This window comes from Schistocerca americana, chromosome 5 (genome assembly GCF_021461395.2).
Source record: "Schistocerca americana isolate TAMUIC-IGC-003095 chromosome 5, iqSchAmer2.1, whole genome shotgun sequence".
NCBI lineage: Eukaryota > Metazoa > Arthropoda > Insecta > Orthoptera > Acrididae > Schistocerca > Schistocerca americana.
The window spans coordinates 153,999,425-154,071,513 of NC_060123.1; positions in this window are offsets into that span (position 1 = coordinate 153,999,425).

Sequence of the window (72,089 nt, forward strand, 5' to 3'; positions counted from 1 at the left end):
TAAAGCGAGTTGGGTCTCACACGATCGCTGTTCCCGTAATCCATGTTGATTCCTACAGAATAGATTCTGGGTTTCCAGAAATGACATGATACGCGAGCAAAAAACATGTTCTAAAATTCTACAACATATCGATGTCAGAGATAGTTTTGCTCATCTGCTCGACGACCCTTCTTGAAAACTGGGACTATCTGTGCTTTTTTCCAGTCATTTGGAACCTTCCGTTCTGCTAGAGACTTGCTGTACACGGCTGTTAGAAGGGGGGGGGGGGGGGCATGTTCTTTCGCGTACTCTGTGTAGAATCGAATTGGTATCCCGTCAGGTCCAGTGGACTTTCCTCTGTTGAGTGATTTCAGTTGCTTTTCTAATCGTTGGACACTTATTTCGATGTCAGCCATTTTTTCGTTCATGCGAGGATTTAGAGAAGAAACTGCAGCGCCGTCTTCCTCTGTGAAACAACTTTGGAAAAAGATGTTTAGTATTTCAGCTTTACGCATGTCATCCTCTGTTTCAATGCCATCATCACCCCAGAGTGTCTGGATATGCTGTTTCGATCCACTTACTGATTTAACGTAAGACCAGAACATACTAGGATTTTCTTTCAAGTCGGTACATAGAATTTTACTTTTGAATTCACTGAACTCTTCACGCGTAGCCCTCCTTTCGCTAACGTTGACATCGTTTAGCGTCTGTTTGTCTGAGAGGTTTTGGCTGCGTTTGAAATTGCAGTGAAGCTCTCTTTGCTTTCGCAGTGGATGACCGAGCAAAACGTTTCCGACACTCCGCCGCTGAGAATAGACACAGAAGAGCTTCAGGAATGCTATGTAGAGTATCAATGAAGCCAACCCTCTTCCTGATGCTTTGATGCCTACACATTCCCCGATTGAAAAGGACAGTTCGCAATCCGATGAGCAACAGGAAGACGTTATTGACAAACTTTGACACTGCTGACTCCTTCGGACGTTTCAAACCTTCTCGACGTTACTGGGCTGCATCCCGTTTGGACGTGAGCTCCCTCATTTGGAGTGCAGCGCGACCACAATTTTTGCTCTCGTGTTCAGGTTGGAACCACTAGGAACCGTTCAAAACCATTCAACGAAATTTGAACTGATCGGAAGCAGTAAGTAATACTTATGATTTTTCAGCCCTTCAGTGCCGTGTCATGGGTTTTTGCAACCAATAGCATGAACAGAACGACAAAGGGCCCTTCTAAGATTCCCCACCCTCGATGCCACCCACTCAGCTTTGTTGACCACGTTGCAAACGTACCTGTCACAAATTCCGACATCATTTCAGCCTGGTGGCTCCTGAAACCCCACCCAAGGGGCTGGAAACGCTTCCCTAAACCTCTGGTCCTAGAGCAGCCTCCAGGTTGCTTTGATATCTTCATGATGAAACTGCAGTTGCTGGTTTGCGCCTACAGAGTGAACCACGTACTGCAGATGTTGGGTCTCGGCGTCTTCACATCTTAGAATTTAGAAATAAATGTCCGTCACTTGAATGTATCTTGCTATGCGAACATAGATTTTCGGCTGTAGGTCAAGGTTTACGACACTCACGGATAGGGGAATTCTAAGTTTGAAAACTGTCTTATAAAGTTTACCCTGCTGACAGGCGTTGTGGAAACAGCGAAGAAGGTGATTTAGATCTGTTATTGGTGACCTTCTTATCTTCCGAATGTGGAGAGGTTGCAAATTTTGATTCTGCGAGAATGTGAAGGTTAACGAGCGTCTCTGGAGCAGCATGTAGGGCATTCGGTTTTTTAATCCCTCCACGTTGCGCCTGAAGGAAACGTTCTGTATCTATGATTTATTATATTGAAACAACGACTTTGGACCTCTATATTAATTGTCTCATTTTGATACAGCGGGAGGAAGAAATCGTCTTATAAGCGTATTTACGCTTTTATTGTCCAAGACAAATAACAGGAAAGGGGAACGTCTGAACAATCAGAAGATTCCTTCACCCGCTCGCCGCATTTTGACGAGTCCGACTCGTGGGAACAAATGCGGGCGGAACGTAAACATCACGTGTTACACTCGTGGGATGGAAAGTATGGTCAAATATATTTTTTATATATCTCTATTCAATACGTACTTTATACAGAAAACAACAGATGATCAGAGGAAGGAAACATATAACCGAGTAAGTATAGTAGATATGTGTCAAAACATATCCAATTGCTGGTCTACAAAAAGCGTGGAAAACCATCGATGAGTGAAACACCTCTTCGACTTTAAGTAAAATTTTGGGCCCACTTCTAAGAACACGTCGATCCGACGCCTAAAAAACATTAACAACGATGTGCAAAGTTTGCAAAAAACACAAAGTATGAAGCGAAATCAACGTTGGAATGCACGCAGTCTGAAGTGGTGTTACATCTGCCACAATGCCTTTGAAAAATGCCAAGCCACACAGGACTACTAATTTTTAGAGTTGTAAGTATTTTACTATTAGAAATTCCTTCACTCATTCATTTCATCTTGTAATTACATCTTTTGTTGACGATGTCTACTTTTAGGCGTTGTGTTACTACGTTTCTTCTGAAGGCGTCACACCTGAAGACACCCACGAAGATTATAATTTCACTAAAGTTTTGTTTAGGTGTAAAAATTTATGTTTATGTTTTGAAGTATTTTGTAAAATATTGTATGAGAAATATTCATACATTGAGAGGCACCCACATACCTTGGTCACACTGTGGCATCAAGCAGTCAGGCCTGCAAGATGAGTGGTCTGCCAAGCGATTGGATTCATTCTTATTTATCGAGTAACATGAACTCTAGTACTCACAATTAAGTTACAAATTATTCTTCTGTATGAATATTACGCAACGGAAACGCACATCTGACTACTAGTAATTTACACTACTCTGACTGTTCACTACGCGCTGGCTTTACCACATTTTCTTTTTTTTTTTTTTATTTAACGGCTTTTGTCAACACGTGGCCATCGCACTGAATATGAATGGCGCACACATTATAAATTCTGGATATCGTGACAACATACAATTCGAAGGAAAAGGCCACCAATCTTTTTCTTTTCACTATCTTATTTATTAATAACTTCCTGCATTTTCGCTCCAGCCTCGTCCCTCTAATGGTTACACACAAACTTCATTTTGAGCAGCGGTCCCCACGATGAAGGTAATGAATCTTGAAATTGAGACAGCCACAGGCATGGATGTTGGTAGTTATCTGGATCCGGAAAGCAAGTGTACGCTTGTACCGAAACGAAGTGCCTCCTACATTCTTCTTCTGACACAACCGTTCTTCTAACTCTCTGAGTTCGTCTTCCTCTTTCTGCCTATTTTCGTTTTTTGAATTTATCTCACTCTCCCTCTGCGATCTGCCTGGTGGTGTTTCACCTTCGCTACTGCACGCTAATTGCAACTGTGCTAGTTCTTCCCTATGTTTCCTATTTATTTCTAATTGTGCCTCTTTAATCTGCCTCTTATACTGATCTTTTCTACATCTGCGCTAATCGTATTCATTCTGACCACTACCTCCGCAACTTCATCCCTGTGTTTGTTTAGCACCACTTCCTGCCGGGTGACTTGAGCTTCCACGCTGTCTAATGCCCCTTGTTTATCTGCAAGTAAGTCCTCCACTATCTCTTTGATTCGCTCATCCGGCAACACGTCCCTACGTTCTGTAATATCACTCTCTATTGCACTTATTCGTATCTCCAAATTATTGGCTTTTTCTTTCACGGCATCACATACTTGCTTCAACGCATCCAGATTCTTCTCCCCCTCGTCTAACCGAGTATTAACTGCGGACAGACGCTCATCGATATCTGAGAGTAGCTTCCTCATTGCCTCTTTATTTCCCTTATTCATTGCCTCCAATCTTTCCTTACTATCTTTATCCATCGCCGCCAATCTTTCCTTATTATCTTTATCCATCGCTTCCAATCTTTCCCAATTATCTTTATCCATCGCTTCCAATCTTTCCTTATTATCCCTATCCATCGCTTCCAATCTTTCCTTATTCTCCCTATCTCTCTCCTTATTATCTCTATCCATCCTATGTAAAAGCTGCAGTAGCACATTGTCATTTGCTACTTTCGGTGCACTCACCTCGTTCGCCTGAGAAACCGTAGCTTCGCTAAGGGTAGCTACACTTTCACTGCATACCTGACCTAGTCCCGGCTCGCCCGCGTCGTCGGGAAAAGCCCCCAATTGTGGACAAGCCCGCCGCTTAAAGGATCGCCTCACCGCGGTCCGCTGACCAATTCAGCCCCTTCCGAGTGTTTGCCGTTCTCACTCATTAACCCAAGGTCGACACCTACTTCCTGTTCCACTGCTACGTTCACCCCAGAATCACTCTCCTCCATGGTGACTACACTTTTCGACTGCGACCTAGTTACTATGGACATTACGCAAAAAAAAATTATACAACGATCTTCCAGCCTTGGACGATATAGCAATTAATTACATAAAAAAATAAAAGATCCTCACCAATCCAGAAAGAAATTGCAAACAAAAAATATTACTTCTTAGCACTATCATAATATACAAAAAATATTAACAAATCCCATCAAAAAAATCTTAACAGCAAATCCTAACAGCACAATCCTGGCAGGGTCGAAATTGAGAGAGGCACCCGCATACCTTGCTCATACTGTGGCATCAAGCAGTCAGGCCTGCAAGATGAGTGGCCTGCCAAGCGAGGGGATTCATTTTTTTGTTATGAAGTAACATGAACTCTAGTACTCACAATTAAGTTAAAAGTTATTCTCCTGCTTGGATATTGCGCAACAGAAACACACATCTGACGACTAGTAATTTACACAACTCTGACTGTTCACTACGCACTGGCAATACCACATTTTCGTTCTTATTCAACGGCTTTGAGCAACATGTGGCCATCGCACTGCATATGAATGGCGCACACATTATAAATTCTGGGTATCATGGCAACACACTATTCGAAGGAAAAGGCCACCAATCTTTTTCTTTTCACTATCTTATTTATTCCGATAAATTCTATAACCTAAACATACAAATTCTGTAACCTACAACAATAACACATGAGAAATTCCGCCCAGTGGTCATGGCTTTACATTGGTGATTCTCTATCTTATGGTCTCGTAATTATTTAATGCTACCGTGCACTTTCTGGATAGGATGGTGGATCTTTTGCTATATCTCACACTTCAACTGTCACAACCATCATCACGAAACTTTCCTCCAGACCGAGCGGTACAAAAGGAACATGCATAACCCACTACCTCTGAAACTACCTTGCTACTCTCCCATGCAAACCACACATACATAAATTACATGACATACACCACACTGCAACATGGAATACAACATAGGAATAGTCACAACATTATAATCCCATCACTTTCAGCTTTCCCACTTCAATTAGTATTCATCCCAGTTCCACACGACAGTGCCCCACTTCGTAACTTTTCTTTCCTACTACGAACTCTGGACGATGTATGCACGTCTTCCTGTGCAGTGCAAGCCAAGTGGCGTTGCAGGATAGATGGCTGACTCACCTTGCTTCTCTCTCAGAGTATTATAGTTTGACAGATGGCGCATGACAGTCGTGTATAAAAGGAGTTGTAATGAGAGAGACGTGACGGGTGAGAGGTAGGCCGATATGTAACAGAATCGCATCATCCCCAGCCTTGCTGATAAACACCTACTGGAACGTACGATGTTTATGCAGGATGGCGCTCCACCCTATATTGCTAGACGCGTGAAAGATCTCTTGCGCGCGTCGTTTGGTGATGATCGTGTGCTCAGCCACCACTTTCGTCATGCTTGGCCTCCCAGGTCCCCAGACCTCAGTCCGTGCGATTATTGGCTTTGGGTTTACCTGAAGTCGCAAGTGTATCGTGATCGACCGACATCTCTAGGGATGCTGCAGGACAACATCCAACGCCAATGCCTCACCATAACTCCGCACATGCTTTACAGTACTGTTTACAACATTATTCCTCGACTACAGTTAATGTTGAGGAATGATGGTGGACATATTGAGAATTTCCTGTAAAGAAAATCATCTTTGCTTTGTCTTACTTTGTTATGCTAATTATTGCTATTCTGATCCGATGAAGCGCCATGTGTCGGACATTTTTTGAACTTTTGTATTTTTCTGGTCCTAATAAAACCCCATGTCGTTCCAAGCATGTGTGTCAATTTGTACCTTTCCATCTACATTATTCCGTGATTTATTCAGTTTTCAAATTTATACTTACTTTTTGATCACCCGGTATATTTATAAGAAGACCAAAATTAAATTAGTGTTAACATCTACAAGAGCAGCAGCTCGTGAAATACAGAAACGTGTAGCTACATAATTCTGGTCACGAAAGCCAAGGCCGGGATGGCGGTGTGCTCGACTATATGCCCATCCGTATCAACAACGACGCCTATCGGCGGAGGATGATACGGATGTCGTTCGGTACCGTTGAGGCTTACGAGGCCTACTCGGAGGGAGAGAGGAGATTAGCTATATAACAGGTGTCCACGTGTCGGCTTGTATTGCGATTGTCTCCCGTATCACGCTGTGAAACGTCCCCTTTGAAAAATTATGAATGACTGTGCTGGGAAAACTCTTACGTTATTTGATTTTCAAACAGCTGAGCAAAACTGAACTTACTCAGACATTTCTCTCTGTACTTTTTCTGATCATCACTAAACTGACACACAGTATTTTTTGCGCAACGAAATCTGACTTTCAACAATTCCTACAAAAGAATGGCCCTGACTAACAATGACCTATACCTTTCATGAATCACTTACCTCACAAAAATCTTCGTTACTCGAACTACTGCAATACAGCGAGCGCCAATACTGACAGCTAAATAAAAGATTTTAACTACTTAAGGCACTAACTACTGATAGGCATAGTTAGAAAATGAAAGATTTTGATAGAGAACAAACAATGTATTTAACTTAGTAGCGTTAAAAAGTCATTATATATATAATTTTGTGACATCCAATTAAACAAATTTCCTTTTTCTGATTGACACACGTCCAGATCGTCCGCTCAAAACTGTGGCATCTCTCTCCCCACATCCACCACTGCTGGCGGCTCACCTCCAACTGCCCAACGCTACGCGCTGTTCACATCCAACTGCCGAACACTACACAAGCGAATATTCCAACAATGTGTTCAACCAGCCACAGACTGCACACAGCGCAGTCAGCGATTTTCATGCAGAGTACTACGTGGCGTTACCAACGTAAAAACCTGAACAGCCTACTTACAGCTGGCCCATTTAGCGCGCGTCGTCTCCAATCGCTCGGGCACGGATTTCGTCAACTAAATGATGCGTCAAGAGGCTGAATCCCCCGATGTCTTCTACGTATGTCGACCTAAAGAAGGTTCCAATGAGGAACTGCGGCTGGTGACGGGGAAAAAATTGGCCGTACCGCGCGAAAGCAATTACCGCCACCGGGACTGCAAGTTGTGCAGCGTGCAGCACAGCGGAAAGCCCGCTGACTGACTGAATGGGGAACCTCTGGCTGTATAGGACTGCAGCCGTACGGAGGGGCCGGCAGGCAGAAAGGCGTCCAGCCGGGACGTTGTCTGTGAACAGCGGCGGCGCCGGCGGGAGCTGCTAGCTGCCGCCGTCACGTCCGCATTGAAATTGCTCACCGCAGCAGAAAAACGCCTCGACCGTGACGAGAGGGGAAATGTAGTTATCACGTGCGGCATGAAAACGTCCGAGATGACGAAGCCGCCGGAAAACCCCCCAATAGTCATAGCGAAAGAATGTCTCCCGTGGAAATTCGATTAATTCCGAAGGAGAACAGCAGACAGTGGTCTGCGCGTTTGTGTCAAGATTTGAAATGGTTGGACAAAAATTTGGAAACATCGCGGGAAACACATGCTTTAATGTAAATGCAGATGTTATAGTCTGTCGGTAAGCTGAAGAGCGAGCGAGCGAGTCCACACTCTGCCAACCCAGCTACGTCACAAGGCCCTTCTACAGGCTGTTTCACAACATAGTACCGACCCTTCCGCGTCGCGCGCTTCAAATCTGTGGCGAAGCCGAGCACAGATACGTCTCGGCTGCGCTTATTTCTTAGACAAATGTATTAAGACCATGTTGTTGTTGTGGTCTTAAGTCCTGAGACTGGTTTGATGCAGCTGTTCATGCTACTCTATCCTGTGTAAGGTTCTTCATCTCCCAGTACCTACTGCAACCTACATCCTTCTGAATCTGCTTAGTGTATTCATCTCTTGGTCTCCCTTTACAATTTTTACCCTCCACGCCGCCCTCCAATACTAAATTTTTGATCCCTTGATGCCTCAGAACATGTCCTACCAACCGATCCCTTCTTCTAAAGAAGTTGTGTCACAAACTTCTCTTCTTCCCAATCCTATTCAATACCTCCTCATTAGTTATATGATCTACCCATCTAATCTTCAGCATTCATCTGTAGCACCACATTTCCAAAGCTTCTATTCTCTTCTTCTCCAAACTATTTATCGTCTATGTTTCACTTCCATACATGGCTACGCTCCATACAAATACTTTCAGAAACGACTTCCTGACACTTAAATCTATACTGGATGTTAACAAATTTCTCTTCTTCAGAAACGCTTTCGTTGCCATTGCCAGTCTACATTTAATATCCTCTCTACTTCGACCATCATCAGTTACTTTGCTCCCCAAATAGCAAAACTCCTTTACTACTTTAAGTGCCTCATTTCCTAATCTAATTCCCTCAGCATCACCCTATGTAATTCGACTACATTCCATTATCCTCGTTTTGCTTTTGTTGGTGTTTATCTTATACCCTTCTTTCATGACACTGTCCATTCCGTTCAACTGCTCTTCCAAGTCCTTTGCTGTCTCTGACAGAATCACAATGTCATCGGCGAACCTCAAAGTTTTTATTTCTTCTCCATGAATTTTAATACCTACTCCGAATTTTTCTTTTGTTTCCTTCACTGCTTTTTCAATATACAGATTGAATAACATCGGGGAGAGGCCATAAGGAATACAAAAAACGATAGCTTCTTCCGAAACACAACATTATAGAGTAAACAATATTACTATAAGAACGAAAATCAGGATTCTACTACAAACATTGAACCAAATGCCTCTTCGTGTGAATGTATGTTCCTCTATTGCTATTCGTAAAACGAACCCCATATAACGCAATCAGTATGTAGAATTTAAGGCTTGTTATTATTTTGCGTTTCTGCTAAAAGGTAGAAGTTTTCTTTGAACGACTGCTTTGAAACTTAACAATTATTGCAACACAAAGAGTGTTTAAAAAGTAAGCAGAAATTTATAATTTTGTATGTTGTATTAGTCCGATTTGCTCTACTTTTTTGTCACTGACTTCGTAAACATGCCTCAAAAGTATGTGTTCAATGTCATGCATATTGGGTATTTACTCTGTTGTCATCTGTCAGGAAGGTTACATGTGTGTTGGTAGCATCAACGATTATTCGTTTGTATAAAAATAAATTAGAGAATCTGTATTAAATTTTGTTGTAAGAATGGAATAAAGTGTATGAAATTTTTTATAAATTGTAAATATTGCTTTTGGTGAGCCTGTTATGAGTAAACCAAGGGCTGACAAGTGGTATAAACATTTCAAAGCAGGCCTTAAAGGACAGCGGTTTTACAAGCATGGATGAGATTAAAAATGCACAATTAAGAGACCTATAAATTATCCCGAAGAACCAGTTTCTAAAGTGTTTCGAAAATTGGGAAAAGCCCTGGCATAAGCGTATAGTATATAATGGGCAATATTTTGAAGAGGATAACATTGCTATAGATTAACAAATAAAGTTCTTACCAAAAAATAAAAATTAATATGTGAAAGCACGTCGTATGTCAAGCTTGAAGTCCAGAATCGGTGTACATGTTTCGAAGGAAATTTCAGCAGTGTTTAGAATAGCTATTGCGCACATGTTTTAAGCAATATGTCTTAGAATCAGGTTAATAGTGACCGAGATAGAGATTTAGTGTTCCATAAGCATCAAAGGTTTTACGTGATTTTGAAACTGTCTATAACGATGGGTTTCCTCCCAAAATTACTAGTTTTCCTTCGTGGCGATTCCAGTAAACCATGCGGCTTATTTTTCCATACCTTACTTATGCGTCTTACTAGGTGAGGCTGATGTTTGCATAAATTGCAGCCCTTTGATTCGAACTGGTAATATTAGCCAGTAGTTGTTTTTGGGTCGCCTCTTTAATACACGCTGTAATAACATTAGAGACGATCGAACGCTCGTTACTCCCCAAATACCTCCTCTCCTTCGTATTCTGCACATTTTCTTGCGATGCTAGACGATTGTCCATCACTTCTGGATGTCGAAGTAAGTCAGTAAGTATACAAAATTAACTCACTGGCACTGGCAACTAAGATCCAAAGAACAGAAACTACGTATATCACTGCACGCCGATCTACGCTGCTAAACAGGTAACGGGCAACAGATTTTGGGTGCCGCTGTAGGCCGGTGGCAGCGTTCTTCCGGGAAAGGCCACTTCCCTCACCAAAAGCGCTGCTCGCTCTTGAGTTTACAGACAGACTATACCAATCTTGCAGGCTGCTTTGTTGTATTCTACTGTCAACGACACCTGTGCGATGTCCTCAATTCGTTGCAAGTGTCAGTCGTGATCAGAACGATGTTCATGTGGCTGTGAGTGTGTTATGTTGAAGCCAAGTGCATTCGAACTTGAACAAATTGTTGGTGTTCATATGGTGGGTGTTCGGTAGCCAAGGTACGAGAAGTGTTGGAGTTTCAAGAGGCATCGTATGGAAGATTTATATATGTTCATTATAATTATCCGGGGTGTTATGCCGTGGTCGGTTGATGAATTCTGTGTTAATTCCCAACGTTTCGTCCCCGTCTGCGGGAGACATTTTCAAGGGGGTCTGTAGCTCGATGGGAGGTCCAACACACCCACTGGCACACTACTGACTGCCGCTGAATTCCGTGTCAGCGCGCTCCCGCGCAGCGGCGTGACGTCACGTGTTTAGAAAACGTCAGTGCAATTGGCCGCTGTCCGTTGCCGTCGATCGCCTTTGCCATCACCCAGTAGTGGACGGGTGGTACACATCTTCTTTAACACCGGCATACGGCTTACGTCTGAAATTATTAGGGTGTTTAGCGATTTCGATTGCCTCCCTGTAGAGCCTTTCGTAATATCCGCTTGTGGCCGCTAGTACTTGCGTCTCCTCGAAAAGAATATTGTGGTTCCCTGGCTGGAAAGCATTCTCCGCAACAGCTGATCGTTCCGTTCTCCTCTTCTACAATTGCCCTTGTGCTCTTCCAAACGTTTTGAAACCGTTCTTTTAGTGGTACCCACATAAACGTCTCCACAGCTGCATGGCATCCTGTACACTCCAGCTTTTTCCAATGGTTTGCGAGCGTCCTTGGCAGGCTTAAGGTATTCCTGTATCTTCCTGGTGGGCTTGTAAATTACGGTAATATTCCTCTCCTTCAAGATCCTCCCTATTCTTTACGTTACATTTTTAACAAACGGCAGGAAAACCTTAGATTTTGCAGTAGCCTGTACGTCTCTACGATTTCTGCGTGGCTGTCTCAACGCACGTTTTGTTTCAGCGGACGAATATCCGTTCTTCATTAGTGCATTGTGGAGATGTTCCATCTCAGCGTCGAGCAACTCAGGTTCACAAATATTTCTAGCTCTGTCCGCTAACGTCTTGATGACACCCCGCATTTGTTGTGGGTGGTGGTTCGAATCCCGGTGCAAATAACGGTTCGTGTGCGTGGGTTTGCGGTATACTGAGTGGCCCAAACTACCATTTTCGTTTCTAAAAACAAGCACATCGAGGAAATGTAATTTTCCGTCTACCTCGTCCTCCATTGTAAACTGAATTCTCGAGTTTCTACTATTCAAATGTTCGTGGAACCGGCTTAGTTCCTCCCTGCCAGGTCTCCACAGCACAAACGTGTCATCCACGTATCGGAACCATACATTTGGTTTTTTGCTGGCACTACCTAAGGCCTGTTCTTCGAATTTCTCCATAAAGAAGTTTGCAATTACGGGACTTAGGGGGCTTCCCATAGCCACGCCATCCGTTTGCTCATAAAACTGTTCATTCCACTTGACGTATGTGGTCGTCAAACAACACTTAAACAGTTCTGAAATATCGGCGGGAAAAATTCGATCCAGCTGTTCCAATACATCATTAAGTGGGACCATGGTAAACAGCGATACCACATCGAAGCTTACCAATATGTCCTCCGGCTGGACCACTATGCCATTCAATCTGCTGATAATATGTGTCGAATTCTTTATATAAGAGCCCGAACAGCCCACATGCGATTTTAACAGCGTAGTCAAAAACTTGGCTAACGAGTAGGTGGGCCAACCAATGGCACTTAGTATCGGTCTTAACGGTACATTTTCTTTATGAATTTTGGGCAATCCATAAAGCCTCGGTGGTAGCGCAACCAAATTGCAGAGACCTTTCTGTACACTCTCTTCAAAGGTGGATTTTTATTAACCGTGACACAGTTCTAAGAACGTTGTTAGTGGGGTCCTACAGTTTAGTATAAGATTTATATAACATACAGGGAAATCGTAAAAATGTCACCCCCTAAGTCTCGACGCGAAAGGAAGTATGTGATGAGTGATCGTGACGAACGGTCATTGACTAAGATTGTGACTATAAACAAAGCGACAGTCACTGCAAAACTGAATGTCGCACTCGGAAATCCGTCAGCATCAAAACAACAAGGAGTGAGGTCCTTAATACGCGACTTGTAGGGCGAACTGGATTTCCAAAGCTACTCATCAGTGATACAAATGCACGAAACAGGAAGACGTCGTGCTCAAGCCATGGAAGAATACCCAGTGTTTAGATGAGTCCTGTCTCACACTGTTTCCAAATTCTGGCCGAGTTTACGTCTCACCAGTGAAATATGGCAGGGGTTGGGTGCTGATTTGGGCAGCCATATGGTGGTATTTCATAGACCCTATGGTTACTCCGCGCTGTCACATTGCTGCGAAGGTCTATCTGACCATCGTGGCTGATCGGGTCCATCTCATGATACAGTGCTTGTTCCCTGTTTCAGGGCCGGCCGCGGTGGCCGAGCGGTTCTAGGCGCTTCAGTCCGGAACCGCGCGATCGCTACGGTTGCAGGTTCGAATCCTGCCTCGGGCATGAATGTGTATGGTGTCATTAGGTTAGTTAGGTTTAAGTATCTCTCAACCCCATGGACAGTCCACTGTAGAAGTCCTCGATCCAATTAGAAGTGACCACCTATCTGTTCTGCTTCTCATTCCCTATGCAACACCTCATTCCCGTGCAACCCATCCTAGTGTCCAGCCGGCCGCTGTGGCCGAGCGGTTCTAGGCGCTTCAGTTTGGAACCGCGCGACCGCTACAGTTGTAGGTTCGAATCCTGCCACGGGCATGGACGTGTATGATGTCCTTAGGTTAGTTAGGTTTAAGTAGTTTCTAAGTTGTAGGGGACTGATGACCTAAGATGTTAAGTCCCATAGTTCTCAGAGCCATTTGAACCATTTTTTTTAACCTGTTTCAAGACGACAGGCCCAATATTTACACAGCTCTCATCGTCAAAGATTGGTTTTGTCAGCAAGAGAATGAATTTTCGCATTTCTCCTGGCCAACACAGCCACTAGATCTCAACGCTGCTGAGCCGTCTACTTTGGAGAGAAAAATGCTTGACCGCCACCCTACTCTATCATCGTTACCTGAATTTATCACTTTTTTGCCGGAAGAATTGCATGAGATTCCCTTGACACCTATACAGGTCCTGTATTTATCCATTCTGAGTCTACTGGAAGCTGTTCTGAATGCCAACGGTTTCCTTACATTGTGCTTTGAATGTTTTTATATTTTTCTGCATCCCCTATATGTGTGAAAATGCTGCAGGCTTCCACAGTCGCTAATTATTGCCTTGGTGACAGGCACATTAGGCAGTAGCCTCAGCCACTTTTCCGTGCCCAGCATTTCATGTCCTATTGAAGGAGATATTGTCAGTCTATAGGCACTATAAAGTACATCACGCATAGGGGCCCGCGGTACCACCAAATTTTATCTGTCGACTAAAGTTTAATCAAGATCCAATATTTATTATGCTTGAGTGTACGGAGAAGTCAAAGAAATTCAAAGACATAAAAACAGCTTTGATAAAAAAAGAAGTAGTTAGACACACCGTGGGTCATTGTATTAAAGCGCTAACTCTTTCGCAGCACAGGCTCCGTAACAAACGTCAGCGCGAATACGCGATATTTGGCATCCACTCTAATGTCCATAAAATCAGTATCACCAAGGATATATGGAAATGCGTTGAAGACGCTTATCCGAGACATGGAGGCTCAACAGCGTTGAGATCTGGTGGTAGTGACAGCCAGAAGAGATGCGACAATTCATTCTCGTGCTGACAAAACCATTCTTGGACGATTCGAGCTGTGTAAATAGGGGTTCTGTAGTCTTAGAACACACCACCATTCGGGAAAAAACATTTTATCATGGGGTGAACCCGATCAGCCAAGATGGTCAGATAGAACTTGGCAGTAATGTGACATCTTTCAAGAATTCTTACGGAGCGGGAATCTGGAACTAAAATCATGTTTTCTGAGGCCTCCTGTGGTAACTCACTACGAATGTGTTTGTTGTGCGCCCGATTTCAGTTTTCCTATTATGCTAGACCACAAAATTTTGAAAAGACGACAAGGGCAAGGTGAAAAGCTCTCGGTCTGGTATAGTGATGGTATTGATAACAATGAAATTTTCTTGTTACGTTGGTACGAGTATATTTAGCGCAATAACGTAAATCAATATCTGGTATCCCGTCCCCATGAATCTGAATGCCTGCCGAGCTAAACGACCTATAGACACCAACTATGGCCTACCTGTGAAGCCCTTCAATCGTTAAGACGTCGCTACCCTTATTTCCTCGCATGAATCAATGTTCGGGCCAGCAGATCTCGCCACGGCCTATTTATATACGATCTACTAGTCTGATATCGATATATACGAAGTGTCTGTTCTTTCGGACATATCCGAAAGAAGAGACACCGCATATGTGTGTAGGTAGGACGAGACGGTCCAGTGATCCATTCATTGATGCACAAACACGCTCGAATTCTTACGGGAATCAGTAACTCGATGTGAGTAATGATGATTACCATCATGACTGACCGACTGGGGCATCTGTCGCTCGTTCTTTGCGTCGATCTCTGGATCGATCGGTCTTGCCTGACTTTGATTTCCTGCTGCCTCGTGGCTACAGCACGAAGGCGAGCCTGTCCTCCGCAACATCTTTGCTTATAAAGTTCAGTATGTTGCTGGATTGGATACAACTGAATATCGTGCATCATACGATCCCCACAGACATTGTTGTTTACCATTGAAGTTCACCCGTATAGGCTTGCCTGCACACAATGCTCATACACACACACACACACACACACACACACACACACACACACGCCCACACGCAGTCACGCGCTACTGTAAACATGAGATGTTTTCAACTTCAATTATGACCCTTGCTTCGAATGAGGAAAACACGTTGGCCTAGTAGATCTATTGTTGTTGTTGTGGTCTTCAGTCCTGAGACTGGTTTGATGCAGCTCTCCATGCTACCCTATCCTGTGCAAGCCTCTTCATCTCCCAGTACTTACTGCAACCTACAGCCTTCTGAATCTGCTGAGTGTATTCATCTCTTGGTCTCCCTCTACGATTTTTACCCTCCACGCTGCCCTCCAATGCTAAATTTGTGATCCCTTTCATGCCTCAGAACATGTCCTACCAACAGGTCCCTTCTTCTTGTCAAGTTGTGCCACTAACTCCTCTTCTCCCCAATTCTATTCAATACCTCCTCATTAGTTATGTGATCTACCCATCTAATCTTCAGCGTTCTTCTGTAGCACTACATTTCGAAAGCTTCTATGATCTTCTTGTCCAAACTATTTATCGTCCATGTTTCACTTCCATACATGGCCACACTCCATACAAATACTTTCAGAAACGACTTCCTGACACTTACATCTATACTCGATGTTAACAAATTTCTCTTCCTCAGAAACGCTTTCCTTCCCATTGCCAGTCTACATTTTATATCTTCTCTACTTCGACCATCATCAGTTATTTTGCTCCCCAAATAGAAAAACTCCTTTACTACTTTAAGTGTCTCATTTCCTAATCTAATTCCCTCAGCATCACCCTATGTAATTCGACTACATTCCATTATCCTCATTTTGCTTTTGTTGATGTTCATCTTATATCCTCCTTTAAAGACACTGTCCATTCCGTTCAACTGCTCTTCCAAATCCTTTGCTGTCTCTGACAGAATTACAATGTCATAGCGAACCTCAAAGTTTTAATTTCTTCTCCATGGATTTTAATACCTACTCCGAATTTTTATTTTGTTTCCTTTACTGCTTGCTCAATATACAGATTGAATAACATTGGGGAGAGGCTACAACCTTGTCTCACATCCTTCCCATCCACTGCTTCCCTTTCATGTCCCTCGACTCTTATAACTGCCATCTGGTTTCTGTACAAATTGTAAATAGCATTTCGCTCCCTGTATTTTACCCCTGCCACCTTCAGAATTTGAAAGAGAGTATTGCAGTCAACATTGTCAAAAGCTTTCTCTACAAATGCTAGAAACGTAGATTTGCCTTTACTTAACCGAGCTTCTAAGATAAGTCGTAGGGTCAGTATTGCCTCACGTGTTCCAATATTTCTACGGAATCCAAACTGATCTTCCCCAAGGTTGGCTTCTACTAGTTTTTCCATTCGTCTGTAAGGAATTCGCGTTAGTATTTTGCAGCAGTGACTTATTAAACTGATAGTTCGGTAATTTTCACATCTGTCAACAACTGCTTTCTTTGGGATTGGAATTATTATATTCTTCTTGAAGTCTGTGGGTATTTCGCCTGTCTCACACACCTTGCTCACCAAATGGTCGAGTTTTGTCAGGACTGGCTCTCCCAAGGCTGTCAGTAGTTCTAATGGAATGTTGTCTATCCGCGGCCTTGTTTCGACTCAGGTCTTTCAATGCTCTGTTAAACTCTTCACGCAGTATCGTATCTCCCATTTCATCTTCATCTACATCCTCTTCCATTTCCATAATATTGTCCTCAAGTACATCGCTCTTGTATAGACCCTCTATATACTCCTTCCACCTTTCTGCTTTCGCTTAGAACTGTGTTTCCATCTAAGCTCTTGATATTCATGCAAGTGCTTCTCTTTTCTCCAAAAGTCTCTTTAATTTTCCTGTAGGCAGTTTCTATATTACCCCTTGTGAGATAAGCCTCTACATCCTTACATTTGTCCTCTAGCCATCCCTGCTTAGCCATTTTGCACTTCCTGTCGATCTCATTTTCGAGACGTTTGTATTCCTTTTTGCCTGCTTCATTTATTGCGTTTTCATATTTTATCCTTTCATCAATTAAATTCAATATTTCTTCTGTTACCCAAGGATTTCTACTAGCCCTCGTCTCTTTACTTACTTGATCCTCTGCTGCCTTCACTACTTCATCCCTCAGATCTACCCATTCTTCTTCTACTGTACTTCTTTCCCCCATTCCTGTCAACTGTTCCCTTATGCTCTCCCTGAAACTCTGTACAACCTCTGGTTTAGTCAGTTTATCCAGGTCCCATCTCCTTAAATTCCCACCTTTTTGCAGTTTCTTCAGTTTTAATCTACAATTGAAAACAAATAGATTGTGGTCGGAGTCCACATCTGCCCCTGGAAATGTCTTGCAGTTTAAAACCTGGTTCCTAAATCTCTGTCTTACCATTATATAATGTATCTGATACCTTCTAGTATCTCCAGGGCTCTTCCATGTATACAATCTTCTTTCATGATTCTTGAACCAAGTGTTAGCTATGATTAAGTTATGCTCTGTGAAAAATTCTACCAGGCGGCTTCCTCTTTCATTTCTTACCCCCAATCCATATTCACCTACTATGTTTCATTCTCTCCCTTTTCCTACTGTCGAATTCCAGTCAACCATGACTATTAAATTTTCGTCTCTCTTCATTACCTGAATAATTTCTTTTATCTCATCATACATTTCATCAATTTCTTCATCATCTGCAGAGCTAGTTGGCACATAAACTTGTACTACTGTAGTAGGTGTGGGCTTCGTGTCTGTCTTGGCCACAATAGTGCGTTCACTATGCTGTTTGTAGTAGCTTACCCGCACTCCTATTTTTTTTATTCATTATTAAACCTACCCCTGCATTACCATTATTTTATTTTGTATTTATAACCCTGTGTTCACCTGACCAAAAGTCTTGTTCCTCCTGCCACCGAACTTCACTAATTATTCCCACTATATCTAACTTTAACCTATCCATTTCCTTTTAAAATTTTCTAACCTACCTGCCCGATTAAGGGATCTGACATTCCACGCTCCGATCCGTAGAACGCCAGTTTTCTTTCTCCTGATAACGACGTCCTCCTGAGTAGTCCCCGCCAGGAGATCCGAATCGGGGACTATTATACCTCCGGAATATTTTACCCAAGAGGACGCCATCATCATTTAACCATACAGTAAAGCTGCATGCCCTCGGGAAAAATTACGGCTGTAGTTTCCCCTTGCTTTCAGCCGTTCGCAGTACCAGCACAGCAAGGCCGTTTTGGTTAGTGTTACAAGGTCAGATCAGTCAGTCATCCAGACTGTTGCCCTTGCAACTACTGAAAAGGCTGCTGCCCCTCTTCAGGAACCACACATCTGTCTGGCCTCTCAACAGATACCGCTCCGTTGTGGTTGCACCTACGGTGCGGCCATCTGTATCGCTGAGACACGCAACCCTCCCTACCAACGGCAAGGTCCATGGTTCATGGGGGGAGGAGTAGATCTATTACTACCAGAAAAAAACTCAGGTGATAGTACCACTATGACAGCTAGTAAATGATCCGGATTTCAGAGACGTTTCACGTGATTGCTGTTTGGTCAATTATTTTATTTTTTTCTTACTTGTTTTTGACGAGAGTGATCTTGTCAAATCATCGCTCAAACACTTGATTTTTTCTTCAGTTTCGTATAAGTAGCTTCTAGCTTCCCTCCATCGTGGGTCATGTTCCGTTTACTTTCCGTAAACAAGATTCCGATTTATAAAGGTGTGTCCACAACAAATGCAAAGTGGCGCAGGTTACTGGTGTATGTACAGCTGATTCCTGTTGGCGAACGAGAACATCGACTGGAGCGACCCAAAATTACATGTGTAGTATTTAGTGCGTTATCTCACTAGATAAAAAGAGGCAAAGTTCTTAAAGCGGGTAGCATCTGTATCAGAAAGATACAAAATGTACAACGAATTAATCTTTTCGATGAGCTCCGTGTAGGTAATAATGAACAGTTCGAAAATTTTCATCGATTGCGATTCGATGGCTTTGATCATGTAATGGTTCCGATCTAATCTGCAATACTGAAGGTCTGCCATACTGGACACAAATTATCAAAGTCCTATATCTTGCAAATAGCAGTTATCCCGGCGCTCTTTGATAACTGAAGAGTCCTTCACGAACGTGATGTAGTTGTTCTGAACATGTGAGAAAAGTACACTGACGGAAAAAGAATCGCAACACCAAGAAGAAGTTGTGTGATACACGAAAGTTGGTAGGCGTGTTTGAACGAGACGGCCACGTGGCATTTGCGAGAGCTACGACCACCGTGTTCGGCGTTTGGCCCTGGCACATCGTACATCCGCAGCGGCAGTTTTAGCAGCAGTTGGCACTACAGTAACACAACGAACTGTTACAAATCGGTTACTTCAAGTACATCTCCGAGCCAGGTGCCCTGTAGCGTGTATTCCAATCACTTCAAACCACCGCCATTTGCGATTTCATTGGTGTCAAGCGAGAGCTCATTGGAGGGCACTCCGTGGCTCGTGGTCTTGCGGTAGCGTTCTCGCTTCCCGCGCACGGGGTCCCGGGTTCGATTCCCGGTGGGGTCTGGGATTTTCTCTGCCTCGAGATGACTGGGTGTTGTGTGTCATTCATCATCATTTCATCGTCATCCACTCGCAAGTGGCCGTAGTGGCGTTAATGAACTTGTGGAGCGGTGGCCGGGAGATCCCCCGCGAGGCACATTATAATAATTGGAGGGCTGTTTAGTTTTCCGATGAACGCTGGTTTTGCCTCGGTGCCCGTGATTGCTGTGTGTTGGTTAGAAGGAAGCCAGTTGAGGGACTGCAACAAATTTGTCTGCGTGCCAGACACCCTGGACCTGTACATAGAGTAATGGTCTGGTGTGCGATTTCTTATGACAACAACGCTCCCCGACGGCTTATTTGTTCATCAGTCTGGTGATTCGACAAGTTGTGCTGCCATTCAGAACATCATTCCAGGGGCTGTTTTCCAGCAGGATAACGCTCGCCCACATACCGCCACTGCAACCCAACATGCTCTACAGACTGACGACATGTTGCCTTGCCCTGTTAGATCACCAGATCTGTCTCCAGTAGAGCACATCTGGTACATCTGTACGCGAGATTTCCACAGTCCTTTAAACATCCCTAGGTCCACTGTTACCGCTGTGAGTGAAGTGGAAACGTGAAGGGACACATACAGCACAAAAGCGTACAGGCCGACCTCGTCTGTTGGCTGACAGAGACCGCCAACAGTTGAAGAGGGTCGTAATGTGTAATAGGCAGACATCTATCCAGACCATCACACAGGCATTCCAAACTGCATCAGGATCCACTACAAGCACTACAACAGTTAGGCGGGAATTGCGGATACTTTGATTTCATGGCCGAGCGACTGCTCATAAGCCACACATCATGCCGATAAATGCCAAATGACGCCTCGCTTGGTGTAAGGAGCGTAAACATTGGACGATTGAACAGTGGAAAAACGTTGTGTGGAGTGGCGAATGACGGTACGCAATGTGGCGATCCGATGGCAGGGTGTGGTTATGGCGAATGCCCGGTGAATGTCGTCTGCCAGTGTGTGTGGTATCAACAGTAAAATCTGTAGATGAGGTTGTTATGGTGTGGTCGCGTTTTTCATGGAGGGGACTTGCACCCCTTGTTGTTTTGCGTGGCACTATCACAGCACAGGCCTACATTGATGTTTTAAGCACCTTATTGCTTCTCAGTTGAAGAGCAATTTGAAGATGTCGATTGCATCTTTCAACCCGATCAAGCATCTGTTCACAACGCACGGGCTGTGGCGAAGTGGTTACATTACAATAACATCCCTGTAATGGACTGGCCTGCGCAGAGTGCTGACGTGAATGCTATAGAACACCTTTGGTATGTTCCGGAACGCCGACTTCGTGCCAGGCCTCACCGACCGACATCGATACCTCTCCTCAGTGCAACAATCCGTGCAATCGCTGAAGAATGGGCTGCCATTCCCCAAGAATCCTTCCAGCATTTGATTAGATTAGAGATTAGATTAGATTAGTTCTCGTTCCATAGATCATGATTACGACACTTCGTAATGATGTGGAACGTGTCAGGTTAATAAAAGGTATCTATACAAGATATTACATTAGTCAAAATATAAATATTACATGACACTCAATATTTTTTTTGGTGGTGGTTGGGAAATAACCCACTTACTATATCCAAAAATTCGTATAATGAGTAGAAGGAGATGCCATTAAGAAATTCGTTTAATTTCCTTTTAAATGCTATATGGCTATCTGTCAGACTTTTGATGCTGTTAGGTAAGTGACCAAGGACTTTCGTGGCAGCGTAATTTACCCCCTTCTGAGCCAAAGTTGTATGTCTGCGAGAGTGGAAGCTGTCATCAACGCTAAGGGTGGGCCAACACCGTATTGAATTCCAGGATTACCGATGGAGGGCGCCACGAGCTTGTAAGTAATTTTCAGCCAGGTGTCCGGATACTTTTGATCACATAGTGTATGTAACAGACGTAAATAGGCTCAAAACTGGTGCACAACAACAACAGTAACCGTCCAGGTCGATACACACTAACATTGGTATAAATTAGGCCTAACTTTGCTATAGAAGTATTGTCTGAGCATCCTGTGTCACAGATGACGTGCCTGCTTTATGGGAGATCTGTATCTGATTTTGATAAGCTGTCACAGGAGACACAAAATTTAATCTCAAATCAAAATACAATAGACTGTCGTCTAATATAAATAATATTCATTATGTGGTATCTACTGGTTATAAATTTGTAGAATTTCTGGATTTTTTTTTTTTCAGAGAGAACAAATAAACGGTTACCAATGATTCCACTATCGTGATGAAACACATATGGGTAAAGATGAACATGTAACTCTGTTCTCGACAGAACAGACCTTAAAATTGCAGGATTGTTCCTGTAGTTTTTTTTTCAAATTTTCAATCAAAATTTCATTTTACGATGTTTCTCCTTAAATAAGCCAACACCAAAACTCTCTACATACACTGCACCACTTTCCATTCAAATAATAACAGTCTGAAAACCAAACAAGATATCATTATTGTGAAACAACGTGACTACTAGACGAGTTGTGACGGATGCTGTGCTACCAACGAGACGTCGCTGAGACTCTTTGTTGCCAGTTAAAGAAACAATTTTTTAACAGAGCTCTTAAAATTATTATATGTCCTATGGTGTTAATTATTCAGTACCTTTTACGAAAGAAATCTTACTTGCTGTTGGCTGCTTACGGGTGTTACTGACGTCATGTACCACGAGATTCCTTACATGTCATATCTGAGCTCGGATTATGTGTGCTGTTGTTACGGAAATGGATGACGCAGTCTGTGACTATACTGGCACGCTGTGTCTATTGTTCTGCAGGCCGCGCCACACGACACGCGGACGCTGGCATTAAAGGGCCCGCCTCCAGGACTACTGTGTGTGGTGCGGTTACGTCACAATCGGCGAAATGTGCTGAGGATTGGCTCACAGCTGCAATACATTCATATGTCAATATGATGGATAGGATCGCGGCGGAATGCATTTGCTTACAACTGACATGATTTCTCCCGGAGCACGCAACCCACGCACGGGCGACCGGCCTGGGACAGCCGTGGTGACACGCCGCGGACCGCGTTTACGTCGCACAGGGCAGCCGTCGTGTTCTGTAGCTCTCTGGAAAGGTCAAGCTTTCTCCCTAACCAGCTTACTTTTTTGTTTTTAGAAATGTGGTTTCCTTAGCTAACTGAATATTACTTCCCTTCTACCGAAGAGATCATCGTTATCATCGTCTCCATTATCTGTCAATCAAGGATTATGCAGCGGAGCCTACTGATGCATTCATAGTGATAAGGTAAACAATAATTAAACGACGAGCTTGTAAATAATAATTTTTGAAGAAATGAAAGAGGATAGCAAGAAAGTCGAAAAAAATGTCGTCGGTCTTGGCGAAATGGTTTCACTGCGGAGTATAGTAATACGGTTCATTCGTTCGACCATCGCACAAACACCGGAATGGCAGATAATGCGTTGTGATCGCATAATAGGAAATCAACTGGAACGTCTCAACAGTCGAAAGGCATCTAAATCGGATGAGGTACCTGTGAGATCCTGCAGAGGTTAAGCGAAAACATTTTTTCTCTTTGTAACTAGTAGTTTGCGTAGGGGTTGGAGCGACGAAGGGTACCTAGCGAACGGAAACAAAAAGATCACAGCCAATTCCTCAATTAATAAAACGGTCACGATCTCAATAATCGTTTATTTAAAAACGATGACCGGTTTCCGTCTTTATGCTGCCCATCTTCAGATCTAACGCACTGTAAAGCTATAAAGAATGCTAAATTAAATAGGGAGGTCAGAAAACAACATAGTGTGCGAAAAGAGAAAGAAAAGAAGACCAAAGAGAGTTAAAATAACGTAGAATTTACCCATATGGCTGCAACCGTTGCTGCACGGAACAGTTGCGTGAAATCACAGTTGTTTACTGCTGCTGATTGCTAATTTGCCACGAATTAAACAGAGTGAAAAACGCACTCTCTGTACAGCATGCCCGCATCTCGTGGTCGTGCGGTAGCGTTCTCGCTTCCCACGCCCGGGTTCCCGGGTTCGATTCCCGGCGGGGTCAGGGATTTTCTCTGCCTCGTGATGGCTGGGTGTTGTGTGCTGTCCTTAGGTTAGTTAGGTTTAAGTAGTTCTAAGTTCTAGGGGACTTATGACCACAGCAGTTGAGTCCCATAGTGCTCAGAGCCATTTGAACCATTTGTACAGCATGACAATAGATAATGACTGACATAAGATGAGTTCAAATGAAAGAATAAAATATGCAAGAAAATATAAAAGTACTTAGTTAACATCATATGAAAAGCAGCTTACAAATAACTACATCAATTCGTGGATAATAATCGTGTAAGCTAACAACATTTCCAATTAAAAGAGCAAATGTGATAGGCTATGTGGTAATTTATCGGTGCCTCGTGGCATTGGTTGGTACTTTCAGGGGCGCTGTTTCCATAGACACATCGTCGTCAGGCGTGTTGTCACGGTTCGCGCGGCTCCCCCCGTCGGAGGTTCGAGTCCTGCCTCGGGCATGGGTGTGTGTGTCGTCCTTAGCATAAGTTAGTTTATGTTAGATTAAGTAGTGTGTAAGCTTAGAGAACGATGACCTCAGCAGTTTGGTCCCATAAGACCATACCACAAATATCCAAATTACGTCGTCGTCGAGATGGCTGCTGATAGTCAGAGATATCCCAGGAGGACGCCGTCAGTCGCTGCGACGGCAGCATGTGGTTATCGACATGAAACAGTGAGGCACACAGACTGTATTGGTGGCAGTGTGTTGATATGTTGCCTTCAGAGCAGGAAGTTTGTTGTTCATAAAAGAAGCCAGAAGGTCATTCATTATACTGATGACATTATAGAGCGAAAAGTAAATAAGCGTAAAAGCAATGCCTAAAAATATAATACCATAATGAATAATTGTATACGTGAAATTACTGGAAAATACGGCTATATCAAGCATGAACATATATTACAAAACCTTTCTCTTCGTGTTGAAAATCGTATTCGTGTAAATGTTATGAAATCACAAAGCGGGAATCTGTGTATCACAAAACGATTGTAAGTATACAGTAGAAGCAAATTGAAATAATCATGGCGTATAAAATATTTGAAATTACAAGTAAATAGAAATATCATCATCATCAGTGTTCTGCCAAAAGGTAGGTTTTCGCATGGTAGTTCTCCAGGCTGTCCAGCCTTCTGCCATCCTCTTCAGGTCTGCATAATTTCCTCTTCTCTTTATGTCGTCTGTCATCTTACACCTTCTTCTTCCTCTCAATCTTCTCCCACAAACCATTCCTTCCAAAGCATCTGCTAGCAAGCAATCCCATCTCAATGAATGTCCCAAACCGTTCTTTTGCTTTCTCTTACAACCTTCAGCAGACATCTTCCGTCACCAACCCTTTCCAATACTCTTTCATTACTCACTCTTTCCATCCAGCTTATTCTCTCCATTCTCCTCCACATCCACATCTCAAATGCTTCCAACCTTTTTTCATCATTTCGTCTCAGCGTCCATATTTCTGCCCCATATAATGCCACACTCCAGACAAAACATTTTCCAAGCCTTTTCCTTAGACCTTTATCTAATTTGCCACATAAGAGTCTCCTGTTTCTGTTGAATGCCTCCTTCGCTATGGAAATTCGAGTTTTCACCTCCTGGTGACATCTCAAGTCTTCAGTTATTGTGCTTCCAAGATATTTAAATGCATTTACTTGGCTAGTGGGACATTGTCCTATTTTAATATTGGACAGTCTGCGTCTTGTACTGATGACCATACTCTCTGTTTTTGCTGTGTTTATTTGCATCCCATATTCCACACAAGCTTCATTCAGATCTTTCAGCATGTTATTCACTGTCCGCTCACTTTCTGCCACTAATACCATGTCATCAGCAAATCTTATACATTCTATTCTCTTTCCACCAATACATATTCCTCTTTTCGCATCTAAGCCATTCGCAATAATCTCTTCAAGGTATGCGTTAAACAACAGTGGGAAAAGGCAACAATCTAGTCCAACACCTCGTCCAATGCTTCTTCCTTCTGAAGTTTCATTTCCAATCCTTATCCTTACTTTCTGGTGTAAATATAGGTTCTGTATCAGTCGTCTCTCTTTCCAATCCACTTCTTTCCTCTTCAAAATATCCATCAGCTGGTTACACTGAACTCTGTCAAAAGCCTTTTCTAAATGTATAAAAACAGTAAAGATTTCTCTACCTTTTTCCATATATCTTTCCCCTATAGTGCTTAACAGGCCAATAGCATCTCTTGTTCATTTTCCTCTTCCAAATCCGAACTGCTTCTCTGCAATCCCTCTATCCAGCTTGCCATATAACCTTCTACTCAACACTCTCAGCAAGACTTTAGCTGCATGAGAAATTAGACTGATGGTCTTACGCTCCTCAACTTTTTAGTGTTTCTCTTTTTCTCTATTGATATCATAACTGTTGCAAGGAAGTCCTCAGGCCACTCTGCTATGCCATATATTTCGTTACAGAGGTAGACTGTTAATTTCCTTGCCTTGTTTCCCAGACTCTTCAACAGTTCTGCTAGCAAATTATCAATTCCACATGCCTTCCTATTCTTCATCTCCTTCAGCACCTTTTCTATTTCTGTTTCCAAGACGGTGAATCCCTTTCCATCTTCCGGCACATATCGCTCCTCTTCAACCAAAATTTCGATTTGTATTTCATCCCTCTTATACAGACATTCAATATCTTCTTGCCATCTGTTCAAAACCTCCTGTGGTTCTTCTACTAGAGTACCATCCGCTCTTGCTATTTCCATGTTATTCCTCTTCCTTTTATGTTCAAAACCTATCCCACTAGCCAGTCTATACACCATTTCATACTTTCCCTTTTTCTGCATTTTCTCTAATTCGTCACATTTCTGTCTCATCCATTTTTCCCTTGCTTCTTCAGTTTCTCTTCTTAATTCATTATTCAGTTTCCTGTACCTCTTTTTGCCTTCTTCCCTTTCTACACTTTTCCACCTTCTCCGCTCTTCCATCTTTTTCAACATGTTTTCTGTTATCCATTATTTCCTAGTACTTTGGAATACTCTAATTCCTATTACTTCTTTGGAAGAGTCCATGAGTCCTTCCCTCATTTTTATCCATTTGTCATTAACATTTTCATCAACATTATCTCTCTCCCATTTTTCCATAAATATGTTTTCCCAATCTGGTGCCATTCCTACCTCTTTGAGTCTCTCTATGTTTAGTCTTTCTTTTGCTTTACCATTCCAGACTTTTTTCAACTTCACGTGTATTTCTCCCACTACCAGGTTGTGGTCTGAATTTATATCTGCTCCTGGACAAGCTTTGGCATTCCTCAAACAGTTCCTAAACCATTTTTGTATCGGGATTAGTCCAACTGACATATTTGTCTATTGAAATTTGATATCCATGTGTAACGTCTTTTTTTGCGGTGTTCACATAATGTGTTACCCACTGCTAATGAATTTTCTTTACAGCCGCGCGGGATTAGACGAGCGGTCTGGGGCGCTGCAGTCATGGACTGTGCGGCTGGTCCCGGCGGAGGTTCGAGTCCTCCCTCGGGCATGGGTGTATGTGTTTGTCCTTAGGATAATTTAGGTTCAGTAGTGTGTAAGTTTACGGACTGATGACCTTAGCAGTTAAGTCCGATAAGATTTCACGCACATACACACACACACACACACACACACACACACACACACACACACACACACACACACATTTTCTTTACAGAAAGTAATTAGTCGTTCACCTCTGCCATTTCTTGTTCCTAATCCAAATTTCCCTACTGTATCTTCATCTCTTCCTTTACCCACCACTGCATTCCAGTCCCCCATGATGATAATGCAGGCATTTCTATTTTCTTTCTCGGTGAGTTCTTGTATTTTCTCATAATATTCTTCCACTTCCTCATCTCTACGCTGGCTGGTTGGCATATATACCTGTATTAACACCAAATCTTTTGATCTACCCTTCAGTCATATCTCATCAGCCTTCAATCAATATATTGTGCCTTCATTACCTTATTTTTCAGCTTTTGCCCTATCAGTGCCTACTCCGTTTTCACTACTCTTGATTTCCCCTGAGTAAAAGAGCTTATAATCTCCACATTCTATCTTCCCATTCTCTCCCCATCTCATTTCACACAAACCAAGGGCATCCGATCCATTCCTTTTCATCTCCTGCTTTGAATTCTGTAACTTTCCTGCTTGGAGCAGTGTCCTCACATTCCATATTCCAATCCTTATCTATCCTTCATTCACTGTCCCTTTGTCCGCCCCCAGTAGCTGACTGGTCAGCGCGACAGAATGTCAATCCTAAGGGCCTGAGTTCGATTCGCGGCTGGGTCGGAAATTATCTCCGCTCAGGGACTGGGTGTTGTGTTGTCCTAATCATCATTATTTCATCCCCATCGACGCGCAAGTCGCCGAAGTGGCGTCAAAACGAAAGACTTTCACCCGGCGAACGGTCTACCCGACGGGAGGCCCTAGTCACACGACATTTTATTTACTGTCCCTTTCTCCCTTTCTCCCTTTCCAATATGTCTACTCTCAATGTGTTCCCATCCTGGAGATCCGAATGAGGGGAAGTTTCAACTCCGGAATCTTTCACATGGAGAGACGTACCATGTACTGCTTGGGAATGTAATGTGGTAGTTTCCCGTTACTTTCCACATAGGCAGTAGGATGTCCAGGCTATAATCAGCCGCTCACTATGAGTCAGACGCTGTCTGTAGCCGCACCTCTGAGGTACAGTCGCTAACTGTACTCTTTTTGTACCCAAAGAGAAAAGGTGCCTCTTCCGCCAGCTTCACCGTTCCGAAAGACCCTTTCTCCGCTGTCGCTGTCGTTGAGATCTTATACATATAACAGGAAATGACAAGAAAAGGGCATGGTGAGGACAGGTTTGGGACAGGAAAGGGGGAGCCATAGGTTGTTGTGAGACACACTTTGTCTGGCTTCTCCCCTTTGGCCTGTCCGGCTGCGGTGACCCTTCTGGTAGCTAAGCTACCGCCGGCATAGCCCTCCGCATCCAGAGCACACAAACCTTCTCGCCCACACGGAGAGTGCTACGTTAAGGCGGTGTCCCCTGAGGAGGAATATCAACAGTATAAAAATTAAATAATTGATTATCGTGATCTTGCTGCTTTATTAATTGATAATTTATGATAGGTCGCTGTCAGATGTCCAAACCATGCCATCTACAGCCCATTCCTACTACGAAGAAGCATCGTCGGACATGTGCACATGATTATAAATCGTTATCGTTGTCAGCGATGTGCCGCATGTTTTACTCTCGTGCGTTATGACGTTTTTGGAGAACGAAAATCTCTGTAGAACATGGATTCCGTAAACAGAGGTCTACATCTACATCTACATGATTACTCTGCAATTCACATTTAAGTGCTTGGCAGAGGGTTCATCGAACCACAATCATACTATCTCTCTACCATTCCACTCCCGAACAGCGCGCGGGAAAAACGAACACCTAAACCTTTCCGTTCGAGCTCTGATTTCTCTTATTTTATTTTAATGAGCAGTCCTACCTATGTAGGTTGGGATCAACAAAATATTTTCGCATTCGGAAGAGAAAGTTGGTGACTGTAATTTCGTAAATAGATCTCGCCGCGACGAAAAACGTCTTTGCTTTAATGACTTCCATCCCAACTCGCGTATCATATCTGCCACACTCTCTCCCCTATTACGTGATAGTACAAAACGAGCTGCCCTTTTCTGCACCCTTTCGATGTCCTCCGTCAGTCCCAACTGGTAAGGATCCCACACCGCTCAGCAATATTCTAACAGAGGACGAACGAGTGTAGTGTAAGCTGTCTCTTTAGTGGACTTGTTGCATCTTCTAAGTGTCCTGCCAAAGAAACGCAACCTTTGGCTCGCCTTCCCCACAATATTATCTACGTGGTCTTTCCAACTGAAGTTGTTCGTAATTTTGACACCCAGGTACTTAGTTGAATTGACAGCCTTGAGAATTGTACTATTTATCGAGTAATCGAATTCTAACGGATTTCGTTTGGAACTCATGTGGATCACCTCACACTTTTCGTTATTTAGCGACAACTGCCGCCTGCCACACCATACAGCAATCTTTTCTAAATCGCTTTGCAACTGATACTGGTCTTCGGATGACCTTACTAGACGGTAAATTACAGCATCATCTGCGAACAGCCTAAGAGAACTGCTCAGATTGTCACCCAGGTCATTTATATAGATCAGGAACAGCAGAGGTCCCAGGACGCTCCCCTGGGGATCACCTGATATCACTTCAGTTTTACTCGATGATTTGCCGTCTATTACTACGAACTGCGAGCTTCCTGACAGGAAATCACGAATACAGTCGCACAACTGAGACGATACCCCATAGGCCCGCAGCTTGATTAGATGTCGCTTGTGAGGAACGGCGTCAAAAGCTTTCCGGAAGTCTAGAAATACGGAATCAACTTGAGATCCCCAGTCGATAGCGGACATTACTTCCTGCAAATAAAGACCTAGCTGCGTTGCACAAGAACGATGCTTTCTGAAACCATGCTGATTACGTATCAATAGATCGTTCCCTTCGAGGTGATTAATAATGTTTGAATACAGTATAGGCTCCAAAACCCTACTGCAAACCGACGTCAATGATATAGGTCTGTAGTTCGATTGATTACTCCTAATACCCTTCTTAAACACTGGTGCGACCTGCGCAACTTTCGAATCTGTAGGTACAGATCTATCGGTGAGCGAGCGGTTGTATATGATTGCTAAGTAGGGAGCTATTGTATCAGCGTAATCTGAAAGGAACCTAATCGGTATACAATCTGGGCCTGAAGACTTGCCCGTATCAAGCGATTTGAGTTGTTTCGCAACCCCTAAGGTATCTACTTCTAAGAAACTCATGCTAGCAGCTGTTCGTGTTTCAAATTCTGGAATATTCCATTCATCTTCCCTTGTGAAGGAATTTCGGAAAACTGCGTTCAATAAGTCCGCTTTAGCGGCACAGTCGTCGGTAACAGTACCATCGGCACTGCGCAGCGAAGGTATTGACTGCGTCTTGCCGCTTGTGTACTTTACATACGACCAGAATTTCTTCGGATTTTCTACCAAAGTTCGAGACAATGTTTCGTTGTGGAACCTATTAAAGGCATCTCGCATTGAAGTCCGTGCCAAATTTCGCGCGTCTGTAAATTTTAGCCAATCTTCGGGATTTCGCGTTCTTCTGAACTTCGCATGCTTTTTCCGTTGCCTCTGCAACAGCGTTCGGACATGTTTCGTGTACCATGCGGGATCAGTTCCATCTCTTACCAATTTATAAGGTATGAATCTCTCAATTGCTGTTGCTGCTATATCTTTGAATTTGAGCCACATCTCGTCTACATTTGCATAGTCAGATCGGAAGGAATGGAGATTGTCTCTTAGGAAGGCACACACAGGTAAAGTTCAGATGGAGTCCAAGAAAAACATCTGGACCTCCAATCAATTGCTGTTTATTAAACTGCCCAGCCAAGTCAATATCAGTCGCCTTCAAACTGCGATACGCAGGTACACTGCGCCGCCAGCGACGATGGTAACCACGTCGAAGAGGCACTGCTGTGGCACGTTAACACTTCTTGTTCCTTCTCGTAGTCAAAACAAATGGCATGCTTGGAACAAGAGTGCCATAAGGCTGTTTAGCCAAAAGTCCTGTAGTCTCAGCAATACTCCATATCTTCCAAGCCAAAATGTTAGCATCTACAAATGCTTCAAGGCCACCATAATCTGCTTGATTGCCCCACACAACAGCAAGTGTCAACCAGGTACTACCTCCAAACACTGCTTGTACATCACAGGTAAAGTTCAGATGGCGTCCACGAAAAACATTTGGACCTCTAATCAATCGCTGTTTATTAAACTGCCCAGCCAAGTCAATATCAATCGCCTTCAAACTGCGATACACTGGTACACTGCGCCGCCAGCGACGATGGTAACCACGTCGAAGAGGCATTGCTGTGGCACGTTAACACAAGTGAACGTAGCAAGCCAACGCCCAGCGAGACACCCAGAGCTATGCGTCCGCACTCCTAGACGTTCGCAGAGCGAATGACGCTCCGTGCTGCGGCGCAGCTGGACCCCAGTAGCGCTTATCGCAACCACAACTTCCGGTCGCTTGATTGGAGGTCCAAATGTTTTTCGTGGACTCCATCTGAACTTTACCTGTGATGTACAACCAGTGTTTGGAGGTAGTGCCTGGTTGACACTTGCTGTTGTGTGGGGCAATCAAGCAGATTATGGTGGCCTTGAAGCATTTGCAGATGCTAACATTTTCGCTTGGAAGACATGGAGTAATGCTGAGACTACAGGACTTTTGGCTAAACAGCCTTATGGTACTCTTGTTCCAAGCATGCCATTTGTTTTGACTACGAGAAGGAAGACGTTAAATGCTGATGAGTATCTCTTTTTATGGGCGAAAGTCGGCAATGGCAATTGTAAAATAAAGATCAACGGTGATTGTATGATTTATTATAGACAGGTCTTACGAAAATCAGCTCTTTCTATTCGTCCATGACATCCAGAGCGCCGTAGAAAAAAAGCTGCCATATTAGTACCGTGTTCCTTGACTTTCGGAAGGAATTCAACACAGTTCTGCAGCGTCGTTTAGTGGGAAAAAAATATGAGCTTACAAGAGTATCGACCTGACTTTTCACTGGATTCAGGGTGTTCTAGAAGACAGAACTCTACAAGTTGTCCTCCACGGGACAGAGTCGACAGAAATAAAGGTAATTTTGGAGGTACCCCAATGGATTGTTGTGCATCAGTTACTGCGTACAATTAATACTAATAACTCAGTGGGAGCTGCATGTGGCTACTTGCGGGCGATGTTGTAGTTTATTCATTTATCCGAGTCCAAATAACACTAGAATACAATATAATAAAAATAATGAAAATTACAATCTAATATTAATTACAGAAAATTTCACACTCTAAGTCCATTGTTCAGCAACCAGAGCGGCATGCTTATTCGCTGCAAACAAGTCTTCCACGTCATAGAGTTCGCTCAGGTTAACTGCAGACCAACAAGTTTCAGAGTCCTGTTTCACCCCCTGAATTCTTCAGATTAGAATTGCATCTTGTTACCCCCGTTCTCAATGTGTTGTGGGTTTTCGTATTGGAGATGGCAGCCTGAGGGTGTCTTCTCTTTTTATGTCAGTAGTCCTCCGGGAGGCTCTTTTTATCCACAGCTCTGTTCCGAGGGCTTCTGCTGAACTTGAAATTGGCGCATTGGTAAGAAGGAAGGTTCTTCTGGATTTCAGTCGTGACGGATAGTTGTGAGTTTCGAACAGTGGATGCCTTGGGTCTGTTCCTTGTTTCTTCTTTCCTTTCTCTGCTGCTACCTGTGTTATTTATTACATCTGGAGGTGCTTCTCCCATGACTGGAAATATCTTCTTGACTGGATTTGTTCTTAGGCACCCGGTGGCTATGAGGCCCGTCTCACAAGGAGCCACATCACTTGGTTAGCAAGTGTTGGGTCCCTCCATACTGGTGCGGCGTGCTCCGCAGCAGAGAAACACAGAGCAGGAGGATGTAGTCTAGGGAAAGATTGCAAAAGAAGACTGTAGTGAAATACAAGAAGACATTCAGATGATCGATTACGGAAACAATGGATGGCAGATCATTCTGAATGTAAATATATGTAACGTATTGCGCGTAAATAGTCCCTGAGATTCACTTCTGCACAGACCCACTAATGGAGACAAACCACTGGAAATTAGGGTGAAGTACTCTGCCTGGAAAGAGAATTGAGGAGAAACAGAAATCAAGCTTGACGGGGTTGTGTGCGTATGTGATGTAATTTCAGTTATTACAAAATCGAGTCAAATTTACAAACGGGTTGGCAGTATGAGAGCACTTATCAGACACTGTACCCCTGGTTGCATGCACTAATTAAGTTGAGAAGGCTATCCTAAAGCCGTTGTATCTTCTCCTGGGGCAAGCTGACCCACAGCTCTTGTAATTTCTCCTTGGATTCTGAGTACTGGCACTGGGACGGAGTTGTCGTCCTACACATGTTTTATCGGAGACAGACCTGCAGAGCCTGCAGACAATTCGTAGTGGACGAGCATTGTCCTGTTGGAAAATGGTACCACAGTACTGTCGCATGAGAGGTAACACTTGACGATGTAGGATGTCCGTAAAGTACCGTTGTGCCGTCAGAGTTGCTCATCACAACAGACTTGAAAACATACCGAATGGCTGCCCACACCATGACGGCAAGAGTAATACAGCTGTGCCTCTTCAAAACTTTGGAAGAATGAGACGCCTCCCTAGGTCGCGGTCATATTCGCTAATGATGGCCACGGGAGTAGTGCAAAGCCGCTGTTCTTGCTGAACACAATAAAATGCCATTCACCAACAGTCCATGTTTTTCGATCACGGCATAACTGTTAACACAGCTGTTTGTGTTGTGGGTGTTAATGGCAGCCTACGAATGCGACAGTAATTCCCTAGCCTGGCTTCTACCAGTCTCTCATTAACGCTGAGGATGACAAAATGTTGCAGGGAGTCCATTACTTGTTCTCGGATGGCAGACACAGATGTGTAGTTACAAAGAAGTGTTGCGACCACATGTAGTAAGCGTTGCTTCACGCAGTAGAGAATGGTAAAACAGAGCAGCCGGCGACTGAGGCGTTACGAAGTAAGTGTGGCACAGATAGCCTTGCCAACAGTTGCAGTCTACCAACAAGCTGATGCAAGGACGCACACAGACTGAGCGCCGAGCGAAGCCTGGAGAGTGCTGAGTAATGAGAAGTGAGGCCAGCACGTTACGTTACGCTACAATATACTGCGGGAGTAATAACAAGAAGCTGCCACCGAGGGTAAAAAACGTCCTCCTGCCGGATATAAATAGTGGAGCGCAGGCAGCAACAGACAGAAGCCACTAGGAAGCAGTTCGGATCTGAGGACGGACGTGGTCCGTGTCCGAATGTTCAATCTTCGTAGGTGACGATTCCGGAAGTCTTTTCCAGCTCGCAGGAGCCATCCGTTCGCCGCCAGATGTCAACTTCAGCTCTGAGGGTCGGCCCGAGTTCGGTCGTCACCATGCCTGAATAACTACAGCGAGAACTTCCAGCAGTACTGGCCGCAGCGCCGTCTTGGTCACAGGCGCCGCCAGGGACTGACGGCCGGACTTCACGGCAACCCGGCCACGCAGCGTGGTCTGTCCATGACGGGACCTCGCGGACATCGCGACTGACGGCTTCGCCGAGCGGCGACGAGTTCATCTCAACCACAGGGCATTCTGACTTCAGTGGAGCACTGGTGGTCTGAGGCTCCGAGTGCGGTCGGCGGCGCGCATTGCGCACATTGTCAGAGAATCTACACAGTAGCAGCCAGGCGGAGGGATCTGCAGGGCTGGGCAGCGACGACGAGGGAGAAATTGTAAAGAAAGTTCAATAAATAATTGTAAAACTCCACGCCGTCTCAGTATTTGGCGCAGCCACTGTGTTTGGTGCTAACAAGTACTGCAGAAGCCATAACAAGTAGCAATGGTCGTAACAGAAGTTTGGGATATAACGTGAAGGGGTGACGATGTCCTTGCTTCACAATATGGCGACACTCCATTGTGGTGACTGGACGTTCTCGACCGGAGCTTTGACAACGAGTACGCCTACCCTCGCGTTCCCATGCATTCTAACACTGGACCACTGTCACATCCGGATGCCCCAAAAACCTGGATATCGCACGATCCGACTGTGTGGACAAATGGAGACCAACGATTAAGTCTCTTTCAGACTATGTCAGGTGCTGACAATGCCATCTCACACGAGTACGGGGCATCTCCATGTCCATCACACTGATCACCCAACACCACACACCACTCGTATATCCTACCAAGCACGGCAACGACACTAAAGACGAACAACACCCATGCACTCTGGTGGCCGTCCTACCTGTCATAGAGAATTCCAACTCTGTTCACCTACACATTCACCGATGATGTGTGCATGTACGAACTGACGTACGAACATGTCTCTATTACACTCTTTCTCTGGCAGTGTGCTCAGGAGGTTCCAGAGCGACCTTAAATCGAATCGAAACATAAAGCTAGTTGTTCAATATAATTTCAGGGGTGCAGCAGCATAAATTTCACTTCTTCTTCTAATATTTCGGCTGTATGCCCTCCAGAATCTCCAGAGTGAGCTGAGGTGACTGACGCTCCAGCACTTGCTCCGTCCTTTTAAACCCGTGGTTTGCACCACTGCCCATGCGGCCACAGATACACAAGGCGCCGGAGACGTTGATCGGCGGCAAAGAGGTATAAAATATCCATGGAATTAGATCTATGGCTGCGCGGTCGATCCGCATGGTGATATCGACGTACCACTGCGAGCTGCACCTTCCCGACGTCTTTATGAGTTTACTACAGAAAGTGCCGGATTCCATGATTTTTCCAAACTGAAGCCGCTATCTCTATTAATTAAATTCGTCGCCAACCGAATTTCAATTGTTTCTTTCACTACTGACTCTCACAACATAAAGTTGAGGCTAAAATTTCGTCGTTATAGTACACCATAGAGTGCCCAGTGTCAAACACTGCTGTGCCACCGCCGATTTATTAGGGTGTAAGAACTGGCTGTACCTGCTGTGTTCTGTGCATCTCTCATGGTCTGTACGTGTCGTCTGCCCGATGTATGAACGGCCACTCTCACAGGAGATCTTGCAAACCCCGACCTCCGAAACACTAAATTATCTTTAACGGAACCCAGGAGTGCTGCTGTCTTTGGTGGAGGACGACAGAGCACCGACTCGTGAAGATAACATCTTAGGTCTTTTGGTAGAAAAGAGGCCCGAACTCTTCGACTTAGTGTAGAATAGGGAATCAGTGATCATAAGGATTTTACAGCACTTACGGCTGTAAATAGGAATACAAAGAAAGGCTGGAAGATACTTCTGTTTAGCAAGAGCGACATGAGACAGCTGTCAGATTATTATCTAACAGGACATCACGAAAATTTTATGTACAACACTGACAATGTTGACCACCAATGGAAAAAGTTAATGAGCCCCATACAATATGCTTTAGACAAGTACGTCCCGAGAAAAATTGTGAAGGATGGAAAAGAACCACTGTGTTAGGAAACCTGCTACGAAAGCAAAGAAGACTCCACTACCAATTTAAAGGTAACCAAAGTGTCACAGACAATGACAGAAAACACTAAGAAACTATATTAAATCAATATGAGGATCGAAGCCACCTGTCCTTACACTCTGTGACCATTGTGGCACTGAAACGCAGAGTGACACAGAAGAAGTATTCACAGAGGAGGATCACACTGCAGTCCCTCCGTTAAATTGTTACATCATCAACAGAATGACAGATATTGAAATACACTCCTGGAAATTGAAATAAGAACACCGTGAATTCATTGTCCCAGGAAGGGGAAACTTTATTGACACATTCCTGGGGTCAGATACATCACATGATCACACTGACAGAACCACAGGCACATAGACACAGGCAACAGAGCATGCACAATGTCGGCACTAGTACAGTTTATATCCACCTTTCGCAGCAATGCAGGCTGCTATTCTCCCATGGAGACGATCGTAGAGATGCTGGATGTAGTCCTGTGGAACGGCTTGCCATGCCATTTCCACCTCGCGCCTCAGTTGGACCAGCGTTCGTGCTGGACGTGCAGACCGCGTGAGACGACGCTTCATCCAGTCCCAAACATGCTCAATGGGGGACAGATCCGGAGATCTTGCTGGCCAGGGTAGTTGACTTACACCTTCTAGAGCACGTTGGGTGGCACGGGATATTTGCGGACGTGCATTGTCCTGTTGGAACAGCAAGTTTCCTTGCCGGTCTAGGAATGGTAGAACGATGGATTCGATGACGGTTTGGATGTACCGTGCACTATTCAGTGTCCCCTCGACGATCACCAGTGGTGTACGGCCAGTGTAGGAGATCGCTCTCCACACCATGATGCCGGGTGTTGGCCCTGTGTGCCTCGGTCGTATGCAGTCCTGATTGTGGCGCTCACCTGCACGGCGCCAAACACGCATACGACCATCATTGGCATCAAGGCAGAAGCGACTCTCATCGCTGAAGACGACACGTCTCCATTCGTCCCTCCATTCACGCCTGTCGCGACACCACTGGAGGCGGGCTGCACGATGTTGGGGCGTGAGCGGAAGACGGCCTAACGGTGTGCGGGACCGTAGCCCAGCTTCATGGAGACGGTTGCGAATGGTCCTCGCCGATACCCCAGGAGCAACAGTGTCCCTAAGTTGCTGGGAAGTGGCGGTGCGGTCCCCTACGGCACTGCGTAGGATCCTACGGTCTTGGCGTGCATCCGTGCGTCGCTGCGGTCCGGTCCCAGGTCGACGGGCACGTGCACCTTCCGCCGACCACTGGCGGCAACATCGATGTACTGTGGAGACCTCACGCCCCACGTGTTGAGCAATTCGGCGGTACGTCCACCCGGCCTCCCGCATGCCCACTATACGCCCTCGCTCAAAGTCCGTCAACTGCACATACGGTTCACGTCCACGCTGTCGCGGCATGCTACCAGTGTTAAAGACTGCGATGGAGCTCCGTATGCCACGGCAAACTGGCTGACACTGACGGCGGCGGTGCACAAATGCTGCGCAGCTAGCGCCATTCGACGGCCAACACCGCGGTTCCTGGTGTGTCCGCTGTGCCGTGCGTGTGATCATTGCTTGTACAGCCCTCTCGCAGTGTCCGGAGCAAGTATGGTGGGTCTGACACACCGGTGTCAATGTGTTCTTTTTTCCATTTCCAGGAGTGTATGTGACCAAGAGATACAAAATCAACTCAAACCGCTCCAGAGAGGAACGGATGCTGCACCTGATGGGAGACCAGTTCGATTCGACCCAGAATAAGTGAAAGAACTTGCCCCTCCCCTAGCATCAATGTACCGCAGGGTCTCTCGAGGGGCGAAGCATTCCTAATGATTGAGGAAAGGTCATTCCTGTTTTCAAACAAGGTCGTCGAACTGACATACAAAACTACAGTCCTATATCGGTGACGTCGGTCTGTTGCACAATTTTTTTACATCCTTCATGCTATGATATTGCTTGAGATCGAAATTGTCCTCAGTAGGAGCCCACAAGGGTTTCGAAAACAATGGTCACTTCAAACCCAGCTCGGTCTATTCGTCCACAAGAACAGGAAGCTGTAGATGGAGGCGCCCAGGTAGATGCCGTGTTCCTTGATTTCTGAAATGAATTCAGTACAGTTCCACATAGGCCCCTGCTCAACAAGATGCGAGTGTACGGAGGACCAGACCAACTGTGTTACTAGATTGAAGAGTTTCCAACAAACGGAATAAAGCATGTCACTCCGAATGAAGAGAGCTCTTCGGATGTAAAAGTAACTTCGGGCCTGCCGCAGGGGAGTGTTATATTCTCACAATATACATGGTGATTCACAAAGATATGCAAATATCTTAATATGTTATTCTACATGTAGAACTAAAGAAAAAAGTTCTTATAAACTTAGGTCCGCAAATGTTTAGTTACGAAAGCAAAGAAGTATTTTCGTAAAATTTTTAATTTATTAACTACTTGGCCCAATTTTTTTTTAAAATTCCAGACAATTGCATAAAGTTTTCAGCAGAAGTTGTAGAGAATTTAATTTTGGAAAAATTATTGTAATAACGTTAGCTGAAACTGTATGAATGTGTCAGATAATCTGCTTCTATTAATACCATGGCATACGTGAATTCATGTTAAACAGGGAAAACAAAACTCAGTATTAAGGAAGTTGTACATTGTACATACACATTAGCAAATGACTGAAACAAGTCACTAACGGTTGCCGACAATGACATAAACGTCTCTACATCCTTAATGGAAAGTAAACAAATTTACTCGTGTAATAATCTTTGCTGCTCTGGATGTTTTGGAAAACTACTGCAGATGCACGTCTGGGACATGTTTTATTTGATTCACCAGAGAAATAACAACAACAAAATAAATGGAAATCGTGCTTTGCTTTAACCTCGTACAGTTTTGCGATGGCTTAATATTAACAAAGTTGCTAAATTTCAGGCAAAATCATTTATTAGCCGTATCTCCGTAACTAAACATTTGCGTGCCTATGTTTATATGAACTTTTTTCTTTAGTTCTACTTGTAGAATAACGTACCAAATCTTTTGCATATCTTCGTGAATCACCCTGTATATAGCGTGTTTCATAATTCATGTAACACACTTCTACAGCTTGTGGAGAGGAATCAGCACATTAAGTTTTACACAGGAACCCACATTCGGAAATGTCATTCAACGACGCCGCAGAGAGTCAAAATTATAGGAGCCTTCGTCTATGCATGTGTGTATATACAGGGTGATTCCTTGACGATGTTGAAAACTTTCTAGATGATGGAGAAGAATAGATGTATCAATTTGGGATAAGGGTCAGTGTACCGAAAACGAAGGTGCCGAAATTTACAAGCGAAAATCGTTCTGATACTTATCACAGTGAAAATCATGTAATGGTACTGTTGTTGCTAAGACTATAGACAGGCAATTTTCAAAGTTGGTAGTAAGAATCAAAACAAGGAAAAAAATGTCCAGTCAACATGGGCTCTAAACTGCACACCTGAGGAGTTATGAGCACTTGTTCATCTTCGCTACTGTGGAGCACATCTCCTTTATTGAACTGCTCATAAGTCTTAAGGTATGCATTTCAGATCCCATGTTTACTGAACATTTTTTCTTGTTTTGGTCCACACTACCACCCTGGAAGTTACCTACCCTACAATCTTAGCAACAACAGTATCAGTACATGTATTTCACTGTCACAGGTATCAGCACGGTTTTCGCTTATAACTTTCGACTCGTTCGTTTACGGTACACGGACCCTTACCTCAAATAGATACATTCATCCTTCTACATCATCCAATAAAATTCGTAACATCATCACAGAATCACCTTGTATATAAATACATTTACAGGCGCCGGCACCTGTAATTTTGACGCTCTGTAGCGTCATTGGATGACGTTTCGGGACATGGGTTCCCACGTAAAACTTGATCTACTATGTCCCCTCTACAAACTCAGAAAGTGTGTAACACGCATTTGAAATATTCTGCAAAGATGATCTACTAGATAATGTGGGAAATTCCATGAGGCTTTTTGTGGATGACGCTAGAAAATTCAAGCAAAATGAAGGAAGACATGCAGAGGATTGATGCTTGGTGCAAGAAGTGGAAATTAACCCTCAATATATAAATTATACATATGTAACGTATTGTGAATGCATAGACGGAAAGATCCTTTGTTGTATGATTACAAATTTGCAGAGCAGTCAGCGGAAGCAGGTACTTCCACAAAATATCCACAAGTATACTTATGGAGTAGTGTGAAGTAGGATGACCACATAAAGCTAATCGCGAGTAAAACACATGCCAGACTGAGATTCATTGGACGAATGTTTAGGATTTGTAGTCAGTCACAAAGAAAGTAGCTTACAAAACACTCGTTTGATCGATACTTGAATTCTGCTCGTCAGTATAGGATCCGTGCCAGATAGGACTGATAGGGGACACAGAGAAGACCCGAAGAAGAGCAGCACAATTCGTTACAGGTTTGATAAGCGTGAAACCATCACCGAGATGCTCAGCCAACTTCAGTGGCTCATGCTACAAGAGAGGCATACTGTATCACCTTGTGGTCTACTGTTAAAGATCAGAGAGTGTATATTCCTAGAAGAATCAACCAATATATTGCTTCCTCCTACGTATATATTGCAAAAAGACCATCAAGATAAAATTAGAGGGATCCGAACTCACACAGAGATTTACCAGCGTTTGTTGTTCTCGCGAACCATACGCGAATAAACCAGAAAAATTGGAAAGTGTACTGGTACACAAAGTACCCTCCGCCACACACTGTATATAGCTGTAGAACCGAAGCCAAGAAAGACAACTACCCAAATCAACAGAACAGAAAATGAGCACAGGCACTGCAGTGCATACATACAGCAAATCAGTCGGATCTGTGCCGAAATCAATTAATTTCATGTCCAAATCAGCTCTAAATGGGCTGATTTGGACATTCTGTCGGAATCTCTTAAATAGAGATTCCAACAGAAGGTCTCGGATTGGTCTGCAGAATACGCATTTATAAGGGTGGTGTAGCCTCCTGATGTTCCCACAGCATTTCTAAATGAATACAGATTTGCTTCCTTCAACAAAAGCGTTCGCGCGGTAACTCTTTTCCTGAACAGTTCTACAGATAATCATAATGTTGAGGGTCTCCTGTATCTGGCATTACATGTTTCCACAATTTCCGTAAATTGCAGACTCAGAGCTGACACCCAATAACATCCCAGTTCCACTGAGGTCAAGTGACTTTGATGGCTAAGACATCAATGCAAGTGCTCCTCATACCACTGTAGCACAATTGAGTCTTACACCACAGTCAGTTATTGTAAGGATGCTTGTGTAGAAAAATGAGCTATAGTGGTTGTTAAAGATCTGTGGTTGAAGTGCTACATTTAGCAAAAAACTTGTGGTTGTTGTCATTCCATAGATGAAACAGTAGGTCCCATGAGTAATTCAGTAAGATAGTGGCACTAGAGTCATATTATAGATTCAAATAAGCTCGCAACTTCCTCATACCACTGTAGCGCAATTGAGTCTTACACCACAGTCAGTTATTGTAAGGATGCTTGTGTAGAAAAATGAGCTATAGTGATTGTTAAAGATCTGTGGTTGAAGTGCTACATTTAGCAAAAAACTTATGGTTGTTGTCATTCCATAGATGAAACAGTAGGTCCCATGAGTAATTCAGTAAGATAGTGGCACTAGAGTCATATTATAGATTCAAATAAGTTCGCAACTTCCTGTAGTAGTATTACATTCATACCACAGGATCTCAGCTAGCTGTATTGGAACGACCACGCACTTTTAAATATTGTTTATGGATTCTTCCGTTACTTCTTGGTAAAACAATTCCATGATTAGGGTTGAATAACAAATACACTTTTCTGTTTTGCTCAATAAGCCGAAAACTGGTTTGAAATAAACAAAAATCAGTAGAACAAAAAAGTTTACTTGTTATTTAACCACTTTTTGATAGATGACAGTATTGTTGTTGAAGTAACACTCATGTATATGATGTAAATTTGACACCGATGTAGATGAAGCTTTAAAAAGAAAGTAATCCAATGTCCAGGATAGACTGCATTTGTAAGTAATTTTTAAATGATTCTTTACATAATCAGTAAGTATTTTACATTACACATAAGACATTTAACATTTCCAGAGGATTTCTGAATGGTGACGGTTTATGAATCTGAAGGCGTGAATGATACATATAAGGTTCCCATGTTTATGATCGATTGATGGGGTAGTGGGACGCTATTTTCAAGTTTACGTGCTTCCATATTACTTCTAAATCATTTACTCACGAATGTCTGTATGATTCCTTGCACAAGGGTTCTTGCGCAGTGGGTCTTTTGAATGTCATGATAGTGGGTATCACGAGATGTGATGTGAAATGACTGTGTGTGTAGACTTGAAAAAATTCTACAAGACTGCTAAGTTGTTGGAGATTGAGATACATTCAACTGTCGAACTTTGAGTTATTCACGGTCTTATGGACAACACTGAAATATTTAGGATGAATTTTGGGCCTAGAGTATTTTATTTGAAGTTGCAATGTGGTGGGTAAATTGAGCAATTCATATGCCTTACAGCTGAAACTGAATAACACTTCATCTTACTATACTATGTGTTGCAGCAAAATTGTATCATCTTGCCCCAAAAACTGTAACAGCTTGCCCCAAAACTCTGAAATTACCCCATTTTTCAGCAAAATTGTATCAAATGCTACAAAACTGTTACAAATAGCTCCAAACGTGTTACAAAATGTCGAGGAAATTCTTCCCCACTGTAACAAGTTGCCCAAAATCTATAACAACTTGCTGAAAGTGTAAACAAGATGATAATCCTGAGGGTATGGACACGGTCTACCTGCTTTTCAGTTTGGAATTGGAGATGACAGATCAAGACGGTGATCCAAGGTGGTGAACCATATTTTCATCAATAATGTCAGCATCCAAGATAGCAGTCCATGATGGTGGGTTTGGTGATACAAGTGCCGCCTGTCGTGCCAGTGCTAAATAGTTGTTCCAGTGTCTGTGGCGCTGCATTTGTCTACCCCACCACTCATCCTAAGTGTACAGGCTTACTAACCATTAAGTGGATATGCAACTTGTGGCCTGTCGACTGCAGTAAAAGGTTGGTCATCATCACGACATATCATCAGAGTTTTACCACCACAAGACTGAAAAAACTGATTCATATAGTTTGTTGTAAGTACTGGCACATTCCTCTCTCTCAATGTTTATTGTTATTATTCATTAAGTCTGAATGTGTGTGTATGTGTACGTGTGGTTTTCATGGTTTTCTTTTATTCCTACCTCAGTATAACAGCTCCCTGGTGTAGACAAGGCAGTGCCTGGTATATCTGGGCAACAACAGAAATCAGGCCAGCATGCAGTCACACCATGTTGCACATCCCACCACATTAGAGTGGAAATAAAACCAGCACACAGAATTGTTTCCAGGCACTGAACTTATGTTTGTATACTGCAACGTCGTTGGGTATGGAGAAACACAATCTGTGGTGAATGTATGTTAATGATGATATCGCGTATGTGTTATAAGTTCATCATGTGGAGGAGGAGTAGTGAGAGAAGTGTATACTGTATGTATAACTCAACTAGTATTACTCCTGTAAAGAGAAATTCCATACAAACTGAGTTTACAGATGGCATATCCCATCACCTGCACCACTAAGTCAGCTTGAAGACAAGCTCTTTGATGCAACACCTAATATATGAGAGCAGGTCACAGAATTGTTCCCAGATTTTGTTTCCTCTATATCCAATGCCTACACCACTCGTCGAGCCTCAGCTAAGGCGTTCCAGAATGTTGTTGTTCAACATTACTTATGAATTGACCACCAATGGAGAGAATAGCGTTAATCTCGGTTTAGCAACCGACACAGGTTTCGGAGTTATAGTACAAATAGAGAAAGTCTGGCTGGGTACAAAGGTGCATGTAAGTGATATGGAGTGTGAAAAATTCTTCAGAAATTTGAAAGACATCGAGGACTGCATGACAACCAATCATACTCAATTCACTTGTGAGATCAGTATCTTAAGCAGTAACAGTGCACCCATCATCAGTATGGGTTTTTTTGGGGGGAGGGAGGGGGGGGGGGTGATGGGATGAAGTTAAGATCTCAAGTCCCGACACAGTGCATATATTTAAAGTGCTCAAGTGTTGTGAACCTGCACGTTTGTATGCTGCAATGTTGTTTGCAATGGAGGTACAAAATCATGGCGAGCATATGTTGATGACGATGTCAAGCATGTGTTATAACTAGTGACACAAGTGTAGTGCATGTACAAGTCAACTAGTATTGCTCCAGTAAAGAGAAATTCCATACAAACTGAGTTTACAGATGGCATACCTAAATCTATTAATGCTCCAGTACACGCTTAATTTAAAGCATATAGAAACAGTTGTTTGGAAAATATTCAGTGTAGAACAGCATTGGTTTGGAATAAAAGAGAATGAGAATGTTTTAATGACAGTGCATTACAGATATGTGGATGACATAATCTCTATGGGAGATGAACCAACAGAGAAAATTGACAAACTTCATACAGGTATAAACAACATACATAAAATATTCAATTTACCATGAAAAACGAAACACAAAAGCAAACACATTTCTTGGATATAACAATAAAGAGAGAGAGAATAAATGGACATTTGACATCTTCAGAAAGCCAACATAATTATACATGCTTCATCCAGCCAACCACAAAATCAAAAATTAGTGGACCTACGACATATGTTAAACAGACTAAATAACATCCCACTCAGCAAAGAAAACTATGAAAAATAATTACAAACAGTGCGGCTCATAGCCACAAACAATGGTTACAGCACCCATGTAGTACAAAAACGCAACCAGAAAATTAAAACACAACTAAAAAAAAATCAAAACAAGCAGTGAGTACAGAACCTCACAGACACTACAGCACACACAGAAACACAAAACAATAACACTCATGACATGAATAACAGAAAAAATTGTACACTCTTACATACAAACACGAAACAACACGCAAGATAGCAAATATACTACAAAAACAGGGATTACAAATAGCTTACAGAACAATAAACACACTCCAGTCCCATTTACAAACAACAGACAAACAAGAGAAATACCAAGGAGCAAGTATATACCAGCTAGAGTGCCAAGAATGCAAATCAGTATATCTGGGGACGACATGCAGGAACTTTTAAAACTAGAGACAAAGAACATATACGAAGTTGGAAATATGAAAACAGCGTTTCTAACTTCGCCGAGCACATGATAAAAGATAGACGTGAACCATCCAACAAGAATTGCGACATGACAGTTATCTGAGTGAATAATCACAACAAGAAGCTCCTGAAATTGCAAGAAAACTTTCACATTGCAAGAAAACTTTCACATGCAAAGAGCCATTGCAATGGAAAAAAGGTACTCAACGAGGAAATCCGTACAAACAATAACTGTCTGATCATGCTAGTCACCAAAACAATAAGAAACTGAAATGTAACCAACATAAATAATTGATGAATCTCCTTCCCCTCTTCTCTCACTCTCTCTCTCTCCCCACACTCACACACACACACACACACACACACACACACAAGCAGATAAACTCACATTTATATAAAAAAGACCTCATTTACAACCCCAGGACCATACACATGCGTAACAGCGCTGGAAATCGTGACACCGAACGATACATTCACAATACTGAACTTGTGCTACAAAAGTAGCTTTTGACCTAAAAAGCAAGAGAAAAACACGACATAGTTTAATATAGCAAAATATTACATCTACCGCACAATACATTTATTGTATGTATAAAGAAAACACGTATTTCAGGCCATGATGATGCTTCCCAAATAAAAGAAGCGAAACGCGTATGGCAATGAACAAACTGCCTTCATTTAGTTGCATAGGCGGTACATACCCCCACGAAAATAAAGAGTTCTACAGGGTGAAAAGTATTTAAACCAACAAACTCTGGGAGGTTGTAGGGGACATCAGAACAAACACTTTTCCCTAATGTCATTTTTTTCTATGAGGATTATTTAAACCGGTGAAGGCCGTATTACGCTCTTCAGTTGTTACAGGTCGTATTTCGATCTTCAGTTGTTAGAGGGCGTATTACGCTCTTCAGTTGTAGGCAACTGCTGTCCACCAGTGTAGTAGTGAATTGTCTCTGTTTACTAATGGAGCGATGCACCTGGAGTGAGTACACTGATATGGTTGGTGCGTACTACGTAGCGCAGCACAACGGACGAGCTGCACAGCGGGTTTATCAACAACAATATTCTAATCGCCGTATCCCGCATCTTACGACTTTTGCTGCTGTGTACCAACGTTTGCGTGAGACCGGGTCATTTAGCAGATTACCTGGACAGGGACGCCGTCGGCACAGTAAGAACGCTGAAGCAGTCTTGCAGTATGTCGAGCGGGATCCTTCAATCAGCACTCGTGCAATTGCACGTAAGATGGGGACGAATCAGACGAATGTAAGAACAGTCCTTCGAGAGCAATTGTTACGTCCATTTCACTTACAGCGTGCCCACAACCTGGAACCAATTGATTATCCACCCAGAGCACAGTTTTCGCAATGGTTCTTGGAACAGTGTGAAATGCAGCCTACATTACCGTCCTCTGTGTTGTTTACCGATGAAGCAACATTCGGGCGCGATGGAGTCTTCAACATTCACAATTCGCATGTTTGGAGTGAGGATAACTCACAAGCCACAGTTACTAGCGCTCATTGAGTGCGGATCTTCGTTAATGTGTGGGTCGGTGTTGCTGGGGACTGTTTAATTGGGCCGTATCTGGTATCCAGGCTATTAAATGGCAGGCACTATTACAACTTTCTCGCCAGAGCATTGCCAGAATTTCTGGAAGACGTCCCGCTCCCTACAACACAACGCATGTGGTTCCAACATAACGGAGCGCCGGCACATTTCCGCCGTCGTGTGCGTCGATTCATGGACCGACGGTTCACAGAATCGTGGATTGGCCAGAGGTGGTCCTGTACCATGGCCTTCTCGATCCCCAGATATATCCCCTCTGGACTTTTTTGTGTGGGGACAGATGCGCAACGTTGTTTACGCAACTCCTGTTGCATCAGAAGAGGATCTGGTTGACCGGACATTAGCAGCAGCAGGAACAATTCAGGATACTCCTGGGGTTTTTGCCCGTGTCGGACAGAACATGATCCGACGGTGTAACATTTGTTTACGTGTCAATGGCGGCATTTTTGAAAATCTACTGTAATTGAAACTGGGTTGTGTTAATCTGTTGTCTCTTGGTCATAAAAAACTGGAAAAGTGTTTGTTGGTTTAGTTGATTTGCAGCCAGAGAAATCTTCCTCTACTGGTTTAAATACTCCTCATAGGAAAAAATGACATTAGGGAGAAATATTTGTTTTGATGGCCCCTACAGCGTCCCAGAGTTTGTCGGTTTAAATACATTTCACCCTGTATGAATGTGTGGTGTCTGTTCTTTCGGAACGTGCATTCGTATAGTTGATTTGCCTCAATGGGCAATTAGACCACCACCTTCAGTGCGGATGCACAATTACAAATGGCTCTGAGCACTATGGGACTCAACTTATGAGGTCATTAGTCCCCTAGAACTTAGAACTAGTTAAACCTAACTAACCTAAGGACATCAAAAACATCCATGCCCGAGTCAGGATTCGAACCTGCGACCGTAGCGGTCTTGCGGTTCCAGACTGCAGCGCCTTTAACCGCACGGCCACTTCGGCCGGCGCACAATTACATTCGGCCTCCTACGGGAATCTCACAGTATCGAGCACGGAGGACATGGACGGGACAGTGGATATGTGGCGCCATGTGGGAATGTGGGTAGGCCCAGGTGCGCCAGGATAGTCGGGATGGCGCAGTGGTTAAAGCAACTGCCCAGTAAGCAGGAGATCCCAGGGACGAATCCCGGTCCGGCAAACATTTTTGCTCGTCGCCGCTGATTCCGCATAAAGTCCCTATGCGGCTGACATCAATAGTTCCTTCCCTTTCCTTTCATTTCTCCGCTCTCCACTTTTAATTTACATAATAAGAAAATAAAGAGCGGAGGAAGTGCGTCCGGCTGAGACCATGAAACCGTTTGTGGTGAGGCGGTCGCAGGCGGAAAAGCGATAACTCAGCGGCGACGCCTCCGTGGGTTCCGACTGAACGCACCGCCGGCTGGAGACTCTCAGACTCTCGGACGCCGCACACTCTGCCAGTGCCTGGTCAGGTCCAGCGAGTCTACATCTACATCTACATCCATACTCCGCAAGCCACTGAAGGTGTGTGGCAGAGGGTACCTTTAGTACCTCTATCGGTTCTCCCTTCTCTTCCAGTCTCGTATTGTTCGTGGAAAGAAGGATTGTCGGTATGCCTCTGTGAGGGCCCTAATCTCTCTGATTTTATCCTCATGGTCTCTTCGCGAGATATACGTAGGAGGCAGCAATATACTGCTTGACTCCTCGGTGAAGGTATGTTCTCGAAACCGAGCTACTGAGCGTCTCTACTGCAGAGTCTTCCACTGGAGTTTATCCATCATCTCCGTAACGCTTTCGCGATTGCTAAATGATCCTGTAACGAAGCGCGCTGCTCTCCGTTGGATCTTCTCTATCTCTTCTATCAACCCTATCTGGTATGGATCCCACACTGCTGAGCAGTATTCAAGCAGTGGGCGAACAAGCGTACTGTAGCCTACTTCCTTTGTTTTCGGATTGTATTTCCTTAGGATTCTTCCAATGAATCTCAGTCTGGCATCTGCTTTACCGACGATCAACTTCGTATGATCATTCCATTTTAAATCACTCCTAATGCGTACTCCCAGATAATTTATGGAATTAACTGCTTCCAGTTGCTGACCTGCTATATTGTAGCTAAATGATAAGGGATCTTTCTTTCTATGTATTCGCAGCACATTACACTTGTCTACATTGAGATTCAATAGCCATTCCCTGCACCATGCGTCAATTCGCTGCAGATCCTCCTGCATTTCAGTACAATTTTCCATTGTTACAACCTCTCGATATACCACAGCATCATCCGCAAAAAGCCTCACTGAACTTCCGATGTCATCCACAAGGTCATTTATGTATATTGTGAAAAGCAACGGTCCTACGACACTCCCCTGCGGCACACCTGAAATCACTCTTACTTCGGAAGACTTCTCTCCATTGAGAATGACATGCTGCGTTCTGTTATCTAGGAACTCTTCAATCCAATCACACAATTGGTCTGATAGTCCATATGCTCTTAGTCAAGAAACACGGCATCTACCTGGGAACCCGTGTCTATGGCCCTCTGCGTCCCATGGACGAATAGCGCGAGCTGGGTTTCACACGATCGTCTTTTTCGAAACCCGTGCTGATTCCTACAGAGTAGATTTCTAGTCTCCAGAAAAGTCATTATACTCGAACATAATACGTGTTCCAAAATTATACAACTGATAGAGATATAGGTCAATAGTTCTGCATATCTGCTCGACGTCCCTTCTTGAAAACGGGAATGACCTGTGCCCTTTTCCAATCCTTTGGAACGCTACGCTCTTCTAGAGACCTACGGTACACCGCTGCAAGAAGGGGGGCAATTTCCTTCGCGTACTCTGTGTAAAATCGAACTGGTATCCCATCAGGTCCAGCGGCCTTTCCTCTCTTTAGCGATTTTAATTGTTTCTCTATCCCTCTGTCGTCTATTTCGATATCTACCATTTTGTCATATGTGCGACAATCTAGAGAAGGAACTACAGTGCAGTTTTCCTCGTACGACGAATGGGTCCTTCTGAACTGGGAGACCAACACGGTTCTCCTCCGCCTGAAGTAGCTGAACAAAGTAGAATGGCATACTACGAGTAAAATGATGTTTGACGACACTCGCTGTTTACTAATAAATGAAATAAATTTCCTTAGTGAGTCCACTGTAACGCCGGAAATGCATATCCTCCTATTTCCATCTATTGTACTATTATTTTTTTCCTTGTTTTGTTACCTCAAGATATGACATTTCTGTCTCTCTATATATTGTAATTGTTTTACTGTTTGTATATATATATTTATGCACTTATGTCGATGTATAATTGGTTTGTTTCGTAAATATTATTTGTATTTTTACGCTGGGTCTTGCCTAGGGAAAACTGCTATCGAACGATTACATCGATGGGTCGTGTGAAGAATCAAAGTGTGTTGGATCTTTGGGAGTGTGAACTCTGCCGCGTGAAGCGCGGGCAGCGAGGGTCTGGCGGGAGTAGCGAGTGGAGCAGGTGTGTTGTGTGACGCTCCCGCGAGTTGCCGCGCTTTCGGGGTTTGGCAGCATGTAATTGCGCTCGACTCGCGATGATAGTTTCTGACATGGTGTCGCGGACGGGAAGCATTACCTGGCGCACATCAAGAGCCCGTTTCGCCTGGTGACCGTGTCGAGAAGAAGGCGCGCCAACATCCAGCTTCTGCAACAGCGACGGCCGACAACGAGTGACTGTCGCCACCTCCTCGAGCGACGGCTTCAAACCTTCAATCAACCAACAAGGAAGACTAAAAGCACGTAAAGTTTCAGAACTGTATGGCAGACCTCAGCTTTTCAAATTGTTCCATTTGCCTCGCAAAATTACAGCAACTTAGCATGAACCTTTGTTGCTCATTGTCCCAATTGCATTGCCAAGCAGGGTCCCTTCCTTTTCCGAAATGAACCCGAGTGTCGTTGAAATTCAAACGCCAGCATTAAAATAATATAATTAGATTTCACTGCTTTAATTTCAAAGTTCAGTAGCTGGCTACAATATTTAGGTTACACGAGCACAAATTTAGAGTGCGAGTTTTGTTAGCATATTTTAGCTTACCTGTGACTACAGCTCAGCTTGGTACGTAGTAAATTTTACTATTGTTAATAGTTCAGAATCATTTAATTCAAGTTCAAAGTTAAATCTCTTGTTTCTAAATTGCGTAGAGTCAAGTTGCTTTTGAAATGATTGTTGAGGTAGTCCAAGACTAACCGTATTTTACTGGATTTCGATGTGCTTCAGAAAGAAAGCTCACTATTAACTTCAGTCACTAAATTAACTTTCGATTTTCCGGTTTTATTAATTCTTTTGCTAAATTAAGTCAGAGTGTAGCGAAATTTATTACTTCTGACAAACTTTCAGATTTCACACTACACGTGTCAACCTTCAGTTGCCACGCTTCTAGTGTTAATTATATGTGTAATAACCTTTCTTTTTCAGTTACTATAGTAATTGTCCTTAGGACTGGCGACCGTGATTTCCCCCAAATCTCAAATATCTAATTACCGCTAGTTAATTGTTAACGTAACGGCAAGCACATTTACTTTCTTTATTAACTTTACCCCTTTTCAAAATTAATTTCCACCAGTTTCATTTGCATTTTTCCTTTCATTTAGATGTAACCCTTTCCTCCCTCTTTACCGATAGATTAACTTCGGTGACGATTGCTTTTCCCAAATTTCCATTAGGTACACGCGGTTTAATTTTTCACTGTCATTAAGGTCGATAAGTGAGGGGGGAGGTTACACGTGGCGACCTGGCGACAGGACAATCTTCAGATTTGAGGTTGTTCTGGACACGAATTTTGTATGGTGCAAATCTCGTAACAAAGTATTGGTTACGAACAGGTCGTTACGTCAGCGAGAATTTGGCAGTTATATTGAAAATTATTAAAATGAGTGAAGGCAACAATTGCCAAAATTTGGTAGACTTGGATACGGAACAATCGGTCGAACAGTGGGAAACGCGCACCGCGGTACCCATTGTTCAGGGGCAGGCGGCTAGCATGAAAGACGCGACCGCCGAAACGCAACAAAGAGCAGAAATGGAATTCCAAACTTTAGAAAATGTTTCGGAATCGGAATCTGAATCCCTTGATGACGAATACGGGGGGACAATTAAAGAGGAAGCCGCTACGGAAGTAAAACCGGTAGTTTCCGGGAATTTAACTGATTTATTGAACGTTTTGATTAACGAAATCAAGAGCCAATCGGTCAAGCAAGAAGATCAGGCTGCCAAGCAAGAAGCTCGGGCTGCCAAGCAAGAAGCTCAGTCTGAAAAATTTGAACGGATGCTAGACAATCAGAGCAAAGCTATTAACGTTGTTATCAACAATGTTGGAGTTGTTAACACAAAAGTTGATAAAATCAAGGAAGATATTGTTGTAATTAATACCGAAATCGGTAATCTTAAACAGGAAATGATAGGCGTTCAGGCGGAAATTGCGAGCATAAATACTCGTTTTGATTCCGAAATTAGCAGAATCGAGAAAAGTGTAGGAGACGCAGTTGCTCCGATCATCGAGAATAAGGTGACGGAACAAATTCAATTAGTGAGAAAAGAGGATCATCAGAAGGTGGAAACTTTAAAGGCTTTAGTATCCGAAGTAGATACCAAAGTGACGAAGCAGGCTAATACCTGCAAAGAGAAAAAGAGGGAAGTGGAAACGCTTGCGACAACCACTTGCCAAGTGATTACGAGGGTGTCGGAATTAGAAAGGAAACTTGACGAAAAACAGAGCTATGTGCCAATCTGCGCACATAGTTCGGAGTTGTTGACGAAAGAGGAGCGGTTCGACCCCTTGAAAAAAGGCGGTATACACCCGACGGATTTCATTAAAAATTGTGAAAGAGTTTTACCCAGATCATGGACTAATGAGAGAAAAATTAATGCGGTTATTGATGTGTTGGCTGGTGACGCCAAGCGTTGGGGCTTAAACCTCAACATTACGGACCTGACTTTTGACGAATTTAAAAATTTGTTTCTGGCTGAATACTGGTCAGAGCAAAAACAGCAAAGTGTCTGGCGCGAATTTGTCGTATCGAGGCCTTTCGATGCGAATTCGCGCGGTTCGATGAAGGAGTTTTGTGAGGGCTGGATCCGCAAGTTGGAATACTTGCGTGATCGCCGCACGGAATCCGAAATAGTCTGGGAACTCTACAAAAAGCTTCCAGATGATACAAAACGCTACGTAGGGAGCAATCACAGGACAATCAATGATTTCCTGGGAAGAGTTGAGGACGAGGACTATTGGCGCAATAATCGCGACAGGGGTAGAGGCCGTGGTAACAACAACGGGTACCACAGCAACCACAACGACAATAACCATGGGAATAATGCATACCGCAACCATGGCAGCAATAACAATAATGGTTCGGACCGTAATAACAATCGGTACAATGCAAATAATAACAGGAATGACGGAAACCAGTATCATACTAACGTGATACGGGCTTCACAGAATAGTAATAACGCCAGAGGGTGTGATCAGCCGCCTCAGCACCATCCGGGGAGTGTGTCTCGTGTCTGCTGGGACGAGACAGGGAAACCATTAGCCGCGCCGGCGAGGGGCCGACCGGGCGTGGAGAAATTTTGGCGGCCCAATAACAGGAGAAAACCCAGGTGTCGTCGTTATGAAAATTCCGTATGGAATAATCAACGGCGGGAGAGTGTGCCAGTGTTAAGAGAAAGGAGTGCGCCCACAAGTAGTAGATCAGCTGTATACACGGCAGTAGAAGATACATTCACTGTCAGTGAGAACAATTTAAGTAGTGTTCCGGAAATCGATTATAAGGTGCCTGCTGTAATACCCACAGCGGAACTGGAGATTGAGTTTAAGAATGATTCGCAATTGTTGAGAGAAGATCAGATGTCGGATAACACGTCCGTCATTGAGCGAGGGGATGCAGAGAGGGATGAGGTCTGGTTAAGGCAGTTCGGTCGCTTATACGACGAACTAAGAGATTATAGGGGCCTGTACGGGAGAAGTATTTATGGAGAGCGCGGGCAGAATTTGCCGCGTCTCGTCCCACAGGAAGATAGTATTTGTGAAGTGATGGAAAGTTCTGGCCCTAACCGGCAGACTTTACCAGAAATAGTTGATGTTAATGGGGAGCACGAGCAAGATGCGTCGTGTTTCGTCCCGCAAGAGTTGGATGTTGAAGTAGTAACGGAAAGTTCTGGCCCTAACCGGCAGACTTTACCGAAAGTTTCAGTGGTAGAAGTAGCCGACCCATCCGACGCAAACCTCCAGTTTAAACATTGCGAAAGTATTAAGGAGAAAGATTGCGAAAATTTTAGTGATAGCCGGACACGATTGGTAGAAAACCACGTAAATTACAGTGTGTATGAGGTTAGAGCTGACGTTATACGGTCAGACGATAACAGTGTGGGTTGCGCAGATCTAGAGGAAGTAATTGCAGATACTACTGGGCACATTTCTCCAGGTAGATTGGCAGATGAGATCAATCTGGCTAAAGAGGAATCAACGAAGGTGACAATTAGTGAAGTGATAGCAAAGCAGCACTCACTAGTTGACGAGTTACAGGAAAAGGTTTCGGTATTGGAGGCGAAGCTACAGACTAAGCCTCAGGACAGACGTGTTGAAATTAAAACTGTAAGTGAACAGAGGCTGAAAAAGCCGCCAGATAAACCGGATTTAGGATCAAAGCCGGATGGTTTTTTCTGGAATGACCTGGATATAGACGAGGATTTACTGTGGGAAAATAAAGAAACAGTCGAGGACAAGTGTAGACAGATAGTAGTGTCTGTTAATATGCACGACCTACAACTAAACGTGTTGATTGACACCGGTGCAGAATTGAGTGCTGTATCTGGGAAAATATTTGAGTTACTGAAAGACAGACCTGGCATCGTAGTTATGCCAGTAACAGGAGTGGAAATTATCGGTGCTACTGGGAAGGCCAGTAAACCGGTCACAAAACAGATTTTTGTCAACTTCGAGATATGTGGGGCACGATTTGAACAAGAGTTTGTCGTCGTGCCAGACTTAACTACGGAAGTAATTATCGGGTTAGATTGGCTATTAAAGTACCGTGCAGTGATTAACTGCGAAAGCAAAACTTTGACATGTATGTCACTAGATAAAACAATGATAGTTAGTTTTGACGAGGCAGGAGACGGTGTGCATAGGCAATATTAGCCTATACACATTGTTAACTGGCCGGATGACATTGACGTAGGTATGAATTTGAACTACTGTAATGTGAGGAATCTCGGCATTGACAATAGTGCAGAAAGTGAATTGGAAAGTATTGTAGACGGTGTGTCAAACATAACACACGAACAAAGACGAGGCCTGTATGAAGTAATAATGAGGAATAAGAGTGTGTTTTCAGACAAACCGGGTCTTGTGGAAGGATATAGATGCAAGTTGCATGTAATTCCGCACGAACCATTCTTCGTGAGACCGTATGCTATACCGCTGTCCAAAAAGGAAGCAGTGCAACGGGAGATAGATAAGATGATCGAATGGGGAGTGATTGAAAGAAGTACAAGTCCATACAATAACGGTTTGGTCATTGTAGCAAAACGGGATGGTAGTGTGCGTATTGTGATTGACGCACGCACGTTGAATAGGGTCGTTCAACGTGAAACAGACAGACCAGAGAGTATGGAGGAGATTTTGCAACGTTTTCATGACGTTAAGTTCATGGCTAGCCTCGATCTGACAGCTAGTTACTGGCAAATAGAACTCGAAGAAGAATCTAGGCCATACACCGCTTTCTTGTTTGCGGGCAGGTGTTATCAGTATAGAGTACTGCCGTTTGGACTTAATATATCTGTGTCCGTATTCATCAGGGCCCTAGATAAAGTGCTAGGACCGGCTTTGAGTTCAAGATTAACTGTATATGTTGACGACCTATTGTTGGCCAATGCCACTTGGCATGACCATTGTGACCTGTTAGATGAAGTTTTTAGAGCATTGCGCCGTGGCGGAATGACTCTAAAGCTAAAGAAATGCGAATTTGTGAAGCAGGAACTGAAATTTTTAGGGCATGTAATTACCACTGCTGGTATTACGAAAGACCCAGAGAAACTAGAGGCAATAAGGAATTGTCCTCCACCAAAGTCTAGGAAACAGTTAAAAAGTTTTCTGGGGCTCACAGGATTTTACCGTAAATTTGTAAAAGGACAAGTGTTTAATGATGAAAATTTGAATAACCTCTTACGCAAAAATGTTCCGTTTGTGTGGACTGACGGGTGTCAGACCGCTTTCGAGAGATTAAAAGACGAGTTGTTAAGATCTAACATACTATTTCATCCTGATTTATCGCTACCCTTCCATCTGGGAACGGATTCGTCGAATTACGGGGTGGGGGTAGAACTGTTCCAAGAAGTTGGTAAAGGAGAGGATAAGTAACACCGGACGATAGCGTTCGCGAGTCGAACTTTATCAAAAAGTGAGCGAAACTACACGATTTCTGAGAAAGAGTGTCTCGCTATCGTGTGGGGATTCAAGAAGTTCAAGGGTTACCTATGGGACCGTAAGGTGATTGTTCATACGGACCATAAGGCGCTCACTTATCTGAAGGATTGTAAACTACTTCACGAAAGACTGACTAGGTGGTCGTTGTATTTACAGCAATTTAACTATGACATCTGTTACGTAAAAGGGACCGACAACTGCGTAGCGGATGCGCTGTCGCGGTTGCCCGAGTCTAATCAAGGTCTATTGAAAGATGAGGCAGATGGAGTGGTCAAATTGTACTATTTTAAAGAAGTTGAGGGACGTAAATTAATAATGAACATCTGTAAGAATCTACGTCGTCATCAGAACGAGGATGGTTGTTTAAATATGGTGAAAACCCGATATGATGAAAAGAGTCCAGAAGGAGAGAAATTAAGGAAGTATTACAAGATATACGATCATATCTTGTACATACGTAAGGGTGAAGATAGTAATATTTGGCGGGTATGCTGGCCCACCAAATACGTCACGGAAATAATAGACTACTACCATTTGGCGTATGGTCACTGTGGACCGAAGAAATGTACGGAAAAGCTGTGTGAAGTAGTGCATTTTAACAACATGTTAAAACGCGTTACTGACGGAGTGAAAACTTGCGATTTATGTCAGAAGGTGAAGGTTACCAACTGTACGAGTCGTGGTCCTATGCAAAGTATAAGGCCTAACGACACTTTTGAATTACTGTGCGTGGACTTGTACGGACCTTTGCCCAAGTCATCAGGAAACTTTGCCTACATTTTAGTAGTGCTAGAAGCTTTTTCCAAGTTCATCAAGCTATACCCGATTAGGAAAGCTACAGCCAAAGCGGTCTATAGCAAGCTTGTGAACGATTATTTTGTTCATATTGGTAAGCCCAAGGCGATTCTATCAGACAATGGGGCACAATTTACTTCTAAGTTGTGGAATGAAGGCATGGAAAGTAATGGGGTCGAGGTGATCCATATTTCGGCTTATTGTCCGGCTGGGAATCCCGCTGAGAGGTATATGCGCGAGCTAGGCCGACTGTGCCGTACCTATTGCCATCACAACCATAGGGCATGGGGCAAATATGTAGCAGTATTTGAGAGAATTATGAACACCTTGAGACATGAATCGACGGGATTTTCTCCAGAGGAAATCCTGTTGGATGACAGAAGTAAAAGTTTAGTGGAAGAGATAATCAAATTCCCTCCACGGATTGACATTAGTATTGGTGTGAAAAAAGATCGTTTGCGAGAAGTAATGAAGCTTAAAGCCGATGCTCGCATACGTCGTCATGACACTAAAGCGCGTTTTGCTAAGTTTGCGATCGGAGACTTAGTACTTGTAAAAGCTCATGAGAAATCGAGCGAGATAGACAATGAAATCTCTAAATTTAAGTTTGTTTATAATGGACCATATAAAGTCATTGGTATACCTCACACAAATGCTTATTGCTTAGAGTATCCAAGCTCTGGAAAGCTATTAGGTATACGAAACATTGTAGATCTGAAATTGTACCAACCAAGGATTGATTAGTACCACAGATAGGGTAATTTGTGCAGTATGTAGATATAGAGTGTAAGATTTAAGGATGTGCCATGTGGCGATGCTTTTGCCTGACCTAGAGGTCATTAAAGAAGTTGTAATTAATAAGTAATTTATGTTGATTAAATGATTTAAGAGTTACTGAATATTAATCAATTTAAAAATCCAAGCTGCTAGTTTAAGTTTTCAGCTGAGTCACAGTAGATTAAGCAATGTAAATATGATTTTGTAACTAGCTGTGAGATCCCATGAATATGTGTTTTACTAGTCATTGCCGATGTACTTAGACGCTGTTTTAAGTTTCAGGCTTGTACATGTGTGATGATGGACAGTGTTGAGTTATCCACTGTGATAGTGTTTATGGACTCCTTGAGATTACTCGGGAGTGAGTTTTTCCGAAAGAATTCAGTGAAACGGACGTTCTGGAAATGCCGTTACACAGGCGAGTGAGATCAAGCGTGCCGCACAGGCGGGCGCAACAATACTGGCGAGGCGGTGCCGCTGTCGGCTCTTGGGCCGCTGTCGGCATTCTTTGTACTTGCGAGTACGGAAGGCGGAATTGTTTTTCTTCCTGGACAGCTGAAAGAATTCTACTGTCAATATTTATGTTTTTTTCGATCTGATGTGTGTTATTTTCTTGTTTAGCGTTTAATAGACTCCCATGACGAGAATATTAATTATGAAAGGGTTATGTAAAAATGTGTATTCTATGTAATTAATTATTAATTTGCGTATTTTGATCTACCTGTTTTTATGACCATGTACTCTGATTAATTTTGTAAATAGTATTCCATTTCTTGATACTGTTAGGAATTTTGACGATTTTGGAATAGCTTAACCATTTTCTATATCTTCTATGAATTTTAATATGTTGTCAACCTGTTTTATTTTGTGCAAGATGACAGAGTGGAATAAGATTAGGAGTGTCTCCACTCAGTTATTATGGTCTAAAAATTGATTTATGGTTAATTAGACGAATGCTAAATTTTGTTGATGTCTTGAGCATATGCATTTCCGCTGTTTCTTTTTTGGGACATTTTCTGAGTCTGTTTACGTTACACGAACATCCTCAGACAATGTGGGGCACGTGTAACGCCGGAAATGCATATCCTCCTATTTCCATCTATTGTACTATTATTTTTTTCCTTGTTTTGTTACCTCAAGATATGACATTTCTGTCTCTCTATATATTGTAATTGTTTTACTGTTTGTATATATATATTTATGCACTTATGTCGATGTATAATTGGTTTGTTTCGTAAATATTATTTGTATTTTTACGCTGGGTCTTGCCTAGGGAAAACTGCTATCGAACGATTACATCGATGGGTCGTGTGAAGAATCAAAGTGTGTAGGATCTTTGGGAGTGTGAACTCTGCCGCGTGAAGCGCGGGCAGCGAGGGTCTGGCGGGAGTAGCGAGTGGAGCAGGTGTGTTGTGTGACGCTCCCGCGAGTTGCCGCGCTTTCGGGGTTTGGCAGCATGTAATTGCGCTCGACTCGCGATGATAGTTTCTGACATGGTGTCGCGGACGGGAAGCATTACCTGGCGCACATCAAGAGCCCGTTTCGCCTGGTGACCGTGTCGAGAAGAAGGCGCGCCAACATCCAGCTTCTGCAACAGCGACGGCCGACAACGAGTGACTGTCGCCACCTCCTCGAGCGACGGCTTCAAACCTTCAATCAACCAACAAGGAAGACTAAAAGCACGTAAAGTTTCAGAACTGTATGGCAGACCTCAGCTTTTCAAATTGTTCCATTTGCCTCGCAAAATTACAGCAACTTAGCATGAACCTTTGTTGCTCATTGTCCCAATTGCATTGCCAAGCAGGGTCCCTTCCTTTTCCGAAATGAACCCGAGTGTCGTTGAAATTCAAACGCCAGCATTAAAATAATATAATTAGATTTCACTGCTTTAATTTCAAAGTTCAGTAGCTGGCTACAATATTTAGGTTACACGAGCACAAATTTAGAGTGCGAGTTTTGTTAGCATATTTTAGCTTACCTGTGACTACAGCTCAGCTTGGTACGTAGTAAATTTTACTATTGTTAATAGTTCAGAATCATTTAATTCAAGTTCAAAGTTAAATCTCTTGTTTCTAAATTGCGTAGAGTCAAGTTGCTTTTGAAATGATTGTTGAGGTAGTCCAAGACTAACCGTATTTTACTGGATTTCGATGTGCTTCAGAAAGAAAGCTCACTATTAACTTCAGTCACTAAATTAACTTTCGATTTTCCGGTTTTATTAATTCTTTTGCTAAATTAAGTCAGAGTGTAGCGAAATTTATTACTTCTGACAAACTTTCAGATTTCACACTACACGTGTCAACCTTCAGTTGCCACGCTTCTAGTGTTAATTATATGTGTAATAACCTTTCTTTTTCAGTTACTATAGTAATTGTCCTTAGGACTGGCGACCGTGATTTCCCCCAAATCTCAAATATCTAATTACCGCTAGTTAATTGTTAACGTAACGGCAAGCACATTTACTTTCTTTATTAACTTTACCCCTTTTCAAAATTAATTTCCACCAGTTTCATTTGCATTTTTCCTTTCATTTAGATGTAACCCTTTCCTCCCTCTTTACCGATAGATTAACTTCGGTGACGATTGCTTTTCCCAAATTTCCATTAGGTACATGCGGTTTAATTTTTCACTGTCATTAAGGTCGATAAGAGAGGGGGGAGGTTACACCACGATCATTGGGAGTATTTTGGGAATAAAATCGTCTAGATCGCTTAATAACATTTCTTATTTATTACATCGTTTCGGCTACTGCCGTCATCAGATACCTCCAATTAACGATTAAAGGAAATGAAGAGCGAATGGTGTTTGTTATACATCACAGCCAGCCACGGTGTTCCGAACTTCACGCCTGCCGCGTGTGTGGGCAGTGTGCAGGCCAAGGCGCGGCTTGTTGCTCGGCTGTCTTCGGTCCTTCACGGAAGTAGCCGGAACGGAGCGGGAGTTCATTTAGCGTTGCGGTGCGGCATTTTGCGGTCGGCACAACTCACCGACTTCGGCAGAATCGTGATGTCAGCGCTGTTTATCCTTCGCTTTTTTTTTTCGTGGTATGAAGGAGCTTCATAGGTCTAGCGGCTGTTTGCACAAAAAGATGCAGTCTAGCGATCATCATCACAGTCCTTTAAAATATGGGAATGAAAGAAGAGAGGGACGAAAATTCTCAATTCGCGTGAACGACTGGTATTGCTTACGTGCTACGAAACTATATTATAGTACCAAGCAGAAAGAATTAATACTTTCAGATGACAATGAAACAGCAAAAAATCACAACGGTCTACAGACAGGATTCATTTTTCTGTACGTCAAGAAGAACTGTGTGCTAAGTTTGCAGGCATAGACTACATGAAGATGATGGAACAAATAGTAAAATTTCTGAAGCCACACCCATTACTCCGTTTTCAGTTGCAACTGTTTTCAATGAAAATGAGCGAAGAGTTTATAGGTTTCATATATAAGGAGCGTTCAAAAAGAAACGAGCCGGAGGCATAATTACAGAAACCAGTATCTGTATGCTAGAAGTATTTACCCTGGCTGCTGAGACATTTGTCCCACTGTGACACAAGGCGGTGAATGGCTGCCTCATAAAATTCCCGAGGCTGCGGTGTTAACCAGTTCCGCACGTTCAGTTGGACGTCGTCGTCCGAGGTGAATCGGAAAGGTTATGCCGACGTTCTTCTTTGACTAAGATTACCCCTTCTGATTCACTTCCTGCAGCACGGGACAGCAGTGAATGCCCTGCGTTACTCGCAGACCTTGATCACCCTTCGCCAAGTGATCACATCAAATCGACCAGGCAATCTCACCTGTGGGGACATTCTGCTCCAAGGCAATGCAAAGGCTCATACGGTCAACACAGTCGCGGCACTCGTGCAGAAATTCAAATGGGAGGTTCTCGGCCACCTTCCACACAGTCCGGACCTCTCTCCCTGTGATTACGCCATTTTTGGTTGGCTTAAAAAGGCTCTGAGGGGCAAACGATTCACCTCTGACAACGACATCCAGCTGTACGTGCGGATCTGGTTAACACCGCAGCCCCGGGAATTTTATGAGCCAGCCATTCACCGCCTTGTGTCACGGTGGGACGAGTGTCTCAACAGCCAGGGTCAATACTTCTAACATACAGATACTGCTTTCTGTAATTATGATTCCGGCTCGTTCCTTTTGAACGCTCCTTGTATTACTGTAAAGTACTCGTACGCTGGTAAGTCAAGGCGCGTGCTTAGAACCATTTTTCAATTTAAATCTCTTTATTGTTGAGTTCATGAAAGAAAAAGGAGTGCAGGAACGAAAATTAGAATATCTGGAATGGCTGCAGACTTCATATTTTAACTGCACTTGACCGCATACTGTCCACGGTAAGAAATGGCAAGGTAACTTCTTTCTCATTTGATGGGGATCCATTTTAAAATAAAACTGCGTCGTAGAAGGGACACATTCTGACAAATACAATACAGTTGCCTATGCTCACTGGCGTTAAAGAAAGAGCAAGGTTTGAAGAATTCATTTTGGCCTTGCAAGAATTATGATTATTTTAAGAAGGTTTTGAGGACACTGGCAGTCTTACATATGTTTTCGAACTGTTTTCGGGACCGTTTGCCGTTTCAGTTGAATGCGCCTCGTGCATGTGCAGATGTAACTGAAGGACCTGCAAGGTCGTTCCAGTTTCAATTACAAACGTTTTTGCGTTAAAACTTTCCAGAACGTCACTGTTGCTTTTCTCAGGTAGATTTTCCAAGTCTGCATAATGCGGCTGCAAAAGTGCTCCAGTATTACGATCTGCTTGGGGAATGTGAAGCGAGGCTGAGCGCTTGGCACTCGGGTCCGGGCATGGCCCGCGAGCTGAAATCTTGGCCACCCCTGCTCCGTAAGGGAAAAATAAAATAAAATAAAATAAAAAACAAATACGATGTTTAACACCATACAATATGGCAACTCCTAAGTTCCACTTGTCGCATCTCACTGGCCATGTTCCTCTCTAAGAGGCAAATACCTGATATGCCACATTTTTTATTTCACACTCCACGCTGTAGTGAAATATCGAATTCCACGTTGTGACGTCACCAGTTCCTCGTCCACGTGCATTTTCACGTCCTGCGGGATTTCAGCTTTACGGCAAAGCATCGTCTCACTAAACTCCGCCTAAACAGGCCACGAATGCCCAACGGAACCGACCGAACGCCGTGTCATCCTCACCGACAGGCGTCACTGGATGCGAAGATGGAGGGGCATGTGCTCGGCTCACTGCTCTCCCGGCCGTATGTCAGTTTACGAGAACGGAGCCGCTTCTTCTCAATCAAGTAGCTCCTCAGTTTGCCTCACAAGGACAAAGCATCGTCTCACGGGACGTGAAAACACGTGTCGACGAGCAGCTGATGACATCACAGTGTGGAATGCCACATTCCACTACACTGCGAAGAGTGAAAGGAAGAACTTGGCATGTTAGATTTTTGCCTCATGGAGATGACGGTGGTCAATGAGATGCGGCATCGGTTTTACGTCAGAAGCACAATTTACTGGCCGCTATATTCTGTGGAGATAAACGTACTTGGTGGGATTCTTTACTATACAGTAAGTGGTACGATTCAGATGTTCAGATGCGTGTGAATTCCTAAAGGACTAAACTGCTGAGGTCATCGGTCCCTAGACTTACACACTACTTAAACTAACTTATGCTGAGAACAACACACACACCCATGCCTCAGGGAGGACTCAAACCTCCGGCGAGAGGGGCCGCTCAATTCGTGACATGGGGCCCCAGACCGCGCGGCCACTCCGTGCGACGATACGATTATGAGCCGTTTCAAAGCATTAACACGCTGAGAATCTCTTGAAAACGCGTCGATGTAGGTACGACTTAAAAATCACATGAAGTTTCATATCGGTAGTTAAGGACTTCCGGAAGTTGACGCTTTTAGTGTGTGCTGTGAAAGTATGCCGTTTAAATGCTACGGCGCAATGAGATTCTATCAAAAGCACGTCGTTTTGGGTACAGTTTGTTGTAGTTACATATCCAATAATGACATTTGTATACCAAGCCGTTACACATTGTATACCTTATTCTTAAGACATTGCAGCTGTATTACAGCCGTAGCGTAGTTGATTGTGTCTTGAACTTTACAGTGAAAAGTAGCAGGTTCGGGTTTAAGAACCTTCAAATTTTTTGTTCTCTATGAGATTCTGCATCTTTCTCATTAATTTAATATAATTATTATCAGCAATATTCGTCGTCATTTATTGTAAATAATGTATTTCCTGTAATTCTTCTCGCATAGTCTGAATACTGGAATGTTTACCCGCAGCTAAAGATAAATCAATTACAGCCCTCGTTCGCCAAAATTAAGTCTTTTGACTTGCTTTCGGAACTTCTATGAGTATCTTCATCAGAAATTAAACATACAAATTGGCCTTTAACATAAGCACAAAGCAATGGGAAATTTTTTTAATATAAAATAAGGTGTAAGTACTGACTACCATTAGGAGAAATAAACAGTAATAATGTTTCTTTTTTGTATTGGTAGTCAGAATTTACACTTTTTTATATAAAAAATTTTTCCCATAGCTTTGTACTTACGTTATAGGCCAATTTGAATGTTTAATTACTGATGAAGGCACTCATAGAAGTGCCGAAACCAGGTCGAAAGACTTAATTTTTGCGACCGAGGGCTGTAATTGCTTTAACTTTAATTTGAAAACGGTGGCTGACCACGCAGCCATGTTTAAAACTTTAAGATTTCCTCCAGTTGTTAGAAATCTTGATGTCACTGCCTGTCTATGTCAAAAAGTAAACATGTGCTACACAATGGAAGTTTTTGCTGTTATGAAACATTGTGTGAAATATATACACCTATCTCTCGGTTTTTGTGGTTCAAATGGCTCTAAGCACTACGGGACATAACATCTGAGGTCATCAGTCCCCTAGACTTAGAACTACTTAAACGTAACCAACCTAAGGACATCACACACATCCATGCCCGAGGCAGGAGTCGAACCTGGGACCGCAGCAACTGCGCGGTTCCGGGATGAAGCGCCTAGAACCGCTCTATAGAGTGGCTCGTGTTTGTGTCTCGCTGTAAAATGTCTTTTTGCAGTGATGGTGAGCAGTTTCGAAAAAATCTAATCTTCCATTCTAATGAAACTACGAAACGAATCCCGATCTTGAAGCTAGTGTGAAGTGCGTTACCCTCAATGCAACGTCGAGAATATGGATGTTACGCATGCACGGACTGACGATGCGAGTAGAGGACACAGTGAGGTGACAAAAGTGACGGGATACCTGCTCCTGTCATGTCGCGTCTGCTTTTGTCAGGCTTAATGCGGCAACTCCACGTGGCATGGATTCAACACTTCGATGGCAGTCCCCTGAAGAAACACTGATCCTTGCTGTCTCTATATCCTTTCATAACTGCGAAAGTGCTGCCGGTGCAGGATTTCTTGCAACAAATGACCTCTCGATTATGTCCCATAAATGTACGATGGAATTCATGACGGGCGAGTTGGGTGCCCAAATCATTTGCTCGAAGTGATCAGAATGTTGTTCAGACTAATCGCGAACGACTGTGGCTGGCGACATGTTCGGGAATATGAAGTGCATGAACAGCCGCAAATGATCTACAAGTAGCCGAGTATAGCAATTTACAACTTAACGTTCGGTTCAGTTGGAACAGAGGACGCAGTTCATTCCACGTAAACACAGCCCATCTCATTATGGATCTAAGACCAGCTTGCACAGATGTGCGGAAGAGATAACGCGTAAGTGTCCCCGATGGTGGCTTGTCAAATCTTGCAAGAGTAGTCTTGCTAACACAAGAACTATTGGAGGGGCAGGGGGAGGGGGGGGGAGACACACTGGATGCCGGCTGCCAGTGCTCCCTCGCCCATCCCTGATGGTGGTGGTCTCGTAGTGGCAGTGCCATACTGCTAGAAGAGAGTTTGTCACTGGCGTCGTTGAGTGTATCGTTTGCGGCCTTTTATACGGGGGGAGGGGAGGGCTTTTAGCCTTAATCCCGCCTGCCTTCGCCCTGGGGCGAGCAATGACGTGTCTGATCTGGGCCTTGGTCTGTGCTTTGGACCGTGCCTTGGTCTGGAGCCTGTCCTCCTGAGACAACTGTGAGGGTGCCGCAGCAGGCCCTCTCAGACGCTTATCTGGCGCGTGTCAATGGGTCCCTGCGCCCAGGAGTATCTGGATATGTATAGACTTATAGTCTGAGTCAGAGTGAGTAGATGCTCGGGGCAGGATTGACCTATTCTTGCCTGTGGACGTAGCCATGTGACACGAACCCCACTGTATGTAAGGGGAAATCCTTGGGGTTTTGCCCCCGGTACTGCCAAAAGCATCGGATGGTGGGCGAGGGTGTAGCCCAGGTGTCCGTTCACGATTGCTCTGATCCGAATGGCGGATTCACCTATGGACGTAAGTTTATCCGGTTCGTGGACGGGACTTGTAGAGGGGTAGCTTGCCGAGATCGCTGCCCGCACCCTCAGGGGTGAACTGGGGGCGCTAACTGCCCCCCCCCCCCCCTCCCAAGATATCCATAGTGGCGGTCGTTGCTGTGACACTCGTATGGCAGCCCGGAAGAGAGCAGAATTCGACCTTCCCTGCCGCCGGTCGTTCTTCTCTAGCTGGCTGACTGCCGTGGTGGGCGGTCACGTGGAGCATTTAACGCCGCCTGTGGCAGAGCTGCTAAACCTACAATGTCCACGATCTCTGCCATCGGTGTGCCTTCGTCCATCTATAACAAAAATATAATCCTTCCAGAATTCAGCAGGGAACGATCGGCGAAAAATAGAATGAATATTTTCTGCTTGTGACCTCTGTTGTGTAAGCATCTCCAAGAACTCACATATAAGATGACTTAGAGGGCTTGCGTATGTCCCAGCTAGCATAGCGTAGCAGCTTAGCATGCCTTGGGAGAACTAACACCATAACAGGTAGCTGATAGATACGTGGCTGGGAGAAACTCGCGACTGGGAGGACCTAAACAAGGAAACTGCTGAGTATTGTCCCAGGCTGATGCCTTCAGAATCTTAGACACAAAACAGAAATGAGAAATTCTGAGAGTTCGTTCACTCCATGAGCCCAAATAACGAAAGTGTGATTTACGACTGAAACCAACGCTTCTTCGCATATTTTCTTCCATACGAAAATTCGCTTCAAGTACCAAGTCACCAGTTCGTGCATATAATTTTTTGTCCTATTGAAAGTGAGTTGCTGTGAGACAATGTTTAAATAGATCTACCCTTCCGGATAGCCATGCGTGTTACCACGCCGCTTTCAGGATTCAGGCAGGTGTGCCGACCCCAGATACAATCCGTCCACTGGATTAACGACGAGGGCCGGTGTGCCGGACAGCTTAGATATGATTTTTGGGCGGTTTTCCACATCCAGTTAGGTGCATACCGGGCTGGTAACCCAAGTCCCATCTCGTTACACGATTCACAAACACACAGAAACGTTCGCACACTTTCACATGGACAAAACTACACGTAGACAGCTTGGGTACACATATTCCTCCGCAGGGGGCTACAGACGAGTGTCAAGAAGGGCATCCAGCCACCTGTTAAATAAACAATGTCCAGTCCAATATCTGTTAGATATCAGAAATAGAAGAGGAGCAGACGTTGGAAGTGACCACCACCAAGTTCTGGCGGAATTTAGACTGAAGATAGTGGCAAATAGAACCAAGCTCAACCACAGGAGCAAGAAAATAGATTTGGCAAGGTTAAAAGACCAACAGATCAAAGAAACATTTGTCCTTGAATTACAAAATAGGTTCCAGGTCCTCTCTGAAGAAAACCTTATGTAGGAGGGAATTGAAATAGGTTGTCAAAAAATCAAAGACAGTTATTTAGATGTGGGAGGAGAAAAAATCTTAAGATTTAAGGCACGTCGAAGAAAGGAATGGATCTCCGATGCTACATGGAATGAAATCAGCCACAGGAAAGAACTAAAACTTAAGTCAAATCATTGCAAGACAGGAGGGCAGAATAGCGAAGCGCATAAAGAATACATGGAGGCGAACAGAAAAGTCGAGGTAAAAGGAAATTGATAGAAGAGCAAGCAAAAGTTATGAGAAGAGGCAGCAAGACAAGGAAATATGAAATAGCTCTACATTACAACCAAACTGTTGTCAATGAAGAACTTCAGACGTGAAGGACTAGTTAAGAACACGCATGGGGTGATGCTTAGGACTTAACAGGCACAGCTACAGAGATGGGAGGAGCACTTCAAGGAACTGTTAAATTGTGAAGACAACCAAGAGGAAAGGGTAAGAGATGTTCCAGAGGAAGTCGGATAAGATCAAGATATATGTCTTCAGTGCCCCATAATGGACGAAATTAGAAATGCTTTGAAAACCCGACAGAATGCAAAGGCTCTAGGCCTAGACAATATAGCAGCGGAGCTCTTAAAAGCCGATGTTGAAAGAACTGTTAAAATGCTCCATCCCTTGCTGAAGTATATTTGTCTTGAAGAGAAGTCTCCAAAGGAGTGGAAAAATGGTTTGGTGGTAAAGCTCCCAAAAAAGGAAAATTTGTGAGACTATTAACAACTGGCGTGGTATTACACTGTTGTCAGTGCCCAGTAAGATCCTCCCCAGAATTCGCCATATGTAATTTTACTTATGATCGAAACAGACTTATGTCTGTTGAAGTTATTTTATTGATATTGACGCAGCTGCTGGGCTAAGACATTGTTCATTTATTAGTGTGTATGACTCCTGAAGAAGACTATATTATTATAGCAGAAACCATGGTCGAGGTTTAAAACAAACAGAATTAAGTGCAACTGTGGGCTGGTTTTCATTCGAGACAATTTCGTAACGGTTGCTGTTGTAGCTGCCATGATGAAAATAAAGAAAATAACTCCCGAGAAGTATTTTAAACACAATTTAAGTCTCTTGAAAAGCGACTGCGTAAAGAACAGACTGGTTTTAGTGCACAACGAAGTTGTGTTGATCTTAATAACACTCTTAGGATCATTTTAGAGCAAAGAATACCAAACAACCATGTACCTGGTATTCATTGATCTTCAGAAGGCTTTTGATTCCGTGAAACATAAAGTGCTCTGGCAGGTGTTACGGAAGTATGCCATACTACAGAAGATCTTAAACATCATAAAATATCTATATAGTGGCTACAACTGTTGCGTACTTCACAAGGGAAATATGACAGAGTCCATAAAAGTACCAACTGGAGTCCGGCAGGGTTGTATGTTACAAAACAAAAATAACATTTTTAATACAAATGTGAAGGCTGCCTTTCTGAACGCCAGTGAAAGCTGGAAAATGGATAAAAAGATAACATCCCAGTTACAGAGCTTCATAAATAGATGTCTCCGACGCGTCATGAATATCCGGTGGCCAGAAAAAATATGTAATGAGGAGTTCTGACGAATAACAAACCAGATACCTATAGAAGACCACATACGAGAGAGAAAGTGGGGGTGGTTGGGTCACACATTGAGAAAAGCAGATGGAGCCACCGAGAAAAAAGCATTGGAATGGAATCTCCAGGGAACAAGGTAGAGAGGAAGAGCTAGGGGCACATGGAAGAGGACAGTGGAAGGGAAAGCAAAAAGAGTTAGCAAGACCTGGGCAGAAGTGAGGGCCAAAGACAGTGACGGATGGCGAGTTCTCCTGGATGCCCTATGCCCCCTTAGGGACCAAAGGAATTAAGTCAAGTCAAGTAAGCCAATCGAATAATAAGCGTACCGACCCAGAATAGATGTGAAACAAAGGTAAAAGAAAAAGAATAATGTTTAAAGAGATCTGCTATATCGTTTTCGAAAATACGCTCCACCTGGGTCACCACTTCATTAAGAGAAACAATAGCAAGAAGTGATACAACATTAAAACTGATCGTAATAATTTTTGGATTCAACGTGAAGGAGTGTAATTTTTCTAATAAGTGGCTAAACTCCTTAACCTAAGTGCCAGTTTTCTTTCAAATGGCTATAGAAGAGTGACCAAGTGTTCGGCACTCCAATAGGCCCAAGACGAAGCGTCGGGCACAAAACGTCTCTTGTACGACGGCCTAATATCTATATGACTAAAACCAAGTAGGATGCAAATTCCGGCTGGGAAAGCGTGTGTGTGTAGGACCAAGGTTATTTGCCGTCAAGTGCAAACCTATGACATGCATTTAAGTCCAGAAGTGTTCACGTAGGAACCAATGGACATACATAAATCATAGGGGATACGAAAAGTGAGTGCTAAATCGTAATTTTATACCTTAAGGTAAACTGAACAAGATGGTATGAAACATTAAATGTCTGAAAAATAAACGTCTAAAGCTAAGTAAAAATACTAACTTGTATTTTTGTGTAGGTGACTGAAAATTCCAAATGCAACTAGGTGGAACATGTTTGAGTGAAACAATAATATATATTCAGTTGTAAAAATGGTTCTTCTCTAGAAGATAAACATCTTTGGTGTTCAGGGTGGTTATAATCACACTTTCGTTACTTGAGAGGGCCCCCACAAAAACGAGATGGGCAATGAAACTGTGTGGAAACATTTTTGGCGGCATGCAGAATAGAAAGAACGAATAAACCATTGAAAAAATCTTATTTTAATTCTCACACGAAAGCGTATCATATGTCATTTGTTTACCATATTTACGTTCCAGGTTACAAATGTTGCTCAATATGATGACCATCTGTACCTACGACAGCCTTGAACTGCACTAGAGATATCATTTCACACATATTCGCAACACTGTTGGAATGGGGGACCACGGCATGTTCAGATGTGACACAGCTCGTGCGCTGTTTGAAGATCGCATATTGCGTCCAGCATTGTCATCCATGAAAACAATAGCTTCTTCCACAATATTTGGCATAATTGGCCATCGGCCTGTCTCAGGAGCAATTCCCAAATCGCCAGTTAATTTGAAGGTCCGAATCACGATATTCATGGCTGGTGCGGAAAGAGGACCTCTCCGAGTTCCTTTACTGCCTCGATACTCACCAAGAGCTGCAGCATTGCTGCTGTTGTTTTGATAAAACAGCTACACGAGTGGAGCCCTGCTCACCTTGTGCTGACCCCTGTTGCCTGTCTGCAACTGTAATGCATACTGATGCCTGCGTTTCAGCACTATGTCGCCGTACCAGTACCGGCGCCTAATGTTAAGACAGCACTACTAACAACACAAATGCCACGTCAAACAGTCTGACTTTCATCCCTATGAAGTCGATTATCCATGCGGTAAATAGTTTTCCGTCTACACAGGCTCAAGGAACGGAAGTCTTTTTTATAACCACTGAGCCGTGGTAAAAATTGCTGTTTTGAA